The sequence below is a fragment of the Netta rufina genome (assembly GCF_964035555.1).
Source record: "Netta rufina genome assembly, chromosome: 28".
Lineage (NCBI taxonomy): Eukaryota > Metazoa > Chordata > Aves > Anseriformes > Anatidae > Netta > Netta rufina.
In genome coordinates this window covers 2,207,983-2,266,437 of record NC_140152.1, presented here as the reverse complement: position 1 = coordinate 2,266,437, position 58,455 = coordinate 2,207,983, and the positions used below count along the sequence as shown (strand labels likewise).

Sequence of the window (58,455 nt, the reverse complement as noted above, 5' to 3'; positions counted from 1 at the left end):
GCGTGTTGGTGAGACAGCCAGGGATGTGCACGGTTTTGACCTCGGCATGGGACAAATCCTGTAGCAACGTCCCCGGGCTCCAGGGGTAGGACAGCACTGCTGTTTGAGCTAAAGAAGTGTACCTGCAGTGTTTTGGGATGGTGCTCAGTCCCCATGGCCGGAGGAAAGGGCCTGGGAGTGCTGTCTTGCTGCTGTGCACCCAGCCTGTCTTCCAGCCACGAGGCTGCCCTGCAGGCAGCTCTGAGCAGCCCTATGTGCCAGTGTCCCACAGCCTGTGCTCAGGGACAGTCCCTTCAGGCAGGAGGGCTGGTCACAAACCCCCAGTGCCTGAGTTTAGTAGATGGCACTATCCCACACCGCTATGTCTGGAGTCTCGTTCTGCAACCTCCCAGGTCAGTGGCAAAAATCCCATCACCTCCGGCACTGCAAGTTCCTGGCTTGAATGCTCCTCAGTCATCACCAGCTGGTTTCTATACACGTGTTCTGTCTTTGAGGGAACCGTGCACTACAGATGACTGGTTTCAGGGTAGTATGAGGGTTTTATGCCCATGAATATCGATGCCTATCTGCCAAGCTGTAATAAGGGCTGAAGCTAGGTACTACAAAATGTGATTTACGCCTTGCTTCAAATCTATGCAAGCTGGTAAGAAAAAACAAAATGTGGTTACATGGAAAATGGAAGCATCAAGTTTAGCCCCCTGCTGCTCCTCCAGGATGCTCTGGTCCCAATACTATACCAGTATTTTCACCAGGTGCAGCTGATAACCTCCCTTCACATGCTGCAGCCCCTGAAGCCAATGTAGGGCAGCACATTTAGAGGGTTGTGACCAAATGAAATGCCATGAGTTAAGCATGTGAGCTTTCCTTGGCCATTTGTGAGCTGAAAAGTATCAAATTATATTGTTCTCCTATTCTGAAAAGTAATTGGACAAAAATGGCACTTCTTACCTACTGGATACTCCCTGTGTGTACTCGGTATTTACTATTTGTAAAATGTGGTCAAGGCAGCACAGTCAAGGGGGAGGAAGGCAGCCTTTATTTTGCTCTCTAACACATTGTTGAAGTTCAAAACCCAACTGCAGGTACAGATCTGCCCGGCACTCTCTCAGCAAGGGGAGAGCTCAGGGGCTGAGTGTCTTCACGGTGGAAATGATGTTAGAGCCTTTGTTACTGTGATAATACGAGCACTGGGCAGCTCAGCCTGTCGTGTCACAGCTGAGACTGCAGAGCTGGCAGGCAGGAAGAGGATCTTCTTACCTGTAAATTGAGAGACATTTGAAGTCCAAAACAGACAATAAACAAGGCCCGCACAGTGTCACTGGGCTTGCTGAGTGCAGGACAACAGGTGAACCAGATGCACCTCCAAAAAGGATGCTGCAAGTCAGCAGGTATTAAGGATCATCTCTAAACCTGCATCATTCGAGTTGGAATTGCTGGAGCTGGTAACACCCAGAGCAGGCTTGTTCACTTGCAAGATGCTTGCAGTCTGCAGGCAGACAGCGCTGGTGGCATTTTCCTAACTTACATGATTAGAAAAAGAGGTGTCCTTGACCAGGACTTACAGCCTCTGGGTGATAGTGTCTAGTTCTGTGTGGCAGCAGGGCGTAGACTTTCAGGTGCAGCACAACCCTACTAAAGGTTAATCCACAGAGAAGTGGGGGGCATGGGTCTACATGTGCCAGCTACCGAGGATGGAGGTGCATTAAAGCAAAAGGATTAAACGTTGTGTTAGGTGGTTCAAGGAACCACTTTGGTGGCTGGAGATGCTCATGCCACGTGAAACAAAAAGGCCAGGTGTGCCAAACCTGGCTTGCCTGTCTGCTATGTGTGGATGCTTTGTCTTTGCTCATGAAGGAACTGTCCACTCCAGCTGGAGTGACACCGAGGAGCTCAGTCATTCCTTTGTGTTCTACCAGCTGCCTGCTGTTTCTTCATGTACGGTTTTCACAGCGTATCATCATCTCATGAGGAGAATTAAGACGTTGTACTCATCACAATGCAAAGGTTTTATTCCAACACTCCCTCCCCTCTCTGCAGCCCCACTTCTGGTGCAGCCTTGGGGTGCCCTTGAGCCATAAAGGGGCTGATGGCAACTGGCATGTGGTCGTTGGCCTCTCCAGACTGCCATGTCCTTGCACTGTACCACCAGCCTCTGGCTACTGCTGGGGAAATATTCTACCTTCTGGCAGCAGCTGCTGCTACAAGATGCCAAGCTCTATTTACATACAGTTAAATTACCAGATACAAGGAGAAAATCACACAGGGGTTTTATTTTAACCCTGTTTTCTTGGATTAGATGATCTTTGAAGGTCCCTTCCAAGTGAACTGTTCCGTTCCGTTCCATTCCATTCCATTCCATTCCATTCCATGGTCACTGAGACATTTGGGTTTCATTGTTCTCACCACTGGGCTGTGCCAGCAGGCCTGTTTGCTAACCCACGTCTCTCTCTTCTGGTCATGTTTCTGTTTTCACTTACCACAAATGACTCTCTCCTCTCTTCTGCTCAAGCTCATGGTTTGCTGACCCAGATGTGATTTGTTATTCTGACATGTGTGATCTTGAATAATGATGAGTGAGGCACATTGGAGTTTAATTTTTCATTTTGTGCTTTTTTTTTTCCTTTGGAGAAAGATGCTTCTGCTATATTCCTCCTCTGAAGCACCGAAAGTCTTATGGCAGTGATAAAATCACTAGTCCTTCACTCACCCTTGACCAAGTGCTCATTACTTCCTGACAGTGCAGGTAGATTTGCTGCTGATCTTGTTGTCTGCCTCAAGCAAGTCACATATTTCTCATACCAACACCATCATTCCACAAAAGCCCTGTTTGGGAGATGCCTGACCTTAGACCATGAGATGGTTTTACAACCCCCATGTCTGAAGACTCAGCAGACTGCAGTACTCAGCATTACTCTGCTGAGAGCCAGACTACCCTGTAATAGTACCAAACTAATGCAGAGTAAAGGCAACATTTTTTTTTAACACTTGGTTCTTCAAATGCCTGCAGTAAATTGGCTTTTTATATTTGTTGTGTTAGAATAAAACATCTAAACACAGCGGAATACAGAAAGACAACACAAAGACTCCAGAGCAGTCTGAAAGCTGCCCTCAGGGGTCATTAGGGTTTTCTAGCATTCATTATCTGTTGCAGAGTAAATTAAATTGACTTTTGAAGACACATGTACCACTGTTTCTTTTCTGTGCTTCTTTTCTTGTTTTTCTTTCTCTGGTCAAGAGACCAGAGGAGAATCATAGAAGGTTATAGATAGGTTGACTTGGATTGGAAGGGACCTTATAATCTAATTCCACCCCACTGCCATGAGTAGGGACACCTCCCACTAAATCAGGTTGCCCAAAGCCCCATCCAGCCTGGCCTTGAACACCTCCAGGGCTGGGGCATCCACAGCTTCTCTGGGCAGCCTGTTCCAGTGCCTCACCACCCTCTGAGTAAAAAATTTCTTTCTTATATCTGATCTAAATCTACTCTTATTCAGTTTAATCCATTACTCCTTGTCCTGACAGAGTCCCTCTCCTGCTTTCATGAGGATTGATTCATATCCTCGTGGTGGAGAGCTGCTGCTGAGGGTAGGAAGGGAACAGAAAAAGCTGAAGAAAAGCAGGAGGAAGCCTGGGGCAAAGCAATGTGAGATATGGGAGTGAGCATTCCTGTTCTAAAGGGGAGAGTAAGGGTGCAGAGCTGGAGAGGACAGGGAGGGCTGGGGGAAAGACCTTAGGTGGTCAAAGACACAGCAGAGACAAAGAAAGAGAAATACTGAGTGGAGAATGACAAGAAGCAGGGAAATGGGGAGGTACGTGGAGAAAAAGCAAGCCTTGTTGGTGGTTAGTTAGCCTTCAGCACAGTGCTGGAAGGTCACCATCGTGTTTCTACCTGAGGTGCTAGCCCATTTTCCAAGAGGCCAATTTCTACCTCAAAACCAGCACTACCACAGTTTTTGCTGAGCAGTTGTGTCCCTGAAACAGACGTTTCATGGGGAGGCTGTCACCTTTACCCAAGGCATTCAGAGACATCCAGGAAGGTCCTTCCTTGCTCTCGTCCTTGGTCTTGGATGTAACGTGCCCTTGACCCTCTGCACAAGCGCACACCCATGCTTGCACACAGTATTGCTCTTGTCTTGTCCTCCTTGATGAAAAGAACTGGTGTTAGTGCCAGTTTGGCTAATTAGGAGAAATATCAGGGATGAATGAATATTTACACCATTCCACTTTATATTTTAAATTTTCTCTATCTCTGTCAATTAAGGAAAAACTTTCAAGGAGATCCTGTGAAATGACTCAAGGTGCCCCGGAGCAAAATCCAGACAGAGGAAGAAACAAAGCCAGCGCTGAAAGAGCTGTTTGCAGATCGTTAGGGACAGAGATTATTTTCACTGGGCAGTTCTTGTTGGCTTTCTCTGTTGCACATCTTACATGCATTCTCTACTAAACTGGAGCAGTGACAAGAAAGCCCAGTAACATTGGGCTGGAAGGACGCAGATCACTTGGTTTCCCCTCTACTATCAGGGGCTTTATATTTTATAACCACTCACAATATTTACTCTGAGAAAAATCCATAAACGTGCTTTTTCTTCTCAGCATTTGTACTGGAAACTCATGTTCCTTTGACAGTTAGCACTCTTCTGATTTCTGCCCACACCAAAAAAATTTACCTTTTGCTCATCTGTTTTTAATGGAATGATGTTTTCAACACATATAGCTCCTTGCTACTCATCTCCTTTATGTTGGTCCCTATTGCTGGCAAAAAAAATAAATAAATAAAAAATCTACCCACTACTATGCTCTTGCAAGATGGATTTCTGATTTACATGTCATTAAAATAATCTTTTTATTTCTTCTGGCTTAAACTGTTGACATGGAATGTAGGTGGCTAGAACCGCATTTAGTAGAAGAGCCCACCTCGCCTTTGTTCATTAGTGCTTTCCTGTTTGTTAATCCCTGCTTCTTGGTGAACGAGTCTCTTAGCAGACTTCACTGTTCCAATGACTTTGTCCTCTAGGAAATGGCCCTGAAGGAGAGGAGGAACTTCTCGCACCTCAGCGGATGAAGCAACTGGAGTTCCCAGGGAATGACTGTGGTGTGTGAATTAATCTGCTCTTTAGTTCAGCCAGTAATGTCTTTCCTCATGTGCTGTCAGCCCCACTTTCAGATATGGTTATTACCTACTGCAGTACCACAGGCTACATTGCTGCTCTCCCCATAAACCTTCCAAAGTATCAACAGTGACTGGCTAAATCGTGTAAAGATTTGGACAGAGATATTGAATGACTACTACAAAATCAGACAAACATGGAATCAGCTGGGGCTCCTAACAAAAGAGAAGCATTGGTTTTTTTACAATATATATACATGTATATATATATTTTAAACCAAGGGGATTTGAAAATCCCTTGAGACCCACCACGAGAACTGTTGATGCTGATTCCTGCTGTCATCTCCTTCCCGACCCAGCAGTAGCTTCTGAAAATTCTCAAGAAGTTTCATTTCAGCCAAAGGAAAAACTGACAAGTTGAACTTGCCACTGAACATCCACCAGAAACCCTCTTGCTGGCCAGAGGGGTCTTATCTTTTTCCCAGAAAACTATGTAAGGGCAAGGCCAAGGGCACAGCGGTGCTATAGTCCAGCACGTCATCTTCAAATACACCACCTCAACCTTCCTTTGGCTTTCAAACAGTTTCTTCTCCATTATCAAAGGCAATGGAGATGCATTAGGTTCTTGACACGGTTCTGTGTGTCCACTGATTTCTTGAGGCAGCCCAACTGAAAAGGCTACGAGACAAGACAGTTTCTTCATGGAGAGGATGGTTGAGCACTGGAATGGGCTGCCCAGGGAACTGGTGGATCCCTGTCCCTGGAGGAGTGGACATGGCACTAAGGGACGTGATACAGTGATGGGACTTGGTGGGTCAGGTTGGTGGCTGAATTTAATGATCCTGAAGCAGTTGGCAAGCTAGAGTGAAATGAGGTGGGTCATTCAGCCAAATGAATGTGAAATGAGGTGGAAATTCATTGTTGCTGAGTTAGTTAACTCACCTGAAATACCACCCCAGAGGGTATGGTCAGAATAAAGCTACAGCCAGGTGGGTGTGCTCTCCTCCATCATCTGCCCCTGCTCCCTCACCTCTGATGGACGTTATTTGATTTCTTTGATTTGCAGCACAGCCTTGGGCTTCCTGGTAATTCACGGCCCCTGTGAGAGAGTCTGAGGCTGCAGGTAGGAAGGAAGAGTGTACATTTCTTTGCCTTTTCATTTCATGTGTAATTCTCTTTCAACTCACACTACTTGCTCAAAAGAAAATAAGTTTTCCTTATGCTAAAAGGAGAGCAAAGAAGATGAATTTTGATTGCTTTGCTAAGTAGGTTTCTGTCTCTAAATACTTTCTTTTTCCGGTTACAATGCTAGTGCAATCGGTAATAAGAACTTCTTGCTGGGGTTCTAAGAATCGTTTATCATAGTATAACATTTTATTTGCTGACAAAATTAGTTCAAACTAAATTGTATTGTCCAATTAAAAAGCAGCCATAGCCAATTTTGCCTGTGATGTTATTTTTTTCTTTCTATGCCATTGTCTTACCTTTAAAGTCCACTGGTAGTAAGACCTTGCACTGATCAGCACGTCTGGAATAGATTTTCGAGCTCCCACATGTGAGACAGCCGGTGACCCCAAAACCTATTAAAAGAGTGGAGAAGGGAGAAGGGATTGCTCATCTGTATGCATTTAGGTCACAGGGACCACTGGATAAAAAAAATGTTTCTTACCTGTCTCCTCTTAGCAAGAGCTGAATTGTCAAATGGAGATATTGTTAACCAAACACAGGGGCCCGAAGTGCCTATCTCTGCCAGGCTCAGTTACCACTGAAAAAGAAGATATGGAGGTTTGTTAGGAAAAAAAAAAAAAAAAAAAGGCATCCTGGATGGACTCCCTTCCTCTCCCCCTTCTCTGTTTCTTGCCTCACAAAGAAGCGACCTTTTAAAATCTCTTATCTGGAAGCTTCAGTTTAAAGAGCCGCTGATGCCTCTTGGAAAACATTGAAAAGCTCTTCAGAAGCAGTTCTGCTGCTCCCTGTGTCCTGAGTGCCTTTCTTCTCTCTTTTTCTTTCACTGCTAGATAGATTTGCATTAGAAAAGGCTGTTCCTTTGCAGCTTCCCTGTTTGCTGAAGTCTCAGCCTGATTTATAGCATCAGTAAATGGTGTTTGGGCCCAACCTCCCACAACATCTTCTGGATCAGGAGGAAATGGCTGATTGAGAAGGGACTGGATGAAACTTCCCTTGGCACACCAGAATTCGGAACTGAGGAAGGAAAAGCTGAGTGCATTGTATGTCTTTGAAGCTGTCAATATCTAGGCAGAGGAAGTTGGAGATATGAATTTGCCTTACTACGCATTTCTGGTGTGACCCGTAAATCTGAAGTTTCCCAGAAGCTGGAGGTTGTGTCCTCAAAACAAAACAAAACAAAACAAAAAAAACATTCTGAAGCTGATAAACTTCGGGTCTTTGGTCAATAAGACTGAACTTGCATGTATTTCAACTCTTGGCAACCCAAATTGTCTTAGACTTTTGTGTGCCAGTTTGAGGGGAGAAATGTGTGTCTTTTTTCTATGGGGCGGGGATGAATATTAATACAGTAATTCAACTGATCTTAGGGACAGAGGAAATCGGTGCCCTTCCTTGCCTTCTTAGGCTTCTTGCAAAAAGTAACATGGCAAAAGTACAGTTGACTGGCTGGCTTTGGATAAAGCAGGATAGCACGGAGATGGAGGCATTAGGCTGGCTCGTGATCACACCACCAGGAAGGGATAGGCCGCTATGGTTGATGTGTTCAGGTCCTACAAACTGGATGTATCAGAAAAATTTCCTGACTGCAGCCTAAGGCATGGCCAGGGGACTCAGGGTGTTTCCAGTCCTTTTAGTGAGGTAACCGTAGCTGGTATCTCTCATTTCATCCCAGACAAGTCCTTTTCCTCCTCTTCTTTTTACTCACAGAGCTGCTCAGAAGGCATGGACCAAGTAAAGCCAGTGCCAGGCAGAAAGGGACGGAAAGCCAGCTGCTGGAAGTTAACCGTCGTGGCCGCCATAGTGGGCAGCGTGATGGCTCTCTACGTGGGGATCCTGCTGGGTGAGTGCACGGCCAAGGCTGTTCTTTTGGTTTATCATCTGCTCCAAAAGAGTAATGGTCTGCACAGCTTACAGCAATAGTTCTCATACCAAAAATTCTCAAAAGCCTTTTTCAGAGGTCAAGACATGGTCAGCTCTCCCCACGTACACAGCCAAAATGCAGAGGCTGTAGTCACCTCATATTTTGAATGACATCTGACTAAAGCACTTCATCCTTAGTGCTGCATGTGATTTATTCCTCTCTGTTCTCTTCCAGTAACTCCTAAATCTCTTGTCACTTCCTCAGCCATCTCCTACCTCATCTTGCATCCACTGACCATTGCTTGTCCTACTGTCCTCTAGAGTGTGACCACCGTCTCCTTGTCTCTCGCACATCCTTCCTGCTGCCTCTGGTGCCCTATGGCCAGATGTCACCTCAGGCTGGGATGCTGGTGTGGAGCCCAGCCTGATGTGACTGGCAGAGCCCACCAGCACATCTCTGCTGTGCGGTGCCACTTTCTATGCTGACTTTGGTAATCAGGACACATTTCCTCAGCCTGTTCCTGCAAGGACAGGGCCAGTCTGATTGCTCTAGCAAGCTGTACCCATTTGATTCTGATCTGTTTTCTCAGGCTTGATAAAAATCTGCAGTGTTAATATTCAAATTAGCTACAAATTCAAAATTCTCCTCCTGCATATATGTGGGGTAGCCCAGCACAGCCATGTGGCACCCACAAAGCACCTCAGAGATGGTCAGGGACAGTTAAGCTGCTGAAACTTGGGGGTCTTAAGGACATGGAGAGACCCATACTCCAAAGCAGACAGCGAGGAAAGCTGGGTCCAGCCATGGCCCTAGACCTCTGTGTGCCCTCTGTGTCTCTAACAGACACTTTCCCTCTCTGGCAGCCTGTCATCCCGTGGGAGAGACCAGCTTTGAGCACACAGTGGAGCTGCAAGGAATCATGTTCAACAGCAGCTTGCAGAGGGAGAACTCGGACTATTACAGGGTGCTGACACCTGCTCTTGAGAGGCTGGTAAGTTGAGCTGGGCTTGCCATGCACATTGCAGCTCTTCACCCCTCGCTTGGCACAGGACAGAGCCAGGAGGCTGCTGGGTGGCCTGGGCCCCATCCCTGCTGAGGTCCGTGCCTGTGTGGTTCCCCAGGGCCCAGCTTGGCTGTCCTCATTCAGGGGCTTAAACATCAGCAAGGAACACTGCAGGGCTGAGTTGCACTTCGAGAGGCCTCATCAGGGCCCTGAGAGAGACTTGTGGAGTGGGAAATGTGTGCTCAGGTCTGCTCCTTGCAAAAAAAAAGCGGTGGTGGGAAGATGTTATCTTCATGCCTGAGCCAGGGTGGAAACAGGGTTACATGTGCTCTGATGAGCTGGACTCAGGTGCTCCTGCCATCTGTGGAGGCAAGAAGATCCTCCAGTTAGCTCCAGCTCCCTGAAAAATACTAGGCACGAACTAAACCTATCTCATAGGGGTTTTCTGCCCAGTGTGTGACCATTGTTCTTTGCCTTGCAGTTTCTGTCCAGTTTCCAGGACTCCCAGCTGGACTGGAGCTGCACTGGTTGCACCATCCTGGGCTACAGGTGAGTGTAGGCAGCTTTGTCTGCAGATCGTGCAGCTCATGTTTTCAGGACGTTTTGACAAGCTCCACCAAAAAGTGAGCTCACAGCTGTGTTCTTGTTCAAAACTAGCAAAAAGAGAAACTGATTTTAAGTTGAGGCCGGATTCTTTTATGGGATTGGACCTGTGTTCTGGTTTATTTAATTTGGAAGTGTAGTCGGAAAGGCAGAGGAAAATGGCCTTGTTCAACCAAAGGAGAACGTTGGGCCAAAGAGAATGTGAATGACTGTTTCATCCCAGACCACACCTCCAGAGACACTTGAGCCTTAAATTATTAAGAATCAATTTTGTTTCCCTCAAGTTCCCTGTAGGCAGTTAGCACAAGAAACTGTTCCTTCTAATGGAGCCAAAGTGCTCAGTAATTCTCTGTTTTCCAGCAGGAATGGGAACTCAAGCGTGCTTGTCCGTTTCCGCCTCCGCTTCAGCCCCCAGGATTCCCATCCCCTGAGCTCTGCCACGGAGGAGGAAGCTCTCAGACACGGCCTGGCAGCTGCCCTGCACGAGCAGGGTCTCTCCCTGGCTGCCTATGGGACGATATCCTCAGCTTCTCTTACAGGTGTGCTCCTCCCATAACTGCTGGGCAACCGGAGCAAGGCAGCCTGTGCTGGTGCTGCTAGCAACACGGGTCATACCAGCAAAACTGTCTCAAGTAGCCACACTGCCCTGGGGCTTTAGCTTTGGATGTCCAGTCAAGGCTTCATGCCCAGCATCAACATTAGAAATGGAGCTGCTGCCGGGCACCTCCAAAAGGTGCTCTGGTGCTTCACGAGACAGCAGCAGAAACATGCTTAGCTCCTGGCAGTTGCAGAACAGCTGGAAGCTTCATGGGAAGCCCCCAGATCCTCCTCCAGTGCTAACATTGTCCTGCTGCTCTCTGCGCTGCAAGAGTTGTTTTGGGAGTCTGGGGCAACAACAGAGCCTAAAGCACAAATTGCAGCCTGAGGAACCAAACCTCAGCAGGTTAATTGCTGGGTTGCCTCTACTAACAACTGTGAGCAGTCCTTAAGCAATCCTCAGAGCTGCAGAAATAATTCCTGCTAGGGTGGATATTTCTCATATGTAAAGTCTTCTCTGAAACCACCTGGAATTCACTTTTCCCTCAATAACTGTGCAGTTGCACGTGATCGTAGGCCTTTCTAAAGAAACACGCCCAGAAAACCTGAAGCTGTGGGCTCCCCTGCAGCTCCCTCTGTGCTCTCTGCAAGGATGGGCAGAGTCCCAGCCCTCTGAGAGCTTTGTGCAGCCCAAATGGAGGGTGCACCTCAGCTTTGGGCAACAGCTCCGTGTCGCTTCCACCTTGGAGCCTGCTCCTGGGCTGCCGATCACTGTCACAGCTCTTGAGAACTGGTCTCTGCACCCCAAAAGCCTGCAGGGCTATAGGCAGCTGCTCACCCACTGCACCCTGTGCCTATGGTGGAGCAAAGTGGAGGAGGGCTCCAGGAAGTGAACTGTGCCAGGAGCTCACCACAGGGCCTCCCACTGGCAATGGGATGGGGAAAGCAATTGCCAGGCAGGCAGGAAAAGGTGAAGCAAAGCCTCTGCCAGTCCTGGCTGGGAGCGGCAGTCATGAGAGCACACAGCTCCTGTACACCCCAACTGGGATGCTCTTGCTGATCCCCATTCCTTCCATTTGTTACAGGTCCCAGTGAGGTTTCTCCATACAGACCAGGACTGAAATCAGGTAAGAGCCAGGCAGCAGGAAGAGCTCTGTGCCTTTCTAAGCGTTGCCAGGGCAAAGATCGGCCCCAGTTCCCCAGGTTGCATGCTGCAGCCTGACCTCTAGCCTCCTCCTCACCAGATACAAAAGGTGTTTGCATCCCATCTTGTTCATAACCTGGTGAACCAGTGCTCTGCTCCCCTGTTCCCCCTGGAAGCTCAACAAGAGCTGCAGCTCAGCTGCCGGCTGCATCCCATGGGGACACTGGCACTGCCGGGAAGCAGGGTGAGCACGGACACAGTGGTGGTTGCCCCTGGGGGAGCCAGGGGGCAGCTGCTGGGAGGTCTGCAGAAGACACAAGTGACTGAAGCCTTGCTGTCCCCAGGGAGCTGCCCCGGAGACTTGTTCACTTGCCGCAACAAGCAGTGCGTGTCGAAAGAAAACCCAGAATGTGATGGCCAAAAGGACTGCTCTGATGCCTCTGATGAAAAGGGCTGCGGTGAGTCCCTTGCAGCAGGTCTCCTGGGCTCTGGGGACAGGCCCCAAGTCACCCCTTGCAGCCGTAACAGCACCAGTCTTCTGGGCACTGTGCTGCAAGGACAGCTTAACTTCTTAGGCCAATAGTAGATACCGACATCAGGACAAGGGGACTCATACCTGAAAAACATGCTGGTCCCATTGCCAACAGCAAAGGAGTAACACAATGTAGGGATAGAGCAGCACATTGCCATAAGCCCGTGAATCCCACATGCCCAAGCTGCAGACATTCAGTGGATGCAGTCAGCACCCACTGACATTGCCCCAGAAGCCTGGCCACGAGGGCATGCCCAGCCCCGTATCAACACCCCCGGCAGTGTGGAGCTTGAGCTATCTTTGGGCCTTGATGAGCATACTTGAGACATGTTTTGGTCAGACTTGGTTGCTCAGAAGTAGAGTAGAGGCAGAGTACCAGGAGACCCAGGCACCCTGCAGGCATCTCCCACGATCACTGCTGAAGATAGGGAGCCTCTCACATTCCCCTTGTAATGCTACCACTCCCCTGTGCATACCCATTCTGACCCTGTGCATGCCCAGTCTGACCCTGTACAGGCGGTGTAGGTCCAGGGACCAGCCCATCCCCTACTGCTGTGCTGGAGGCAATCTCTGCACACCCATGGGCTGCTGGAAGCAGCTCAGCAGTGCCTGAGCTTGTGAAACTAACAGAGCTATTTCTGTCTAGACTTTCTTGCCATAAGGAGTTTCAGAGAGGATCCCATGATGGGTCAGTGCTTTGCAGAGCTTTTTTTTCTGGAATTGCAGGTTAAAGTCCAGTCCCTTGTGACATCCCTAGCAGTGTACTGGTACTTGAGCATGTGCTGGGAGCATGCACAAAGCTGAAGCAGATTTTTTCCCACCTGCCCCAGAAAGCACACTGCCAAGGCACAGCTGGCAGGATCCTGATGCCCTGGCTCTCTCCTCCCTTTCAGACTGCGGGAGCCGCCCTGCCATGCAGACTGCCACCAGGATAGTTGGAGGCTCAGAGGCATCCAGAGGGGAGTTCCCATGGCAAGTCAGCCTGCGAGAGAACAACGAACATTTCTGTGGTGCTGCAATCCTCACAGAGAAGTGGCTGGTGTCTGCTGCTCACTGCTTTACTGAGTAAGCCCTAGCCACGCTATCTTGCACCATTTCCAAAAGCTGCTGTAGCTTCTGGCCCAAGTTCCCGAAGTACCACACTGCCTCGTCAAGCCTGGTTTCCTTTCCCTGCCAGATTAAGGCATGGGGAGCTGATGTCCCAGAGCTGATAGCAGGATGGACGAGAGATGGCACCACTTGCACGGCTCTGGTTTGCAGGGTGCCACTGCAGGTCTGCAAAGCCCCAGCTGTTTCTCTTCCAGGTTTCAGGACCCAGCCATGTGGGCAGCTTACACGGGGACCACCTCCATTAGTGGTATGGACAAAGGGACAGTAAAAATGGGCATTGCACGGATCATCCCACATCCCTCCTACAACACAGATACAGCTGACTACGATGTGGCTGTGCTGGAGCTGAAGAGACCTGTGACCTTTACTAAGTACATCCAGCCTGTGTGCCTGCCAGATGCTGGGCATCACTTCCCCACCAGCAAGAAGTGCCTTATCTCTGGCTGGGGCTACCTCAAGGAGGATTTCTGTAAGCAAAGTGTGGCAGGTGGCAGAGGAGGCATGGTGGGGTGTGAGTGGTGCAGGAATGCACCAGGGAAGGGCACTCAAGCCAGTCTCTGGCCAGCCAGGATGGCTGCAACACAAGGAGCTGGTCCCATGCGAGGCTTCCTGCGGGGAGCTAACGGTTGCATCTCTCCCATTTAGTGGTGAAACCCGAGTTCCTGCAGAAAGCAACAGTGGAGCTGCTGGACCAGACACTGTGCTCCAGCCTCTACAGCCATGCCCTCACAGACAGGATGTTGTGTGCTGGCTACCTGGAGGGGAAAATAGATTCCTGTCAGGTAAGCATTGTCCAGGGAAGCTTGCACACCTCCCAGCATGAGTCTTTTCCTTCCCTGTATGCACCAAGTAGTACTTCAAGAAGCGGGATCTGACACCATGGGCACAGCATCCCACCAAGGTTTGAGGCCACACCTTGTATCCAAGCATGGATCAGGGACTGCAAAAGAAAAAAATGAAGATATATTCTGTAGTGCTTAGAGCAGGGCACTGCTGTTAAAAGAGTTTTTTGGGGCTATATAACTACTTTTCTCTATTTGCTGACCTGTAATCAGGTCTGGTGTTACCGACCTACCTGGCAGCTCCTCAGATCAAAATCCCACTGGCAAAGAGCAGAAGTGGAAAGTAAAATATATGCAACAGATCTTGATGGTTTTCCTAGATAGCTTTTATCCAGTCTGGAAGTGCTGGAGAAAACCCTGCCTTTCACAATGTGTGGGGAGAAAACACTGTGCTGTGAGAGGGGGACAGTGATTTCCATGGCTGCTCCTGTGGTTTGTCAGGGCCCTTCACAGCCGCAGCCACTAGCTCAGCAAAATTGCTCTTCTGTGGTGGCAGCACTTCATATTGCTGCAAACACTCAAGCACCACATGTAGCACAAACACTGGAGAGGGAGACAAGGATGGAAGATTTGAGGTTGGGAGATGAACTTGACTTATCAAATTATTATCCATGTAGAACAATCCCATCCTCCAGCTGGGACTGCCAGCTTCACAGACACCAACTGTGTGCCCTACAGCAATGACGTATAGCCCCATGGTACCAAAGAATTGACCAGGGACTATAAGCCAAATCAAAAAGCATCATGCAAAGATTAGCATGGCCTCTTTGTATCATGCAATGATCGCCTACAATATGGCTGTTGAGGGGCTGTGGACCTAACCTTTAAGAGCAGCAGCTGAACAACTCATACCTGTGTAATGCTTGCACTAGATTTTATGGAGGAAAACCTCGTGCTCTTCTGGCATATCAAGGGCACAAGTCTACTACTTAATAGTAGGACAGTGCCTACATAGTGGAGCACCCAAAGGTCAGCATAGGAGAGGCTTCACTCATCACTAAGATGGAGCAAATCAGCAGGGGTGAGTGGGGCTACACGGGGAAAGAGAAACACAGACTTGCAGAGGTATGCTCGAGGTGGCTGTGGCAAGCTTGGAGCGTCCCCAGGAATAGTTCACCATCTGGGCTTCCCTTGCAGGGTGACTCTGGTGGGCCCCTGGTTTGTGAAGAACCATCTGGCAAGTTCTTCCTGGCAGGAATTGTGAGCTGGGGAATTGGATGTGCTGAAGCCAGACGGCCTGGGGTCTACACACGTGTTACCAAACTGAGAGACTGGATCTTGGATGCTATTTCTCCCTTTCCCAACTCCATAGCGCGTACTGTCCCACTAATACACTCCAGTACTAACAGTAACGTGGTCACCACTGAAGAGCTCAACACCACCACCACCAGAGCAATTCCCACCACCTCACCAGCCCCAGCTGCCAGCAAGCCAGCACCTGCAGCCAGACCGCAAGGTAAGAGACCGCAGGGTGGCTACAGCCTTTCCAAGAAGAGAAGCTGGTACAGGTCCAATTGCAAGATTCGTTGTTCCACTGAGCTGAAATTACCTTTGGTAGGGTGACCCACAGAACTGTTACTTAAGTGCTAAGGGCACAAGTGACACTATCGTCTCGTTGCCCTGGGTTACTCCAGAGCAGCCTGGCAGTCACTCAGTACCGGCACAGATGAGTGTCATGGACTCAGGCCCAGAACAGGGCCTAAGGGACCAGGGACTACAACATAGCAGTGCCTGACACTGCTTAACTTGATCACTCACTTTTGTTTGCCAGCTATGAGTTTCACAGAAGTTCAAGCTGATGGCTGTAACCTAACAGCAGCCATGCACCTTCTCACTGAAGTTCCCTTCAGGAAGGTTGGTGTCTACAGAATGATTTGTCAGATCCAAGGAGTCTTCCCAGCAACTCTGCAAGGAGATACAGATGTTAGGTATTTTTCTAAATTTAGGATTAACTTTCTATCTAGAATAGCAGGGCTAAGAGGCACAAACCTGCTGTGGTTACTCTATTTTCAAGAAAGGCATAGACCTAAGGACTTGCTAAGAGCAAGCTGCAGAACAGCAGTTAGGATGAAGGCCCATGTATGGTTGTGCACAAACACCATCACGGAACCCCATGATCAGCAGGCAGGGCTTGGGCAGGTATCTCAAACTTCAGCCCTGACTTGTCCCTGCTCGGACTTACTGGTTAGAGAGAGCAGAAGCCTCTTCTCACTTGTCTTCTGCTCACAGTACTCACAAATCACGCTTTGGCTTTTGTTCAGAGTGCGGAGGACGACCTGGGCTCTCTAAACCCAGCAAGATCGTGGGAGGAACAGATGCTTCCAGAGGAGAGATCCCCTGGCAAGTCAGCCTGCAAGAAGACTCGATGCATTTCTGTGGAGCCACCATAATTGGGGACCGCTGGCTGCTGTCAGCAGCTCACTGCTTCAATGAGTAAGAGTCCATCCCTGCTGGCGCTGCTCTTCCAGCTTGCCTGCCCACTGGCATAGAGCTGCACAGCTCTGCATGGCCATGCAGCCAAATGCACAGCTATGGCACTGGAGTTGCTGGTGAAAAGCAAGGATATGCACTGAATATTCATTTTTGTTACAGCTAGAGGTTAATAGTAAAAGCAGTTTTGTGAGGAGGCTGGGATGAGGCGGGGAAATATTAAAAAGGCCCAGACAGAGTGAGAACAACACTTCACAGGGGTGGAAAAGGGCAAATACCATAAGATGGCATATAGAAGTGCCACGGGACAGCAGCTCTCTGGGCAGTGGCAATTAAAGTGCAAATGAATGCTAGTGATTATTAGAAAAACAACCGAGATTGCCAGTTTGTTGGTACTTAGATCCACTGCAACTCACTTCTCACATACTGCACACAGTGCTAGAGTAACACATTGTAAAGAATGACACAATACACACTGCAGAACAGCATCCAAAACAAGCATGACATACACCAGAATAGACATTGGGAACGAGAACTGGGTGGGAAGGGTGTGTGTTGTAGGGTCTATGCAATTATGAAAGGTACAAAATGTTTAGGGAATGCCTTTTTATTGTTTCTGCATATTAAATTAAGCCATTAAGAGCAGATAGGAAACAAGAAAAAGGAAGCAGTTCTTCATAAACGACGTTAAACTGTGAAGTTTTTCATCATAAGAAGTGATGAGAATATTTAAAGTCCACATGGGGTTAAAAGATTAAAAGACAATTGTAGAAAAAATCAAAAAAAAAAAACACATCTGTCAAGATATTCTGAATATAGAGACATCACTTGCATGCCGGAACACTCCTGAAATCACACGTTTTTGGAGGCAAGGAGAGGATTACTACATGTTCACCCTCTCTTGACATCTAACAAGTGCCACTGCTGGAAAGAGAGGTTCAGCCCCCTGTGTGTGCTGGGCTCTGCTTTGGTAAAGTCAGGTTTCAAACACTAATCATTTAAAGTTGTCTGCAGCTTAAATAATCTGCCAGCTCAGTATTTAAGCTAGGTACATGTGTGTGCGCATACATATTTAGGACTGTGTATTTACAGGACAGATCCAGAAGAGATTGAAGCCTACATGGGAACGACATCACTAAATGGAACAGATAAGAACACGGTGAGAGTCAACGTAACAAGGGTCATCCAGCATCCTCTCTTCAACCCTATCCTTCTGGATTTCGACGTGGCTGTACTTGAGCTGGCAGAACCCCTTGTCTTCAGCAAATACATCCAGCCCATCTGCCTCCCGCTTACGGTGCAGAAGTTTCCTGTTGGCAAGAAATGCATCATTTCTGGGTGGGGAAACCTCCAAGAAGGGAATTGTAAGTAGTGGTGCCTTATCAGTTGATTTGCTCTGAAACAGTGACAGATTGAGCAGCAAAGCCTGTACCACTGTGACCCAGACAGTCCTGGGTGCATACACGACAGGGGACAGTCAGGAACTGACAGAAACACAAGAGGAAGTAAGAATAAGGGAACACCTTAAACTGCAGTTATTTAGGAGCCACCAGAAAACAAGATAATGGGGATAGCAGCTTGACAAGAACCAGGAGAAAACAGATGACTCCCCTCAATAGTTCTCCCATATTAAGCAGCAGTGGGGTATTGCCTTGGCAGCCTGCTGTAGCTCAGGCAAGATATTCAGTGAGCAGGGTCAGTCACAAAGATGTTCCAAGCTATTAGAAAGAGCAAGGCTCCCAGTGTAGGGAGAAGGCCTGAGGGTGGCATATGTGCTACCAAGGAGGCTCTACTGTCCTTCTAACCATTGGCAAGGAGCCCACAAACTGTGACAACAACAGAAACTTGCTGCCTGTGCCCTGTAGCCTGTAGACAGGCATAAAACTGCGTCCTGGGGTGAACCAGGAGCTGCAGAGGCTTCCTAGATGAGTGTAGCTCATATAGGATTCATCTCTCTTCTGGGATTAGAGCCTGTTTTTCTGAAGCATGTGTTGGACCATCCTAAAAGCCATTAGGTCTCACTTCTGTCTGCTTCACTCACTAATCCCTTGGTTTCCATGCAGTCACCAAGCCTGAGAGCCTGCAGAAAGCTTCTGTGGGCATCATTGACCAGAAGACCTGCAACTTCCTCTACAACTTCTCCCTCACTGACCGAATGATCTGTGCTGGCTTCCTGGAAGGGAAGATAGACTCGTGCCAGGTAAGAGTCTAGGATTTCTCTAATCCTCTGCGTATTGCTCCAGAAAACCGGGCTAACTCACAAGTTATGGCTTTGAGAAATATTTACTGAGTTCCTGCGGCTAGGCTGAAACCCACATGCACCTTAACTCAAAAGAACAGCTCACTGCCACAGGGCTTTAAAAAAAAAAAGCGAACAAAAATTAAGCATGACATAAACCAACATCCTGCAGGTCTCCTGTGGCAGCAGGACAAAGTGGCAGATGTTGATGACTCTCCTTCACTAGTGGAAAGGTGCTGTCAGATATCAGCATTCATAACAAATGCCAGAGTAACTGCAGCCAGGCTGTTTCAGCCTCTGCACACTCATGTTTTGCACACTGTGTGGGAGCAGAGTCCCTCAGAAAAATCTGAAGTTAGCCAACTCCTCCTAGTGTGGCTGAGGAGCAACTCTAAGCAGACGTGTCTTGGGGAGAGTGGGCTGAGCAGCCACTGCCTTGCTTCTTCTTCAGGGAGATTCAGGTGGGCCCTTGGCCTGTGAGGTCACCCCAGGCGTGTTTTATCTGGCTGGCATCGTGAGCTGGGGAATTGGCTGTGCCCAGGCTAAGAAACCTGGCGTGTACTCCAGAATTACCAAATTCTACGACTGGATCCTGGATACCATCTCACAGTATGCCAGTCCTGGCACAAGCACTCCTTCCAGTTCAGCCATCACCAGCACTTCTACTGCAGCCATCCTCACACGCCGCGCCACTACAACAGCTGCAATAGCCATCAACAGAACCACCCTGAGCATGAAGACCACCACACCCACAAAAGAAACCTCCACAGCTCTGGGAACCACGGAGCCTGCCAAGCCCACCCAAACCCCAGGTAAAAGTCCATCAGTAGCAAATTTACTGACATGCTGCTAGGAGACCTCCGGCCCCAGCGCGGCAGGTACTAAGCAGGCCGTGGGTTATTGCCTTCCAGTGGTGCCTTGTACCAGCTTCACCTTCAGGTGTTCCAGCAATGTCTGTATTGGAAAGGAAAATCCTGAATGTGATGGAGTTGTTGACTGCAGCAATGGCTTTGATGAAAGCAATTGCGGTGAGTCCTGTTTTGCAACCTGACACTGCTACCTGTCCTTATTCCATATTCAGACTCCCCAGTGCAACCCATAAACTTCACATGAGCTGTCTGGGACCAGCTCCTTGTGGTCCTGGTCTTACTTGGTGTTTGAGAGACTACAAGATAAACCTGGATGAGCAGTGTCCAAATTTTCTACCAGGGAATGTGGCCTATTCTATACTATAACCATTGGACACATTTCCCAGCACACAGACCTTCTGCCAGTGTGCTAGAGCAAGCTGGTGTGACAGCTCTGCACAGCGTTGCAGCCCAGATCTCATGCTATCTTGGGACTGGTCCTAGGACTGCACATCCCTTGCTGTGTGACAGCTCGGCCAGTTCATCTGAATTTGCCATCCTCACATAGCACATCCCCGGAAGGCGTGGCGTGTGGTAACAAGGAAATGTTTCCAACCTGTGTCACGTCTGCCAAGCTCAGATGTATGAATGAAATTCATCATATCCTACTGCCTTGTGCATGTCTCTCCAGGACACTGCCCCCTGGTAGGGGCTGTGGAAGGACAGGTAACCCTTTCCCTTAGTCACAGAACCACGGTGCCTTTTTCTGTTCCAGACTGTGGCTTAACTACTGCTCTGGCCTTCAGCAAGATCGTAGGTGGGAGCACTGCAGCTCGAGGAGAATGGCCCTGGCAAGTCAGCCTCTGGCTTCGGCGGAAGGAGCACAAGTGCGGGGCTGTCCTCATCGCTGACAGGTGGCTGCTCTCTGCAGCTCACTGCTTTGATATGTAAGTACGGGTGGGTGATGCCGGCCAGCCCCTGGCCACACTGCCATCGGCCCACCTTCCCCTTCCTCACGGTCCAACGCCACGGCTGGGGTGCTGTGCCCCACTGGAAGCACACACTGCCTGTTACAGGTGTGCCCCTACAGGTAAGAAGGAAGAGGACTGAAAGGAGCAAAGCCTGGGCATATCTGCCCACACTGTGATGGAGACAGGGGCCCTGGCCACAGTGCATCCCAGCCACACAAGCAGAGGAACGGCACTGCTTGCTAAGCCATGCTCCTAACGGCCAGGTTTGCTGTCTTTCTGCAGTTACAGTGACCCCAAAATGTGGGTGGCCTTTCTAGGAACACCCTTCCTGAATGGCATCGATGGCAAAATGGAGAAAATATTCCGTATCTACAAGCACCCTTTTTACAACGTCTACAGCCTGGACTACGACGTGGCACTGCTAGAGCTGAACATGCCCGTCAAGTTCAGCAGCACCATCAAACCTATATGTCTCCCAGCCAGTTCACACATCTTCCACGAAGGAGCCAGATGCTTCATCACAGGCTGGGGTTCCACGAAGGAAGGAGGTACTGGCTGAGAGGGCTCCCTCACATCCATGATGGTCAGGTTAAGTGCCAGCTACCCTGCAAGGCCAAACATCTCCATCCCCACTCCACTGCCCCACACGCTACCCCTGACAGACCATACCCTGCTGGGGATACCACCCTGGGCAAAGCCTTGTGCCACCACAATCTCCTCTACAGCAACCACACGCTGTACCCATCCCTTTGGTTACACCTCTGCCCTGCAGCCTTCCCAAGCTTTCTACATGCCAACCATCACACTCCCCATCCCTCTAACAGCTGGCTCAGCTATGCTCCTGCAGAATGAGGACCACCCCGATACCATTTCTGTCTGCTCAGCTGCACTACCTGCCAAACTATACACTGAAGAGACCTTCCTGGGCTTGCTCTGCTGGGGAAGAACCAGGCCTGGTACACTTGAGAAAGTGCAGATCTCTCCCTTTAGAATACAAGCAAGGCTGCAGAATCCCCACTCTTACACATGCTGCTGTTACTTACGTGCCCTGCGCCAAGTTAACAGAGATACTTTCCTCCTCAGGTCTCATGTCAAAGGATCTGCAAAAAGCAGCAGTGAACGTGATTGGAGACCAGGCCTGCAAAAAGTTCTACCCTGTCCAGATCAGCAGCAGGATGGTGTGTGCCGGTTTCCCACATGGTACCGTCGACAGTTGTTCGGTGAGTGTGAGAGCAGCAAATGCTGCTGCAGGGCCAGCTGCCTGTTGCCACCACTGGAATCCATCCTGCACCTTGTTCTGCTTGTCCCACCAACCTGTGACAGGTCAGGGAAACATGCAGCGAGGTAACACCAAGCAAGACATCACAGGGATATCATGAAGCCCATTTCACGTCCCTGCTGCATCTCTGGAAATGCTCTTCCATGTCCCAAAGTCCCCATCTGTGGGCCCTCCAGCTTGGAAATGGGCTCCCAGGGAGGTGGGCAACAGGACAGAAAATGCTCCCATGTCCCAAGAGCAACATCTCACAGCTGGGGGGGGCTGGGCTGGCTTGACTCTTTTTGCCTTGATACAGGACCCTTTTCCTCTTTCTGCAGGGTGATGCTGGCGGTCCTCTGGCATGTCAAGAACCCTCGGGAAGGTGGTTTCTAGCAGGAATCACAAGCTGGGGCTACGGCTGTGCCAGGCCGTACTTTCCTGGTGTCTACACTAAAGTCACAGCTGTCCAAGGCTGGATTGCGCAGAACCTCAAGCTCTGAAGCTGCATTTTACCACTCAGGGAAGGCAACGAATGACAGGGGATGCATTAATCCTGCACCTACTGTACATTTTTTGATACTGCGAAAGGGTAACGGTGACCTGCAGGTATTAAGCAGATGAGTCTGTTGTGAACCTCTGCAGTCATGGCACCAGCATATTTGATAACTGCTTTGCATAGAGAGGTGCAGTTCTAGACGTTTTTTCTATAAATAAATGAGGCCTGTCCCATCTTCAGAGCTGGCCAAACATCCTACGCATCAAAACCTGGCCTCTCAAGTTGGAGTGGTGCCAGAAACATCTGCCAGAGATTCACGTAGCGTGGTCTAGCGCTGTCTGTGCACTGTCCTCCCAAGGGCCATCCAAGAGATGAGTGGACTTTGTCCCAGCCCTGAGCTGAAGCCTCAAGACCTCACTGCCTGGATGGAGCTGTTATAATGTGCAATGGCTTTCGGAAAGGGCATGCTACCACTTCAAATCAATGCTTGGTACTAGTGCCTGTAAGCTCCACGGCTTACTGTTTGATCACAAGAGAAGCTTAGGATTAAGACACTTGGACTTCAGACTGCCCAGGCCCTCATCCACATTAAAGAATCAGTACAGGCTTCTCACCCCTGCCACAGCTCCCTTTGTGTAAGTTGATTCAGTTGTCAAGGGCTAAGGCAGAGCACTGTTCTGGTTAAGCCTGGTGGGAAGAATTCAACATGCTGGGAGTGGCCCAAGCATCCAATTCATCCAGTGGGAAGCCCAGTCCCGCTAGCTAGCTAAGGCACACAGTTGCATTTGTTCTGAAGAAAAAAAATGCTGCAAAGCTTGTGTGTAAAGTCTTAGATCTGGACATCTCTTCATAGCCTTGACCATCAAAAGAGAACAGAGGTTAAATTCTGTTAGTTTCCCAACCCTATTCCTAGGATTTTGAAGGTAAGCTGTGCATTGGGGTACAGCAGTAGGTTTTTTCTTTCCCAACCTGTAGAATCATAGAACGATCTAGCTTGGAAAAGACCTACCAGATCAAGTCCAGCCATCAATCTGACCCACCGAGTCCCATCTCTGTCACATCCCTTACTGCCACGTTCATCTGGCAGTGAGACTCACAACATTCCCAGCTAGAGCGCCAGCAAGGAGGGAGACCTGGCTTCTAGGCTCAGCTCACAGCAGGTTCAGTTCCAGAGCCGGAACACTTTTGGGATGTTCCCGCTGCTGAAAACAGGACTGCTGCATAGCCAGGACCACAAAATTCAAACTGAAAGAAAAGTAAAAAGACCCCTGTAAGAACATGGCTGGAAGGCACTTGTATTTTCAAGTACTCAGTCTGCTTGATTTGGGTGGGAAACTCCAGTTTAGTTTCAATTATTCCAAACTTCCAGATCGCTCTTAATATATTATCTTGTGAGAGCACTTTCTTCCCTGTATTGAAGCCACCACACTGGAAGATGAAATGAAATCCAGTTCCCCCTCATTCCTTTGATCATCCTAGCAGGTTAAGAAGCCAGTCTCTTCTGGTCTGTCTCTCTGCCTCAGCCAGTACTGAAATATTTTATAAAATATGGAAGTGCTGTAACAGAAGGAATTCCAAAAACGTCATTACAGGGGTACAGGCATTTTTAATATCCAACACACTGCTCTTCCAGCTGCTGGCAGACCACACAACACATAATGACCATTCCAGGTGTGGTGTGCAAGCTAAGCACAATACTGTGTACCTGCAAAGGAGAAGTACTGTTACGGAAGTGCTCCTTCCCAAAGAAATGAAACCTGAAAGGTAGGCTCCAAGATGGAACGCTCTTGTCAGTGCCAAACCAGAAGTTACAGAAAATCACAGCCACATATTTATTTTTTTCCTTTGAAGAAATCAACCTGTGTAGTTCCTAACCCATTTCATACACGGTCTATCACTCCGAAGGTGTGCTTGTACAACTATTTGCAAGGCTGTGCTGTGAGCTCAGTAAGTACGCCCTTGGCTCCCAGTGCACTGCTTGAGCTAAATCTTCATTTCAGCCTCGCCAACAGCTATATAAACACAAGGGAGGAAAGGGCCAACTGCGGCATGGGGAGCATCTCATTGCAGTATTTCTATTGATGAAAAGGGACTAGGTAACTACCTGATGGCTGGGTCCAGGCTTGCTTCCTGGGCAAGGGCACTCTGCTGCTGGCTTGGCCCCCCCTTTTCCACAGAAGGCTCCTTGCCTCGCACAGCCGGGATTTATCAGCCGCTATAATATGCCTTGGCCAGTTGGGACCGTTGGGAAGGGCACGAGGCAAAACAGCAGCTCACGACGGCTCTCGAGGCTGGAAAATTCACTCACTCCTGGGTTTTGGTGCTAATAAAAGCCAAAGGATGCAAACGGTTCAGCGAGGGTTTATTGCTCTGCCACGGCAGGGGCTGGGGAGGCGGCGGGATCTCGCCTCCAACCACCTGGACTGGCCGCTTGTCCCTTCCCCGCATGGTCCCTCCCTCGTCCAGGAGCCGGGAAGCTTCACATGTTGGCTCTCTCCCGCTGCAGCCGCGAGTTGTAGGCTCGGGAAACCGTGTTCCAGGAGTCCATGTAGCGGTCCATGCACATGGCGATGCACTTCTGCGGCAAAAAATAATACAAAAAAAAAAAAAAAAAAAAAAAGGCCCTGAGCTGGGGAGCGCCGCCGGGGTCACCCCTCGCTCCTCGCCTTGCCCCGACCGCGCTCACCTGCTCCGAGTTGTCCAGCGAGCCGCCCGGCTTCCCGATGCACTTCCGAAAGCATTTGTCCGTCATGCGCTGCGGAGAGAGGCCGTGAGAGGCGGCCGCGGACCCCGGGCTGGGGGCACCGGGCCGGCACCGCCGCTGCCCCCCCCCCCCCCCCACGCCGCTGAGGCGCGGCTCAGGCCCCGCCGCCCCCCTCACCTGTAAGAGCTCCTGCGCGTTGGCCACGGCGATCTGCACCTTCACCTGCTCCATGATGAGCCCCGGGTCCAGCTTCCCTCCCCCTCCGCCCCCGGAGCCGAAGTCGGAGCCGAAGTCGGAGCCGAAGCCGCTCTCCATGCCGCAAAGTCACCGCGGGCAGCGGCCCGCACGCTGCCGCCCAAATGGCCGCCGGCCGGAACTACAGCTCCCAGCGCGCACCGCGGGAGGCCCAGGGCCGGAACTACAACTCCCGGCATGCCCCGCGCCGCGCTCCCTTTGCTGCCGGGTGCTCGCAGGGTGGGCTCCGTGCCCAGGCTGCCAAATAACTCGCCCGTTGCTGGTGGCTGGGCTGCGAGTGCCAGACCTGTGACATTTTGCAAGTTAAATGCGGCGCAGCGCTGGGGTATCGGGTTTAAAGCAGGGCCTCACACGCTGTGGCGGCGGGAAGGGAGCGAAGCCAGCTTTACCTCAGAGAAAAGCGCTAAAAAAACGTCCTCAGGTGCCACTTCCCAACATCACGGTGAGCAGTAGGATTTGGGCACCCTGCAGAGAGCAGCTCCCCAGTGAACCTTCTCGTTATGGGATTGAGCCGTGTTTCCTCTCACTTAGATACCTGGCTCAGCAAAGCGGCTCATACCCTGAGCACCCGCACAATGGGACAGCCTCCAGAACGCTGTAGGAGGTCATAGAATCAAATGGAAGATGGTAACACATTTTGTAGCTTTTTTTCAGGTAGATGTGACACATAAAGGATGTTGCTGTTGCCCTCTGAGCACTACAGGAGAGCTAAAGCCAAAACTGGTCTCATCTTCAGTAGCTAGACAGCAATCAGAGTACTGCAAAACCACATCATGCCTTTGCGGGTCCATCCACTTAAAAAAAGATGCACCACAGTTCCTGCACCTCAGCATTCCAAGCAGCTAATGCTGAAGGTAGGGTGGTTACCCAACGTAGAAGTTTATGAGTACAGACAGGTGAAAAGAAGTGGATAGTGAACTCAGAAGACTGCATTCTGTTTACCTTCTGTTTATCCAAAATCCAGGTATTCCTTTTTCAAATGTGAGAAAATGGGATGGTTTAGGCATAGTCAGAAAAGCAAAATAGTTAATTGGAAGGTGAGGTAAGTTGATGATGCGCATAGGTAATCACAGCAATAATTCAGCCCATTTCTCAGTTCCTAAGTCTCTCAGAATCTGCTTTTTACTCTTGAGTCAGGAACATCTTTGCTAAATGGAAACAACCCCTGCACTGGAAGGGCTCCAGAAGGACAGTGGGATGATGAGAGGGAATGGAAGTTGATTTGTTCCTGATACTCAAGTTCTTCCTGCTGCTTGAGTTAGAAGCAGTGCCACTGATCAGTAAGGACAGCAGTTTCCCCACAGCACTGCCTGCGTAAAATTTAAAGGAAAGGGCTTATTTGTTTCTGGACACACCACTTCATTCAACCAATTTTTTTTTTTTTTTTTTAAAAGGAGCACAGAAAATTCACTGTCCCATCTCACTACACACAGGAAGGGCTCCTGGGATAAAGCATCTCCAGCAGCCCAGGTTACCTCAGCATTGGTTTAAATGAAAGACAAACAAATAAAATGCAAAACATTTATTTGAGTGTGTTGTACAAAAAGTTTCCAGTCATAAAATGTATATTACAAATCATTGAAAAAGACAAGACATTTGGCATGCATATTCTAAAAAGAAAAAAAACACTTTGAAATGGTAAAGTCTAGATCATTATGTAGTTTTCATGAGCTCCATGTAACATTTTCATCCTTTTGCTTATATTTCAATTTGTAACCTTTCTCACAAGTCATTTTAAAAATCTGAACCTCCCAAAAATTAGTTTTCAGCAGCTGACTGAAGATGGTCAGTTAAACTGGCCAATGACCAGAGCTAAATAAAGTCTGTGCTAAAAAAAATAAAAATTAAATTAAAATCACAATTCAAGTCACAAGGCATCACTGTTATGAAAATAGAGTTCAACCCAGAAGGTACTATTGTGCCCAAATGTAAAGCATTTTTGCTTAACCTTGTTTAAAACAGCTTATTGCTTGTACTTTTAGTGTAATGATGATCTGGGTAGCTGGAATAGAGTAACATCCACCTTATGGACAGAATTGTCACTTCATTAAAAGCTAACAAGACAATTTAGAAGTTCAATAAGACACTTTTTTTCCTGAACTCTAAGTCAATTCACTGCTAGTGCTATTTTAAACAGAGTCTTTCAACATTAAGCAACCTTTTCACACTCTAGACCTTAGCATTTCAAGAAAGGCATTATGCTTACAAATAATAATTGTATGTAAATATGGTCTTGTATAAAAACAAAAACACTTAAATTATTTTAAAGTGGTTTAAAGCTAAGCACGTTGAAGGGCAAATAAAAATTCTGTTTCCCAGGCCATTTTAAATGTTTGACAAATGAAAATTTCTAATTTGTCTTGACATTCAGCTAAAACAATACTTTCAAAAATGCAATCACTATCTCACCTTCCACTCACTGGTTTACAACAAGGCTTTGTCTCCTGGTTATGTAGGATGTGGGGTTTGGACCCAACAGTGGCAATAAAATCCAGTATCAAATATGGATTTGCCTTCGTTTAGAGATAAGACTTCCAAAACAAGATACAGAAAGAAGAGACTGAGTAGCTTAATAGTGAGGAAATACTAGAAGTGGCTACACAACATAAAAAACACAGATCATGGATGTTTCCATACAGCATCAAAATCTTCTTGGTACACACGAAAGAAAAATATTCTCAAATGTTCTGGTGTGTAGAGAGGATTTCTATGAGCCTCTTCTAACCAACCCTGCTCAGGTTGCAGTTAAAAGGCCTTCCTACAGGATGAGCATTAACAAGAAGGAAAAAGGGTGTATAAAAAAATAGTAAGATCCCTGAACTGAACATGAGGTGTCCTGTTGCTCAAGGATAAACACACACAAAGAAGTGAATCTCCTTTCACAGTAAGGTCTGCTTCGCACTGCAATATGATTTTTGTGACTAACGCAAGCTGCAGACAAACTTGTCTGGCTTTTACATTACAGTCCATGGGAAGCAGGTGTTTATTTTCTTCCTGAGACTTTTGGCTCCTGCTACAAACACAAACAATGCCAGCTAACTCCCACCTAATGGCAAAACAGTGCTGAAGACAAGTGATCAATACATCAGTGTAAACTACTGTTTTTGTCAGGGCAAATCCAGAGTCCTAAACTAGCCTAAGAACACAGACCGTGAAATAAAGGTGTGCAGCAACAAAGCAATCATAGCCACTCTATTACATGGAATAAGTCACTGCAATACAACGGCTTAAGTAACAAATATAGAAGTGTGGTGAAAGAAGTGTCATGAAACAGAGGCTCTATGTAATTGTATCTCACTCCACAGGACTCCACGTTACCCATGGTTTTGCAGACAGCTGGATTTGTTCAAACAACCATTTTTACATAGTACAAACTTACAAGTAGGTATACATTTACGAGTATTTTATGTGATTCTCTGTGCTCTACACAATGAAAAGATCAGCTTAACTCTCTTCCTGTAGTTACGCTGTTCTTATTCCTTCCCCTTCACCCTGGTGCAAATTATTCAGGAATAATTTTTATTATTTCATCCAGAATAAAATTGTTTGCTTGTTCTTCTGGAAGGAGAGCATCCAGATGGGCAGTTACACTCAAATACCTACTCTGACATAAGCTATATTGGTTAATTTCTCTAATCAGAGAAGCCTTAAAATCGTTTTTCCTGATAAGTCGAATATCTTATATATCAAATACCTTCAAAGCTCTACACTTGGTATCAGACAATGGAGTAGAAGCGTCGACTGTCATCTAAATTCCTCAAGAGTGGTGAGTGGCTTACCTACAGGATCAAATAGGAAAGGGGACACTGCTTTTTATTTGAACAAAAAAGCTTCCTTTAAAGAGAGAAGCTAAAGAATCAATGCTTTTTGCTTTGGTAAAGCCAAAAAAATAATCTCCTAGTAAGGAGCACCAACTTTAGACTGATAGTACAAAAAGTGAAAGTAGTTATACTGAAGCTCAGTATCAAAAGCAAGAGGAAAGGATAGTGTCTAAAGAAAACAGACACAAAAAGAAAACAAGAAGTGGAATACAGTAGTTTTTCTGTGTCTTTTAGTTTACAGCTTGGAATTATTTCTTGAATTCTAAGTAGCCATTTAGAAAGCACTGTGGTGATGGAATCATACATTTAGACTGCTGTATTAAGCTTCTCCCACAGTATCAATCATTGTTGTCTATGAACACCTATAAATGCCTAAACTTCAGGAAAAAAGGAAGTGTTTCTAAAGTTACAAGAACAGCTTCAAATCTAAGGACAAATTCTGCAGACTGTTAATGAAGGGCACAGTGCTCACCACAAAACACCTGCAAGCACTGATCCTTAAGGCTACAAGAAGACACATTTCCCATACAGTAGCTGTTAAAAAAAAAATATGGCTCAGGTAGCAAGAGGTTCTTCCTCATTCAAGCTGCCTTTCTAGCCCATTCTTTACAAAAAAAAAATCACAGAAAAAACGCAAATGAACTGCACATTCATTGCTTAGTATTTAAGATCACAGAACAATCTTATATTTACAGGACAATCTTAAAGGAGAATAAGAAATCTGAAAACTGGCCAATGTAAAAAAATAAATATAGATCTTAAGAAAAGATGCAAAAAAACCCTCAAACACTATGGAAGGATATTATAGAAGCTGTGGGTCAGACAGGGAAATAACATCCAGTGGTTGGAAGGTGCATTGCAAAAATATTTTTACACTGATTGCATTCATTTGTGTAACAGCAATTTAGAAAAGGTAATTGGTAACAGTATGTCTGAGAAACATAATTTCATTAGATATGTTTTAGAGAGAGAAAGAAAGACATGACCTACTACATATTTAACCTTCTACGCAAGCAGAGTGGGAAAATTACATTAGAAAAATGGCCAACAATGTCAATAAATTGATCCCATTAGCCCAAACAGCCAAATCTTCCTACTGCTTTTTTGTAACGTATCTTTTGATAACAAGCATAATTCTAACTTTGCATTAGTTTAACGTCAGTAATTCAATTATCCCACCCAAAGAGAGAGAAGCAGCATCTTGAATTTATTTTTAGATGGCAAAATATATCCATAGAAGTCACTTCTGTTCCCACCCTGCTTGCATTGCAAAGCCTTCAGTCAGAGCCACTAAACTGACTTTCTAGGTTATATCTGTCAGTCATAACATTGTTCAGAGAACATACATCCAAAAGCCACCGAAAACATTCAAACCTTGTAGTCTGTTTGATGAGTCTAAACTATTTGAATGACAAGATCAGAGTTCAAGAGTGCGGGTAAAAACAGGATTCTATGCTGTCATTAAATGGTATCCAAACTACTATTGGGAAAAAAAATATTTGCTTGTACAGTAGCCAATACGTTCTTTGGAACAGTCGATCACTTTTCCTAGTGCTTAAAGATGCACTGCTATCTGAATATTAACCTTAGGGGAGTCAGTTACCTCCACAAAAATGCAGCATAGGAAACCTGAAGCTAAAGGGACATGGTCAGAGACAAAATGCATCACACTGAAATAAAAATCATCTGCTACTAATACAAAGCATTCTTTATATAAAAAGGATTATTCACTTCACTCACTGTTACTTTGAGGATCTGAATACTGCAAAGCAATACTTATGTCCAAACCAACAGCAGTTCCTTTTAACTTTAAAAAATGTCATTAAACTATTTCTGTGCTATTTTGCAAATAGTGCTTAATATATCTGACAATGCCCCTCGGAATATATGACAAGTATGAACAAACTGCATCTAGGTTTGACTAAAAAACTCAACATTTACACAGGATAACCTTTAAAACTCCAAATATTTATCATTGCCAAAAGTAAAAATATTTTCAACATTAAAATCTTAAGTCATTCTTTTCAATGCGGAATATGTCAAAATGATTAAATCATGATGCTTAACATCATAAATACTGTACATCACAACTTGCATTCACAATTTAACAAGATCTCATTTGCAACAATGTCAAAATCCCTGGAAAACACAACAATTAGAACTCTGGTTTTGACACTTCCATACATTAAGATGGTGTCTATCTCAGGAAAGCAGAAGCCATCACTCTCCATCTTCCAAAGTAATGATATGGAGCTATGGTGTTGACAAGATTCATCTGTTTGTACTAGGCTGTCAAATCCTGGAGCAGGACAAAATGCCATGGTCCTGAGCCAAGACCAACAGAAAATGCAACTACCCTTTGTTACTTCCACTGGTGGAGTAGCATTTCTAATGAGCGCGGTGTACAATTTTCTTAAGCTGGGCACTGCTGAGGACACCAGCAACTTACTACCATTTCTTAAAGGACAAACTATCATGAATCAATCCTGAGGCCCTGCATTTGAACATGTTTTCTTAAAATTCCCTCTTTTTTTTTTTTTTAAATATAAGTTATCCTGGTTATATATGCACCGACTATAGATTTACCATACACTCAAGGAGTCTCGTCCCATTTTAAGTAAAAAAAAAAAAAAAAAAAAAAAATCTTTTCTGCTGCAGGTTTGTACATAAGACTTTAAACTCTGTATGGGGAAAAAAATATTTCAGTACAGTGATTCAACCAGAGGGAGAAATAAAGAAATCTATTAAAAATTCTGGCAGTTTTGTTCAGTAAAGGTTTTTTTTTTTTGATTTTTTTTTATAAAAATGTACCAAGGAGTAAACTTCAAAGAAATCAGATGATACGTATAAAAATAGTTTTCAGTGGCTCTGGAAGGAAAAAAATAGCAAAAATAAAAGGAAATAAATGGAAAAAATAGCAAATAATAGTTTCTTTTTTTCTTCTTTCTTCACATCACTGCGCATCCTCTAGAGGTTGTTCTGGGATCCCCCTAAAATAAGAAAGACAGTGTTAAACTCAACTACACGACAGTGTTAAACTTCACTACATCCTTACTAGCTCTTGATATGAGCTTGACTCAAGTAGCAGTTCCTGGAGGAATTGCTCACACTGTATTCTCTCTGCACACTGTAGTGATGCTGCAGAGCTGCAAGCTGTTCTGATATTGCCCTCTGCAAGCATCTGTTGGAAAAATGGACCAGAAACTCAGAACTAGTGAAAACTTGAAGGGACCACCACAATCTCATTGCTGTTTAATCTAACCAACCAGGCACAAATTAAAAACCTGGTCTGCATCTTATTACCTGTTGGTTGAAAATGTCCTCCTCTCCAAACTCTGCTTCATCCTCTTCCTCTTCATTCTCTTGCATGACTACCGACTTAGTAACAGTTCTCACTGCAACTTCCTACACAAAAGGAAAGACAAGGAGATGGCCCATAGTTTTTGCTATACCATCAATATAACACCCCACTTAAAGTTTTGAGGATTCAAAGCAATTTGCTCCAGCTTCAAAGTTAGCTGTGCAACCAAATACCTGTAACACCCTGAAAAGCACGAAAACATTCCTAGTTCTAACTACCAAAAGACAAGTAATGTAATTTAGCTTCAGGAATTTTCTTTCATTTCCTAGGTATTTGAGCAGTAGCAGCCATGTTTCAGGTGGCCATTACTCAATTTTATACAAGCTCATAGAAGACTCAGCTAGGAGCTGTCTGAGAGATATTGTAACATCAGAAACTAAAGTTTTTCATTATGATTACACAGCATTAAGAACAGTCATTATTTGTTAAGCTTTTTGTACCTATTGCATGTGAATTATCAGGACAGTCTTCCAAACCAGGCACTAAAAAGAATTTTAAAACATCAGGGAACTTCCTTTACTACTATTTTTGAACACTTTATTAGCAGTACGAAATTCTTCTGTAAACCTTGCAGCCTTGAAATTGTAGGAGCAAATTTTTAGTTGTGGAAAAAGTTGCCCTCAACATACACTTCTAAGCAGGGATACTACAGGTAACCACAGCAGGTAAGGACATGGATTTGAAGTATTTCCAGACACTATTTTAACCACTTCTTCTATTTGAATACTAAGCCAGAGAGCTTTCTATCTATACAAATGACCCTCCCTCCTACCTTGTCCTGTGCTGCTGTTCAGGCACAAAGTGCTTCCACAGAATTGCCAGCAAGAGAGGCAGCATGAAAACTGATACAACTGAGGTCTGTTTCAGTTTCCTATTTCTATCGGACCACTGGGATAATGGCACATTTATGAATAACAGCCAAAGCACGATCTTCCCTTGCAGGAGTCTTCTGCAGGGATAGTTCGAAAAAACAGTTGTGGGCAGATGTAGGACAACGAAGAACACAGAGAAACCAGTGCCAAATGAAAACTTCTGATATACTTCCAACACTGAAAAAGCAACTATCTTTCCACATTAATAATGACACTGCATCCCAAAATAAGGTGGGTCCTACACACTAACTTTTAATTGCCAGCAATATTTATTTTCTCTGCCTCTTTGAAAACACAAACTTAAATGCCAAGCAAATCCACCACTAGCAGGGAGTTTTTCTAAAAATGAGAAAAAAGTAGTCTACGGATGTAATAAGGATAACAATCACAGTTGTCTGAAGATTCCAAAATCACAAAGATACAGGTATTTAATTACTTCAGTGTTGTAACTTATACTATATTAGAAGACAATGGGGGAAATCTTTTTTGCTTGTTTTGTTTTCCCCAAAACAATTTCATCAGTTTGGGAGATAACCCAACCCACATTCTTATTCAACAGGCAGAGCCTACCTCTCCATCAGAGTTTACGAGGTATGTGCGGATATTGCCTCCGGTGCCCCAGCTGCCTTGATTCTTCCACACGAGAACAGAAGGGGGGCTATGAGATACACCTGCATCTGCACCCCAAATCTAGTGAGAAAGATTCTGTAATCAGGTATTTGTGTACATTTTTTTAATATCCAAAAACTTCTAACTTTCCCACTTCTCTCTCCATGTTAGTTTTGTTTCGGATCTCCAGTGGTAATTTTACCCTACTTTTGCCTATGCCAGTACTTTTAGGAAGACATTCTCAGTCTGCAACAAAATTAACACTAGCCATAGCTAAAGGCAAGAGAAAAGAAGTTATTCTAATATTGCAGTCATCAATTCTTTTCTGAGTATAGCAGTTTCTCCTACCACAGTCTCAATGACTACACTGTATGAAGCCAAGACATAAAATGCAACTTGTAATGTACCAATTTCATTTTTGGCATGCATCTGAGCAATTGATACTTTAGTAATAGCTGGAATTGATCAAAGGAAAGCCATTTTTTTTTTTTAATTCTGAAAGGACATCTATTGCAGACTAAATATCAAACATAAAATTACAAAAAAGCAGCTGTTCTACTATATTTAAGGCTTAGAGTATCTAGTCTTAAAGTCTACCAGTTCAAATAAATGCTCCGAATTTTTCCTATTTCATGAAGTAGAGCAAGATTAATGTTCCAAACCTGGACAAAGGTGTTTGAAAATCAGTCCTTGCCTCTCCTCCCACCCCAAATACCTTTTCATCTCTTTGTGTCACAAGTAGTCTTAAATACTAAGTGTTAATATGGAAATCCAACTTGTATTTTGCCTTTCTGTAACTGAAATCCTACTCCTCTAAAGTAAAATGCAAGAAACCAGAAGTTATACCCTAAATCAGGCCAAACCAAGTGTTAGATTTACAACTGCTGCAATATCAACAAAATAACATTGTTTTTGACATACTCGAAGTATGACTTACTGTTACAGTCTGCCCAGCCCTGAGGACATACTTCGGAGTAAATTTATAAGCAATTTCCTCTCCGTCTCCGATTTGTCTTTTCAGTCTCCAGTTACCCAAAGACTGATCCTAATGAGAAAAGTCAAAGTTATTTAGGGTGAGCAAAACAGAGCAAACAGGCATCAGAACTTTCCTTAGATCTTTTTCAATTACATTTATTTACATGGTTGTTAGACATCTGCATTCTAACTTGAAAATATTTTTCTATACCCAAAAACAGTGTTATTTGTAAATCCTACAAGGTCATTCAGTAACAATTTAAGAGAGATTTCACAGTTCTGTTACAGCCAGCAAGGCTGTTTTCAACAAGCTAGGTACCAGCATACGTGTTTAGATATTCAGGGCACAAACTACATTCTCTTACTGCATCAAACACTACACTCATGCTAGTGCAGTGGAATAATATTCACCTTTCAAATGCCACTGTTAATTACTGCAGGATGACACACCTTGAAAAATGCAATTTCTCTCAAGAGACTTTATCTACGTGCGCTTATTAGGCTGTGCAACATTTCAATTTAGCTTCTTGTTTCCTAGGAGTTCAGCTGGCACTCACCTTCTCCGAGTTGTTCTTCAGTTGAACATATTTGCCCTCCAGGTCTATCTCATCTATGCTGATACTTCCAGTAGCTGAAGCTTGCTGGGACATTTGGAAGCTACTGCTACTACTGCTGCCACTAATACTTCCAGTGCCAATTCCACTTGTTCCACTGCCTGAAAGCTCCTCTGCTTCAATACGTTTTCTCTTGCCTCGGGAAGAGCGAATAAGTGAAGTGCTGCTACTGCTGCTGCTGGAGGTAGCCCGAGAGACTGTAACACGGGACGAGGGACTTGGAGACAGCTTCAGCCTTAACAAAATCAAGCAAGCATTTTATTGAAATGGAAGAAAACTAAGTGAAGACTTTTTTTTTTTAGCTCATTCAGGGAACTACACACACAATGAAATGCAAAATACACTCAGTAACCAGACTGTAATATGCCCCAAAGCTGGTAACAGCCTCACTGCGTCTTGCCAGCAGGACTTCATATAAAGGAAGAGGGAGGCTATCCAGTCCTCCCAAGTTTTCTAGTAACATGACTACATGAGGTGAAAGTGCTGGCAAGAGCAACGCAAATCACATCATCCCTCCCTCCAGTATTTCTATTACTAAACACACTATTCTTGGCCTAACAATTTAAAAACAGGAAAACATAGAAGTATAAGCACTTAAATAAAAAGAGGAGATGAATGTCAAGTACAGAATAAATTGCACCGCACTTTGAGATCATTATGAGAAACAAAACAATGTAAGGACAGGTGTTTGGACAAGAACAGCTGCAAGTGTTCCATGTAACACACTGCAGTGCAAAGCCAATGTGACTGCAGGGAACTGTGATATGGTCACTTCTGCTAAAATGTTTAAAAAAAAAAAAAAAGGTAAGAAATGAAAATAACACTTGCTAGTCCTAAGATAAGCATATGGAATCTGTACTTACCTTTCCTCTTCTCCTTCCAGGAGTTTTCGGTAAGCACTGATCTCCATATCTAGTGCTAATTTCACATCAAGCAGTTCCTGGTATTCTGCAAGCTGCAGCTGCATCTGGTCCCTCATTTCTGTCATCTCCCTCTCCTTGGCATCTAGCATCTTCCTAAACTTATCCCGTTCACCAGCCATCATTTCCTCCAATTCATGAATACGATCTTCTGCTGCACTAGCCTAGGGAGACAGTGTAACAGAAAACCCAGTTGGCATCCATGTGGGGTGCAATAAAAAAAAATAAGTTAAAATTTACCACCCTTCCAAAAAAAGATAAAACATTTATCTCCATAAACTTCAGAAAATATGGAGGGACAGAAATTTGAATATTTGCAAACATTACAGTGCTTTATATTAAAAACAAGAGCAAAGTTGGCCCCTTTTTCCCCTTTTATACCTGTTTCTGAAGGCCGGAAAGCTGGTAGCTGAGAGATTCTATCCTCATGCGAGCCTCCTTCAACTCCTCCCGAGCCGCACCAGCAGCTTTGTCATTTTGGTCAGAGGCCAGTTTGGCATTCTCCAGCTGGAAGGCAAGTTTTATAAAAGTCAGTTGCATTGAGATAGATATCCTGAAAATACCCTTTCGGTAGGAAATGAAAGACATTCAACCTTAAATAATTTTAAATGGAAATCTAGTAAGTTTATGACCAGAATTTCATAATATCAAGGAAATGTCCTAAGAGCCAAGAAAATTTGAGCCATATTCCTGTAAGATTATACTTGCAGCCTTAGAGTTTCTAAAGGCTCAGGTTCATGTTGCCACACATGATCTGCCTTCTTGCCATAAAAAAGACGCAATGGACTGGAGCAAACGTTAGCAAGTTCATGTCCTGGTCTAACAGTTCCCTGAATGCCCAGGGTGCAGGTTGAATAAAGAATTTCATTAGTGTCATGTCTCAGCTGTCCAATTGTAACTTCCTCAGTTGGAGACGGGATCCTGATGCTTAAAAGCTTTCAACAGATTCTTCAGGCAGGAATTAGCCTCTGCTCTCTGCATCCACACAGCACAGAGCATTTTTCTTCTGTCCCTTTTGAATCTGCTACTGGAGAGTTATGATCATTTTCCTTACTTCTACTGAAAAATAATAAAGATTCACCTTCTCTGTGCCATTCATCCTTTTACAGACATCATCTTTCCCTTCTCTTGACTCATCTCTTTTTCCAGGTCAGGTTTCAAGTATTCTTCATGCAGGACTTATTTCATACTTTGGATAGTCTCCTGAGCTGGTCTTCTCTGTATTACTCTATGCTACCTTCTCCAAAAGGACCAAAGCTACACACAGCAAGCACTTCAGATAATGTCCTGCCATAGAGGCAAAATGATGCTTTTGATTTTTTTCTATTTTTTTTTCTAGTGGTTCTAACTAAACAATCTGGTTTTAGTTGTTAATTTCACCTAGTGAATAAGCTTCATTTCTAGTGGCCAATTTTAGTCAACTCTGACAGAGCAATAATGGAGTTCAAAGCTATTACATTAGAAGTTGCACTGAAATAGCAATAAAATCTTCCTTGGGTTGTGACAAGTCAATCCAAATATCTGGTTGTATAAAAATATGCGTTCCTAGCTTCCCTGAATAACGTCAAAATAGTTAACTTATTTTATATATTATCCATGTTGTTATTGCCCTTTGAAATAGTTAATTTTTTTAGATCAATGTTCCTCAAACTGCAAATCATCAAACCAAAGATCTCAAAGGGAGTCTCAAAGTGGAGCATGTGGGAGAACAATGTTAGCAGTAGCACAATTTATCCACCACAAAAAGAATTAGAAGTGGCTACAATTATTGCTAAGTATTTACAGTAACCAGAAGATTGACAGTTACTTTATTCCTTCAGGTAGAGTAATGAATATAAAAATACATACTTGTAGCCAGCAATTGCACCAGTACCAAAGCTGCTACTCCCCTCACACCTCCAGTGCTGAATGAACTGCGACTTGCTAACTCAAGATTTGTACAGGCAAACAAAACAAAATAGAATCATAGAAGTTGGAAGAGATTTTCAAGATCATCTGGTCCAACCATAATCGCCTACTACCAATGTCACCCACTAAACCACATCCCTAAGCACCACGTCCAACCTTTCCTTAAACACCCCCAGGGACGGTGACTCTACCACCTCCCTGGGCAACCCATCCCAATGCCTGACTGCTCTTTCTGAGAAGAAATGTCTCCTCATTTCTAACCTAAACCTCCCCTGGCACAACTTGAGGCCATTCCCTCTAGTCCTATCACTAGTTACCTGTGACAAGAGGCCAGCCCCCGTTTCCCCCCAACTTCCTTTAAGGTAGTGCAAACAGTTTAAGAAGTTTAAGAAGTGTTCTTCTGGATAAAATTACTCCTCACTATGCTCACACCTCCAACTTACATACTACGGTTTTCACCATCAACACCTGTTAAAAAGTCCAGTATCTGGTCTGACCCCCACCAATGAAACTACAACTGCACACAGTAATTTTCTAGAATCCAGAACTAACTTAAATCATTTAAATGTGGTAATATTTACACACATTTACTGTATCAGGGCTAGTAAAAGCACTGCAAAGGCCCCAGTAAGAGAAAAGTGACTATGCAACCTTGTAACGTTCCTCTCAATATGGCCACAACTAGATTGCAAGCTTGATCGGACAAAGGCTTGTCCTGAAATCCACCCATTCCCCGAACTCCCCAGTGACCAGAAGTTCCAAGAGTTCTCTTGGAAACTGGCCTTTCTCAGCTAATGCTATTCCTGGCTATTACCTTGGGCTATAACCTCAGTGGAAATGGATCTGCACACAAGCACAAGAGGAAACATTTGGGCAGCAGAACAAAGCTTGTTTAAAGTATAATTACTAGTCTCCTTAAAAGCACTAGGACTAATGGAAATGGTTTTATTTCCCTGACCAGAGTTCCTGGCAGACAGCGCTGTGGATAGCAGTCGTTACCTTAGCCTGGTAGGTCTGCTCCAGCTCCAATTTGTACAGTTTGACTTGCTCATCATGTTGATTTCGCAGATCCTCTAGGGCCTGAGCCATTTTGGATTCATACTCCTGCTGACGACTAGTGTCCACCTCGACCAAACGATGTTCATGCCGTTTTCTTGTCTCCCTTATCTCCTGCATAAAAGAAGATAAAAAGATTAAGCTCCTGCTGCTTGGTGGTTTTACCCCACTGTGCAGCTGAACTCCACTATAGCCACTCTCTCACTCCCCCCCTCAAAGAAAAAAGGGGAGAAAATACAATGGAAACAGCTCAAGGGTTGAGAAAAGGACAGGGAGATCGTTCAACAATTATCACAGTCAAAATAGACTCAGTACAGGGAGGTTAATGTAATGTATGGCCTATCACTAGCAGACTAGAACACTGAGAAACTAAAAGGAAACTGAAAACACATTCTGCCCACATCCACCCTCTTTTACCTCCTCCTCCCAGGCAGTGGTCAGACACATGGTCTGATTTTTTTGGGTGGACCCCCCTTTGGGGACCCAGGAGTTGGACTCAATAATCCTGGTGGGTCCCTTCTAACTTGGATATTCTGTGATTCTATACTCCAGCACCTGTCCTTAGCCACACAGCCTTGCCTAGCCCCTTAATTCAGTTTGAGCACTCACTTGATTCCATGGTAAAACATAACTCAGCCACTACATTAGCAAATATTAAACTCAACAAGAAGAACCAGAAGTATTTCCTAGTTAATCAGACCAAAATGGTTTGGTGCATGGTCAGCCAAACATCACATCTGGCATGGGTGAGATGACGGGTGGAACACGTGGCAGCTGCTCAGAGCACTAATTAAATGAGCTCGGGCTGCTAAATAATCAAAGGTCAGAGCTGGTGTTCACAGGATGAAATAAACTGACCTGATATGTTTACTACTAGTACACAAAGGCCTTGTTTCCCTTTCTCATTCCCCCCAGTCCTCACATGTGCATTCTCACTACTTGCTTCAGAGAAGCTCTAATCCTCCTTAGAACCACTATGAGCCAGTCCAACCCACTAAACAGGCAGAAAGTTTCCCCAGCAAAAAGCAGGGCAATTGTATACTGTTCTCATCAATGAATACAGGTTACACTCAGGTCTAACGATCACTGAGGGTGGTGCAAGTAAGGGGCAGGGCCATGCAACCAGGTGTAGAGAAGGGGAATAAGACTTACCCTTTCACACAGCAAGCAGTTACATTAGCTCAACAGCCCAGGGAACAGTAATACCCTTGTCACTTGGCTCTTATGCCTATGCAACCACTGATTTATCATGCGACTCTTGCAAAACCTTTAACTCTTTTATTACTCAACCAATTCATAGCAAGAATAATATTGATTTTCCCTACGTGGACTAGCTAGTAATGGTTTATAATCAGTGTGAACAAGATCTACATACGCTTCACAATATAATGAGATTACAAGGTTGATAATACCTCCTCAAACACATTCTTCCTGAAATCCAGATCCTCTTGCAAGCTCTGGCACCGATTTTCCAGGTCCACACGCATGAGTGTCTCCTTCTCCAATTGCTTCTTAGCCACAGCATGACCATCTTCAGCCTGGTAGAGAATTTGGAAGATAATGATTTGACTGGATGTCTTTTTTCCCCCATCCACAAGCCCTTTATGGTCCTCAATTGATATTTTTGGACCAATAATCCATAACGATAGATCTAATCTCAAGTTATTAATTAAAAAAACAGAAAGTGAGAATGTGTGCATGAGTACTTAGAAAAGCTTTCATGTTTATAAAGCACCTGTTTAAACCACAGGATTATTTCAGTGCAGACTGGTAATAAAACCAAGGATTAGTAATTTCTCAAGCATATATTTCATGTTCTTTTTCTTGCCAGCACAGTCCCACTGGATACGTCAGTGTAAGTTTAAAATTATCCAGGATGTTACAAAGGACAACATTTAGTAACAAAAATATTTGGTAAATGTTTCTAAAGTATTTTTTTCACTATCAAAATTTCTAATATACCATGTTACTTTGGTTGTTTCACAAACATTCACAAATTCTTAAAATTTATTTTTATATCCAAGAAGAAAAGGTAAAAATTAACCATAAGTGAACTGAACCAGTGATATTCAAATATAAACTAACAACAAATTTATTTATTTATTTATTTACAAGGAACAACCTTTCTCGTGCTGAAGGAAACATTCACTGCCATACCTTAGCAAGTTGGGCACGCAAATCGGCCACCTCTGCTTCCAGAGTGCGTTTCTCATTCAGGACAGTATTGAGTTCTGCTTCGCTTCTATGGAACAGCACTTCAAGATCCTTAATGCGACCTTGAGCCACAGACAAATCTGCATCTTTCTTTTTGTAGCTGAAACAAGAAAAATTTACCTATATTTACACATGGATGCACACACACCTTGAGAATACCTTGGTTGCAATTACAGATTTGTGTTACTATACACTTATACTATGACTGTTGTGCCACTAGGTGGCTCCAACTGCAGCTAATTAAAATAATCATAAACTTGTCTTAGAACTCAGCTTGTGCCAATGTATTTTAAGTGTATTGCCTAGAAAAGATGAACACATCACTGGCAGGCAAAAAAAAAAAAGCCTACCAAAAATTCTATCTACTAGTCTTCATTGCAAAAGAACTGTCCCAAGAAGTGGGAATTCCTCTCTCATCATCTGTTTCTTCACTTACACTTGAAGCCTCATCATCTTGATAGCTTATCAAAGAACGTCGTAAAGGACAACGACACTAAAGATGGGTATTGTGAACAAAAATACCTAAATGAAATATAACTGTTCTCTGAAGCTTTTCAATCACCACCTCCTGTTGTCACGTTTATTAATGTAGTAGGAAAGCTGCAAGCAGCGAAATTAAGTGCTGTAATAAAGAAATCATCCTGCCATGTTTCTACTTCCACACTGTAGTAGCTATTCCACTCTGAGGAACAAACTTAAGAAGAGCTTAATTGCATTAGGAGAATCAGGATAATATAAATATTTTATCTTAAAAAGACTGATGTTTCAAAAGCACCTGAGCACAACTTAGAACCTAGTTTCCATGGATTTTGCTTCCTCTCTGGCCCTAGCACCAGCGTGTCCCTTCTGCTGTGCTCATTTTCAGCAGAAGCACAGAGCAAGCACATTGACACCGTGGTTCCTTCCAAGTAACTTTATTGATCCTTTCACAGGATGGCATATCCTTTCACAGGTGGGCATATGCATAAGCACAGATGAATTTGAAGAGTCAGGGTGAATTTAGCTTTTGTAAAGAGAAGATAAGCTTCCCAAGAAGTCAGTAAAAAAGCATTTGGAAAAGAAAGATCAACCTAAGCCAGTCTGCTTGGACTCCCAAGGTTTCAACAACATCACTTGCCAAAGATGGCCCAATTCAATATGATCCGCTCTAAGAAAAAAAAAAAAAAAAAAGGCTTGGGATGCTTCTTTTTGTTCAATTATCCCAAGTACTAAAACACAGAAAAGGTTAGAACATCAGTATGCTACATGGTAAATAATAAATAAATAATTAAAATATCTGCCAGGGTATCCAAAACCCCCAAGAGATGGATCTGTACTCACACAATACTGGGGTGATAACATTTGTCACTAGCTGAAGAAGCTGCCTGAGTACATGGCAGAAAGACATCAGCATAAATTCTTGCACTGACAGACAGAACATATTCTCTCCTAGACCATAAGCCCTGACATAAATCCTCATGTAGCAAGCAAGGGTCTTGCAGCTTCCCAAGCGTGCTGGTGTTGCGCAAGCAGACAGCCTCAGGAACAAGCCAAGAGCGGAGTAAGCCTCGGGCTCCCTCCTGTGCATGAACTGGGCCCAACACCACACCCAGCCACACCCCAGGGCCTTCCTGGAGCATCCTCAACACTTCCAGGAAAGTGTTTTGCATACTAACAAACGCAGGCTTTAGCGGAGAAAGACAGGGAGAAAGGCATCTCTTGAAGATGTTAGCTGTATCTTGAAGGCATCTCTTGGAACTTGGCTATATTCGTGGCAGTAGCTAGAAAAGCCCTACAAGCTTGTAGCTCCACAACTAAAATTCAGTTCAGTTTAATCCTCAGGAAAAACTTCCCTGCACCCTTTTCAGCCATTGTTTTCTCCTACTGTGACTCCCCCAACTATCCATTTTCTTCCCTCTCTCACATGGGAGACCAAAGGAAAGATGCCCCAAGACAGAAGCCTGCTGTCTCCTTTCCCAGGAACCCAATCTATTCCAAGCAATCAAGGGAGCAGCAATGCCTGGGATCCCTCCTGGCATCTCTAAGCCTGCTGTGAGCTTGAAAGAGACACTGAGGTAATTGTAAGCAACCATAAATTACAGGCTGACCTGCTCTTCCATTATACACAAAGCACTGACCTAAACTTGGCATGGGACCAGAAGCATCTGTCAGCTTGGGCAGGGATGATTTTGGTCATCAGCTGGCTGTCAAGAGGACACCCTGCAAACAGACTTTTCAAAGCTGTGTTTGCAAGACTCGTATCTGAGATCTGGCCACATCACGAGCATAACCTTCCCTATCTGTCCCCAGACAGACACAGCAGGAATACTCCAAGTACCTTACAAGCATCTTAAGGGACTGGAAGCAACTTGGTAGAAGAGAATTCAAAGCCAAGAAAGAATTCAATTCTACTCCTATAAACTAAGAACAGACAAAAAAAAAAAAAAGGTGTATTTTCCTCATATTTAGCCTATGAGCAGAATTACCCTGTCAAGTCAGTGAAGTGACAGATAATGGTACTCAACTCAATTGTCCAAGAAAAGTGCAAGGGAGATAACTCAAGGGAAAACACCATCACCACCACTTCAACTGCACAATGTTCTACAAAATATCTGCAAAGTCTCTCAGTGCTGTCAAAAGCCTAAAGAACAGGAGACAACTTGCAGTGATTCTCATCAGCTGCAAAGCGAAGATAGTTCTGACAAAAATATCTTAAAGCATAGAAATACACACCCTGCAGAACAGGAAACATGAACCAAATTCCTGGAGATACTGGGGCTGTTCGTTTCTGGAGCTTGCATTAAAACCCAAGCAAGCAGAATATTTGCTATCACCAGGACAACCCTGATGTCCATCTAACTCTGACTGCCATGCAAAACATAATATCTGAAATCAACATTAGGACTGTGTCCTGGTTTCAGTTAGGACAGAGTTAGTTTTCTTCCTAGTAGCTGGTAGGGTGCTGTGTTTTGGCTTAGGATGAGAAGAGTGCTGATAACATACTAATGTTTTAATTGTTGTAGAGCAGTGTGTACACCAAGCCAAGGATGTTTCAGCTTCTCACTCTGTCCTGCCAACGTGCAGGCTGGGGGTGCTGCAGGAGATGGGAGGGGACAGACCCAGGACAGCTGACCCCAACTGGCCAAAGGGATATTCCACCCCATCTGGGGTCATGCAAAACAATATATAGGGGCAGCTAGCCAGGGTATGAGGGCTGGACTGGTCAGGGTTCGGCTGGTGAGCAACTGCATTGTGCATCACTTGTTTCATACACATTATTATTCTTTGTACTATTATCATCATTATTGTTATTATTTTTCTGTCTTAATAAACTGTCTTTATCTCAACTCACAGGCTTCACTTTCCCATTTCTCTCCCCCATCCCAGAGAGGAGGGGAGAGGGTGAGCGAACAGCTGTGTGGTGTTTAGCTGCCGGCCCAGTTAAACCACAACAGACTGCTGGCCCATGGCTTTTAAGCAAGAAGTTAGCCCCAACAAGAGGGACATGGAAGTAGGACCGGGTGGTATTCGTCTCACGTAACTTCAGATGCCTACACACACCACAAGGTCTTTTTATGGTTAACAAAGGCCTCAACAAGAGCCAGTAAATATTAAAGCACAATTCTTCCAACCACATGCAGGCAAATTTTCTGATATGAAGCATGCACCAAGTTCAATAGGCTTTATGGTGACTTATTCAAACAGAGATGTTTACACTACAGATATTTCATATTTGACCATTTCATTTAGGAGCAAAGTCCACAAAGTCTCTCTGATGGCTGACTTTATTTTCTGTGCTGGACCCTCTTGTTAAAGATCCAGTGATAGAAAACAACAAAAATGCTCCATCATAAATAAATTAGCTAGTCAGAAAAAAAAAAAAAGAATATATTTCATTATTTGTATAACCAGTTAAATGCAAATGAAGAAGGAAAATGGGAGACTTACGGTAGGCTTGTACTGGCATTGCCAGACTAAGAGCAATTTTATGTCCAACAGTGTTTACAAACATACTGACTTGCTCAGGAGAAATCTGTACATCCCAAACCTTATCTACTAAAACAGGTACCAAAATTCAATCAGAAGCAAAAATCTTTTTGCCATGGCATATATTCACTTTTAAATTAGTTTTCAGCTGCTAAACAGTATTTGAGCACAAAGGCTCCCTAGTGCAAACAGAAATAATGGATTACATTGGCTTCATTAGCCTGTTTATTAGGTCAATTATCTTTACTACAGACTAAACAGTTTTTTTTTTTTTATATAGTCACTACAATGTCTCTTACAGCACGCTTATGCTGTAGCTTCATGCATTTTCAAGCCAACATCGCTTCTACATTCCCAGTGTGCTCAGGGCCATGAATTTCCCTTCTCCTTCATTTCTGCTATCAGACATGCACTGGACCAGACAATAAAATTGATACTGTTTAAAAATTAACCTTCCTTGGATGGGTTAATTTTAATCTAGTTTCTCGATCCATTTTACTGAATAGCTGCATGTGTGCACGCTCACATCAGAAGAGGCACAACAGGACAGAAGTGGGCACAATTGATTGTTTCAGCATCTAGATTTCAAATTGCTCATCAAATCACAGTTTATTAATCTTCCATTTACAGATATGTTTGTGTACATACCAAGCTGATCATTTGCTCTGACTAGCTGTACATTCTGAGGAATTCCCCTCTACAAGCCTGCACCTTCCCATTGATCTGTAACACTTCCAGAAGTCACCCACTAAGGCATTTTAAGAAGCATCAGCAGCATCGGTCACGCTGCAAATATTGCCCATTATCATATTAAAAAACAAAAAATGATCACACAGGGCTTTCCTTACCTTTTATTGAACTCCTCAAGTTCTGCTCTCAGTTTTCCAATTTCAATCTGTAATCTAGCCCTCTCTTTGGCGGTTTCATCCAGAACTCTTCGAGCATCAGCCAGTTCAGACTCATAGAGACTCTTGATTCCACTCACCTGAAGTAAAAAAAAAAAAAAAAGTATTCAGACATGAGAACATCCCAAAGACTAAGCATCAAAGAACTGAAATGGATTAACAGGTTTCATTTAGCTTTCCTTAAAAAGAGTGTATGATATGACTTTGTTGCTTAAGAGCATTCTATATTGAACATTTTCAATTATTATACCCCTACAGTTAGCTGTGATCTAGTCCCAAAGACAATATTTCAGATTTATTCCCAGTGGAATGTAACAAAATATACCAAGTTCGAAGTGTGCAAAGAGATCAAGTGAAGCAAACCGGCACACCCTACAGATAGACCTTAAATTATTCACACTTGTTTCCAAGATTGGTGCTTTGGGTGATTTTTTTGAAGCAGTAATATCATTTAAAAACAAACTATGACAAATATTTTCTGAATACAGACTGAGGTCCAATTTAGCTCCACTGTTCTTGTACTATGAAGCAAAAAAGAAATTGAAATGAGATGAACTACAAAAATACGAACTGTTCAGAGAAACTCCCACTCCTGTACTCTACCTCAGAGGATAAGGATCTATAGACCTCTCCCTGTCCAGACTCAGAAAAAAAAAATAAAAAAAATCTATTATCAGCCATTCAGACTGCAACAATGCACATCAAAGTCTTCAACACCTGTATTTTTTATTTATTTTTTTTTTTTTTAGAACATGAGATCATTTGAAAGGTGTATCAGATAGCAAGAATTTCAAGATAAGATTGTTGGTATTGCTTCTATCAAAGGGTGCCACAACAGCTATTATTGATGTAAATTCAGACAGAGCAGTAAGGGAGTGGGACGAGCCAAAAGCCGAACATACCAACTTTAGGAAGAGAAATTTCATAAAGCATAAAATGTAGAGACAAGAAAGACAACTGTGTTGCTCCTAGGAGTGCCTATTTCAACAGAGTGGCACCAATGACAGACTCAACCAACTGGTCTTCAAAAAGACTGATTAAAGGCAGTCAGGATATAATTCAGTTCTTGATAGAGTACATTTCACAACCCTTCTGAAATTAACTATGATACGACAGTCTGAGGGCTGAAAAGCCTTAGCTTGCAAGCACACTGCATACCAGAAACAACTTGGTTGGCTATCCATGCAATCTTACATCTTTCTCTAAAGAATTCATTTTTTCAAGCCTTATTCAACTTGTTTTGTTATTTTTTTTTTTTCCATAGCTGATAGACAGGAATTGCCTGTGACACAGGGCAATACAACTCTGCATTACCAGTTACAAGACTCAGGAAGTTCTACAAAGATGTGTATCTTGACTATGCTAAGATCCTTCATACAGCACTCCATTATGCCCAGAAGAAAACAGAGATTTTAAGGCTGTAAAGCCTTCCACTACGGACAACCTGTCAGTGAAAATACAGCATTTGCAAATACCAGTACAAAATCCAACTGTCCAAGGGCCAAGCACTGATTCTGTACCATCAAGTACTACATCCACAACACTCCCTCCCTAATGCTGGCCACCTCCACACCATCACCCCTACAACTTTTATTTACATTTACTAAAATACTTGCACTAGGATGTCCTGTGGGAGCTTGGGTCTGTGTTGCTGTAGGTTCAGAGAGATAACGTGAAATCCCAGCGAAGGACACAACCACAAATCACTTGCCAGTCCTCCAAGGCATTCACCAGAATTGCATGTACAAAGAAAGCCTCCTTCCCCAGATTTTTGCAAACACTGCCACAAAAAGGTAGCGTAAGGATCAGAGCAGCAACAGGCAGTGAATGATTTACGCTTCATATTCAGGGCACTCCAAACACCACCACCACCAGAACAATATTATGAACTGTGAATAAACAAAATGCAATCCTTGTCTTGAAAGAAGATAGCAAGAGTGAACTAAAAATGGTATGATGCAAGCCATTTCAGAACCTACTGGTAAAAAGAGAACCAGAAACGATGCTACTTAATTAAAAAGGACTGACTCACACTGCTGTTGTAGTAACTTAGTATGCTTTTTTTTTTTTTCCTGCTGTAGCATGTCAAGCTCTACTCTGCTCCTGTTCCAGTAACAAAGATGAGAAGGAAACACATAGCTCCAATTCACAGTCTGAAATGTTATCACGACAGCCACTTTCAGTAGCATTTTAAGCTAATCAGCAGACAGAAGTAACTGAGAAATGGGCCTCATCTAACCCGGCCTTGAACACCTCCAGGGATGGGGCATCCACAGTCTCTCTGGGCAACCTGTTCCAGTGCCTCACCACACTCTGAGTAAATAATTTCCTCCTAACCTCTAACCTAAATCTTCTTTTAGTTTAAAACCATTCCCCCTTGTCTTGTCATTATCTGACTGAGCAAGCAGTTGCTCTCCATCTTGTTCAACTAGTGATAGGACTAGAGGGAATGGCCTCAAGTTGTGCCAGGGGAGGTTTAGGTTAGAAATGAGGAGACGTTTCTTCTCAGAAAGAGCAGTCGGGCATTGGGACAGGTTGCCCAGGGAGGTGGTGGAGTCACCATCTGGGGATGTTTAAGGAAAGGATGAATATAGTACTTAGGGACATGGTTTAGTGGGTGATATTAGTGGTTGGGGAACAGTTGGACCAGATGATCTTGGAGGCCTTTTCCGACCTTAGTGATTCTATGACAATCCCCTTCCTCCCATGCTGGCCATTCCTCTGCTAATGCAGCCCAGGATGCAGCTGGCCTTCTGGGCAGCAAGCATGCACAGCTGGCTCATGTTGAGCTCTTTGCCCACCAGAACCCCCAAGTTCTTCTCTGCAGGGCTGCTCTCAATGAGCTCTTCTCCCACTCTGTGCTCGTATCTGGCATTGCCCCAACGCAGCTGCAGCACCTTGCACTTGGACTTGTTGAACCCTCAGTAGGATCACATGGACCCATTTCTTAACTTGTGCTTGATGACATTTCTAGCCCATGCTGGCTACTCATTAAGAAAGACCAGAAAAATTAAAAAAAAAAAAAAAAAGAGAAAGGAAATTCAATAAATGCATCTAGCAACTGTGCATCCCATTTCAGGGTCTTTGCCTAATCGCAATTCCCTGCAGAGGGCCACCAGATAGAGCCTACTTGTCCTTGAACACTCCTAAAGAATACTGGGTGCAAGAGAAAATTTCCAGTATCTTCCCTTTTTTTGGTCATTTTTTAAAGTATCAGTGAAATTATCAGGATGGATCATAGCTTAGAGGCAGAGATCCTTGCATTTCAACCCAGCTCTCTTGGACCCCTTTTCTCTTTGGAATCCTTTTTTTTGGCTTCTTGTATCCATCTGTTGCAGCACTCATCATGTGAACTATCCCACTTCACCTCCATGACTCCAGTGAGGTTGTAGTGACCCCAATGCCCTGTTCCTCTGGGTTGTTCCCCACATTGCACACATTAGTATCCAGATGTTTCAAAGAAGCACCATGATGATCCCCCAAGAAGAGCCCAAGAGCTTTCCCCACAAGGCTGTCCCACAGGCGCTTCCTTCTTCGCCTGCCTATGTTGTGGAAGATTCCATTTCATCCTTGTTCTGTTAATTACTGTCTCCTCTGTTCACATAACCCCAGGCCCTTTGCCTACCTACCACTTCCTCACCAGATCTTAGAGGAACCTCTCTCCTCCTCATTATTCCTAGTTTGAAGTTCTTATCAGGCTGACCAGTCTGTTGACAGAGATACCTTTGCTCTGCTTAGGTAGAACCTCTCTTCTAAGCAGTTGTCGATCCTGAAAGACGGCTCCATGGTTCTAGAAACCAAAATCCTGTTGTCAACAGCAGTGCTGCAGTCAACTGCTGCTCTGCAGGATCTGTCCTGTCACCCTCAAGCTCCACCTGCTCAGCAAACCATCTGAGCCTCCATCACATGAACAGCTGCCCACAGAGACGCGGAGTCAAACTGGATGCTCTCCAGGTCACCCCTGCCAGCATCACCTGGATGAGCAGCAGGGGTTAACAATCAGACGGCCAAATGAGTCCCAGGAGCTCCTCCGCAACTACTCGAATGCCCTGGTCAGCAGCAAACCTCCCCAGAAGGCAGGTCAGGTCCATTTTGAAAATGTAGGCACCGTCTGAAGACGGGGGAGAAAGGAAATGAGCACGTGAAGCACAAGAAAGCAGCAATATGTGCACAGAACACTTTGAAAGGCAGAACTGCTGGATGTTCTTAAGTCTACTTCAACCTTCCTACCTACTGTAACCCAACTGTGCTGAGAGCACTCAAGAAAGCCCTGTGTAGCAGCTGAAGGGCAAACAAATGAACACAAGTGGTCCTACATCAATCACTTGAAAATCCTCAAGACATCACTCAGTGAAGACACAGGAGGCACACCAAGGCAACAAATCCACAGGCTAAGAAGCATGCCCCGTCCCCCAAGCAAGCCTGGACAAACTGTGTGAGGAAGCATTAATCAGATTAATGTGCATCAATGTGCCAAAGGTACGTGCATTCCCACCAGGTGTGGCTCCACACGCTCCTGTTCACCTGCTACAGGCTGCTGAAGGACTACCAGACTCACCAAGAACACCTGTTACGGCATGGGTACTCTTTTTTCTGATGTGATCCCACCCCTCCAGGCTATTGAAACATCTGCCTAGGACCAGGCACTCATCAGCATCAACATCACTGACAAAGGTAGATCATTCCCATTTTGTCAGTAGTATCGCACCCGTTCAAGGAAATCTATAGGGTTGAGAACCAGCTTCTTCACAGAGAGATGCTTGGTGCCACGGCACCATCTGAGTGAAACTCTGCACATGAGGTCACAGGTCTTGGAGGAACAGGGTTGCCTTTGCCCAAAGACTTCAGTAAGACAGCTTATGCAAGCATTATCCCTTCTTCTTCATCCAGGCACAGCAGTTCAGCAGGTGTGAAACTACTGCAGGAAAGTGAGCTGCATACAATCACCACCCTACAGATGATGTCTGCAGTGGCAGAACACCCTTTATCCTTATGCCTTGAGGCTATGACTCAAACGACCCAGCACTCACAGAAGCATCTGAACACGTATTTCTCAGAGGTGGCAATGAGGTAGCATCAAAGCCATGTATCACAGCCCTGACAGTAGCTGTTTGCACAGCAGCTGCAGCACTGACAGGTAAGTGATAAACCAGGTGAGACCGCCGTGAAACTTTTGGTGGCTGTGACATACAAGGCTACAGCCACCTTCAGTGACACCCACAGAGGTGAGAAAACACAAGTGAGCAGGGAAGCCTGGAGACACTGCCTCTGCCACAAGTGTGATTGCTGCCAGTGCTGAAGTCTTCCAGGGATCTTCAATCCCCCTACTCATCCCACCCCTCTTCCTGAGGGTGAGAACAGCGGGATGTGCTCAGAACAGTGTACTAACCCCCGCCAGGCCTTAAAAATGCCTTTTCTGGAGTTAGGCAATCATAAGCACTGCAGTGGGAGGGAGGGTATTGGTAGTTCTAGCCACAAAGCCCAAACGCCAGAAGGTAAATGCAGAGGCTGGGAGACTGAGGAACCACTCACAGTAGGAGACGATCAAGCTTGCAGCCATCTGAGGAACCTAAAGGTGGACAAATCCATAGGACCTGAGGAGATGCCTCCAAGGGTCCTGAGGGAAGTGGCAGATGAAGTTGCCAAGCCACTAACCACCATAGCTGAGAAGTTGTGGCAGTCCAGTGAAGCTCCCACTGACTGCAAGAGGGGAAATAAAACCCCCATTTTAAAAAGGAAAAAAAAGGAAGACCTGGGAACTACAGGCCAGTCAGCCTCACCTCTGTGCCTGGCAAGACCATGGGGCAGATCCTCCTGGAAACTCTGCTAAGGGGCATGGAAAATAAGGAGGTGATTGGTGACAGCCAGCATGGCCTCACTAAGGGCAGATCATGCCTGACAGATCTGGTGGCTTTCTACAAGGGGGTTGCAGCTTTGGTGGATGGGGGAAGTGCAACTGACATCTACATGGGCTTGTACAAAGCATTTGAGACTGTCCCCCATAAAATCCTTGTCTCTAAATTGGAGAGACATGGATCTGACAGAGGGACAACTCAGTGGGTGAGGAACAGGCTGGATGGTCAAACAAGCAATGGACAATCACCCCTCTACCGATCCCATGACTTTTCCTACTGCTTTTCAGAACAACCTTAAACCTCCCATTTGCCTTTGATCATAGACATGTCACCTGCTCTCAAGGCAGAAGTTTCAGGTGTTAATGCAGAGCCCAGCGGGTGAGCAGTCACTCCTGCTTGCAACCCCATGCCACGCATCATTTGGATACTGAGGTTCTTCTGAAAATCTTCAGCCAGTATTAGGTTAAACTATCCCAAATGTTCAACATGTGCGGCAGCAAGCTGTCTCCTACCGACTATGTATAAGTGGTAAAAAAAAAACAAAAAAAAAACTCTGGAACAAAAGCTAACAAAAAATTAACCAGGCCTGCTCCCTGGTATTAAGAAAAAAATCTTTGATTCACATTGAATATTTAAGAGGATAATCAGGATATGGAAGTGTCTCAGTTTCTATAAAGCGCTGAACCATACCAGAATACCATCCTTCTTTTTGTGGGAAGGGAACAAGCACTCTACTCAGACTTACTCAACATTACACTATCACGACCAGCAGGTCATACATCATAGGCTTAAAGAAGTCAGATAACCCCTTTTAAATAACATATTTATTAGAAAGAAGAAAAAGTAGCAGACCTAATGCATACTGAAATTAAAGTCTTGGAGTGCAGAAAAAAATCTGTAAAAGGTCAAGATAGTTATTAAACGTGGTAAATGTAACAAGAAGAATATCAGGAGGGAAAATGCAGATAACCACAGATAAGCCAGAGATATTCAAATATTTAGACAGCTAAAAAAAAATAATCAAAGGAGACAAAACTTGCACACAGCTGAGGTTAACCAAGGGGAGTTTTCACCATGAACACCCTGAAAGAAGAAAATAGTATATTTTAAACACGCAGGACTAATATAAAGATATAATGATGTACCCAAAGAGTGTGCCAGTATAACTAGACTACACTTAATAGTGCTTCTGAATAGTAGTTTTTTTTGTTTGTTTGTTTGTTTTGCTGGTGGTCTTTTTTTTTTTTTTTTTAAATTAGTATCTCATTTCATGTTAAGTCTGATTATTTTAGGAACACAACTTCTAATGGTGTTACAAGAAAATTGAGCTATCAGCACAAAATCCAGTTGACCAGTTTGGTACTGAAAGGACAGGATTCTGCCACCCCAGGAAACCCGAAAACTGACAGCCACTTGAAGTTTTAAGGCTCACACAACCTTGAATCGCTGTCCACAATCCTGAATCAAAACACTGATAAGACTGCCAAGTCTCTCAATTCCAGACACATGTATAGAAAAAAATAAGCTGTCCTAAAAGGAAGGGGGAAGCATTTAACAGATAGTCCAGGAAGCAAGTGAAATATCTTACAGGCATTGGCTCTTAGCACAGAAGGGCTTGAGGAATCCTAGAATATGCCCAAGAATTAAGATTTAATAAAAAAGGTCTGGAATAAAAGTAAAGAAAGGAAAGCTCCAGGGTAACGTAAGCAAAGTATTTATATCAAAATCTTCAGAATCTTCAGGCTTACTTTCCCTAATTACTGCATCTGAGTATTTTTCCAGAATTGGTAACACAAAACAGTTATTAGAAGGTGGTTTAATTTATACTAGATGTAAGATTATTTTTGTGTGTTGTGCTTGCCCTGTTCTTCCTCTCATTCCATATGTTCTTGTTAATGGAATTATATTCTGCCTCCTATACTTGAAGCATGCAGTCCCTGTTTTTATCTCCAGCCTCCAGCAATCTACAACTCAGAAGTTCCCTGAACCAGACATGGTTATTCTGTTTATAGCATGATTTCACACAGAACAAGTAACACAGGCAATTTTTTATGTTTCACAATACCTAGTTATCTCGAAAACACTGAAGTTATATTACAACATTAAGTGATACACATGCATTTCAAGGTACTTTGGTGTACACTGACTGCAGGTAGGCTGACCACTCCCCAAACAAGCCATAGCCACATCTGGCCTACTTAAACTGAATTACATGAATGGAAACCCTTCTCCCCCTACCATCACCAAAACAGATCCCTTAAAAAAAAAAAAAAAAAAAAAAAAGCCTACATTAGTGCCACAGCAATCCTTCACATCACACAAGTTTCAATGCTGCTATCTGCCAGCTTTCCATGAAAATTTAACTCAATTAAGTTTAATTTGTGAAGTGGGACACCTTACCTCGTAGACCGCCTCCAAGAGATGGAGGAGGGCTTGAGCTGGTACAGGATGGGTGGGACTGCCCCCAGCTGCACCCCTGACTACACCCTTCCTCCATAGGGGAAGGGGAGTCCTGGGGGAAAGGAAGAGAGGAGGGAAAAGCAAAACATGGCTTAGAGAAAAAGGACCAGCCAGTCTGCCTCCCGGATCACAGGGAAGAGACCAGATCCCCTTCCACACTAATGGATTTGATCCATGGCATTTGAAGGGACTAAGAGAGATTTTTCTCTAGTTATAACCAAAGTTAGCATCAACCCTTTCAAATTCTTCACCTCATCGTAACAGCCACAGGGCAGAGGAAAAAAAAAAAAAAAAAAAAAAAAAAAACACAAAACTTGACAGTCTGTTTGCTACAACTCACACGACGCGGGGGTTCAAGCGCTCAGCCTTGTTTTACCTGTGACTGGTTTACCTGTACAGGGGAACGGGCTACAAACTACAGCGGAGAACCAGCATGCAGCAGATGAGACCTGCCCAAACGTTTCGATGCCTCCGAGAGCCGCATTTTGGGCGGCAAGCCCTACCCGGCCAAAAGGAGAAGGGCGGCGGGCGGCTCCAGCCCAGGCGCCCGCCTCAGGCTCCTTCCCGCCTCACGAGTTTCCCCTCGCTGCCGAGCCCGGCCTGAGCCCAGCTCCGCGCGCCGCCAGCAGTCCCTCAGCCCGGCATCGCGGCCCCTACGGCTCCCTGAGGGGCCACATAGAATCAGGGTGGGCACAGAAACAGGCTGGGATTTCTACAAACCCGGCCCGCGGAGCCTCCACAGCGCGGCCCGCGCCGGGCGGGAACGCGGAGGAGCCGCGGGGGAAGGGGTCGGGCGAGCCCCAGGGCCGCGGACTCCCCCCTTTTTTCGGAGGGAGCGGGGAAAGCGCCTCCAGCGAGCCGCCGTCGTTACCCCTCCCGCCTCAGGAGCCCCGGGAGGGGGCCCGCAGGCCGCCCTGGGCCGTACCTCCCGAGTAGTGACCTCCTCCTTCTCGGAGATCTTCACCAGCAAGCGGTCATTCTCCAGCTCCAGCGCCCGCACACGGTCGATGTAGACGGCCAGGCGGTCATTGAGCTGCCGCAGCTCCTCCTTCTCCTGCAGGCGGGAGATGCGAGTCGGCGACAGCGGGGTCCCGCCGGGGGTGCCGCGGCTCGGGGTGCCTGACATGGCGCTCACTTGGCGGGCAGGCGGGCAGCGGGCTCATTCAATCCAGCCGCACCGGGGGAGGAGGGAGCGGTAAGATGGCGGACATCGCCTCCCCCACCGCCGCGCCGCCTGGGAAATGAAGTCTCGGCGCCAAGATGGCCGCGCTGCGCCGCAGGGCGCGCCGGGAGGCGCAGTTCTCCTCACGCCCTCCATTTTGTGGGCTGCGGGCGGCTGGCGGCGCCGCGTGTGATCCTCGCCTGGAATTGGGAGTTTGTAATGTGCTTTAAAGGCTGGGTTGGGCTGTCGTGGCTATGAGTAAAGCACAACGTGAAAGCGAGCAGTCCTGAAAGTGGTGTTTTTACTGCAAACGTGAGGGATCGGAGCTATGGGTCAGGGCTGCTCCTCAAGTGTTTATCGGTGCTTGGATCTCAGCAGCAGATCCTAGTGTGTTGTGCAGAGCAAGAACAAGCACTGCTCCTGCTCCCCACCTCACCCCCAGCTCCCGGGATCCTGCAGTGATCCTGCTGAGGTGCTGCAAAGCTGGGATGCAGAGCAGCTGCTCCTTGCTATGATCTGCCTCTGCTCTTTGTTAACAAAGCCCCATGCCCACCAAAAATGACTTTGTACAAATAGACCTGTACAGTCAGCAGCCTTCCATATCCTCCAAGGGAAGCATTGATTTGAAGTGATGCTGTGTTCATAATTCTCACAATTTTACTGCATTCAGCTCTGGGGCCCCCAGCACAAGAAGAACAGAGGGACATCTTAGAACAAGTCCAGAGATGGCCTCCAAGATGATCAAGGGGCTGGAGCACCTCTCCTATGAGGACAGGCTGAGGGATTTGGGATTGTTCAGCCTGGAGAAGACAAGGCTTTGGGGAGAACTTACAACAGCTTTCCAGTACCTAAAGGGGGCTTCAGGAAAGCTGGGGAGGGAGTCCTTGTTAGAGGGTGTAGTGACAAGGAGTAATGGCTTTAAACTAAAAGCGGGTAGATTTACATCAGGTATAAGGAAGAAAATGATGATTTTCAGATGAGCGGTGAGGCACTGGAACAGGTTTCCCAGAGAAATTGTGGATGTCCCATCCCTGGAGGTGTTCAAGGCCAGGCTGGATGTGACTTCGAGCAACCTGGTGTAGTGGGAAGTGTCCCTACCCATGGCAGGGGGGTTAGAATTAGACGATCTTTAAGATCTCTTCCCACCCAAACCATTCCATAATTCCATGATTTTACTGAATGTTGTAATATTTTTCTTATAGGATCTATTTTCACATTACATATCTAAAAGTGTTGTATCAGCCTGTTTTGAAGTGTTTATGAATTTGCTGTAATTCCTGTCTGCATTGAAATCCTGTAGGCCAGGGACCTGCTGTTTGTTTATAATGGGGGTAGAGCATTTCAAAATGAATACCAATTAGCTATTTCCAGGAGGGAATTTTTAGGAGTGCTGTTTTGTAGGTGTTAGAAACTTCCCCAGTCTTACTGAGAAGGTATAAGGCTTCCTAGCCTCCAGCCAGGCTGTTCAAGAAGGAAGTTATCCTGAGATCCTTTTGCCATCACAGGGAATGCAGCCAAATTTGTAAAAAGCCACTTGGAAGTTTTCACTTCCTAAATGCTTGAAGTATTATCTTCCCCAAAGCATATTTTTACTGAACATACACCAATTTCTGTCATTCTTACACATAAACTACTATATATTGTATTTCCATTTTCATAAGCTAGTTCCTAATGTCACAAAACTTCTGAGGTTGAAAAGCACTTACTGCAGTTTTGCCTTTTGGCTACCAGAGAAGGCTTAGAAAAGGAAGATTTTCTGCCCGAGAAGATGGAAAACTAGATACAAAATCAGTGGTATGTGAACAGCAAATAAAAACAAACAAACAAACAAACAAAATAGTAATTGTGTGACGTAAACAGAAAGAAAGTGAAAAAATATTGCATGCAATTTATGAAAACAAACTGATGGAGGCAGGCTGAACAAATAAGCACAAGTGTGTTTATCTTTAACACATAAGCTAGATGATTCTCATGTTAGAGGATCTGGGATCCTAAGATCAAGTACACCTCAATCTGGAAAAACCTCAGTACATCAATACTCTGTTGTTGGTGAATAGCTTTAAGTCCCTATTGCAATAACTGCATATCTTTAGCAGTTGACCCATATAAACAGGTTTTCACCTAAGTATATCTATTTAAAAAATATGTATCCAATATGAAAGAGTTGTCTTGCCTTCCTCTCTTGAAAACAGAGCATGCCCTCCTGGCTGCAGATGATCCCACCGGGCCTTGGGTGTCATCTCTCCTAGGAGAGGGTTGGTTGCTTCTTCACCTCTGTCTCCTTCAGGGATTTCCACACTGAGCCTGTGAAGCTGTGGATGTCAGCAGGTTACTTGGAGGGAGTTTGTGAGAGATGAAAATAAGCACCTAGATCATTATGCCTGTCATTTCTATAGGCATTTATGCAATGTTGGTATTTTACCATTACTGTTATCAGATTTTCTGTGTCAGTGAGATCTGATAATAGGTTATACATGATTATAATATGATTACTGAGTGTGAAACACTCAGCAAACACTCAGTGTGAAACAGCTTCCTGACTGAACTCATAAACAGTTGTCTTTGTCTTGAAATGGATCCAGGAAATGACAAAGAAACGACAGACTACAAATCCCAGAGTGCTGTGGCC

The 58,455-nt window shown here is 45.0% G+C and overlaps 3 protein-coding genes across 3 annotated transcripts; 1 reads left to right on the top strand and 2 right to left on the bottom strand.

The window, feature by feature from the left end:
• Positions 1 to 8,017: 8,017 nt before the first annotated feature.
• Positions 8,018 to 24,376, top strand: TMPRSS9 (transmembrane serine protease 9; the record flags this gene model as incomplete). The annotated part of the gene is made up of 19 exons (XM_084302771.1): positions 8,018 to 8,135; positions 9,020 to 9,147; positions 9,641 to 9,708; positions 10,123 to 10,301; positions 11,385 to 11,426; positions 11,788 to 11,901; positions 12,869 to 13,040; positions 13,280 to 13,554; positions 13,731 to 13,867; positions 15,065 to 15,383; positions 16,189 to 16,360; positions 17,450 to 17,721; positions 18,421 to 18,557; positions 19,048 to 19,408; positions 19,508 to 19,624; positions 20,220 to 20,391; positions 20,698 to 20,963; positions 21,499 to 21,635; positions 22,012 to 24,376. The coding sequence occupies 19 exons, from the start codon at positions 8,018 to 8,020 to the stop codon at positions 22,171 to 22,173; spliced, it is 3,348 nt and encodes a 1,115-aa protein (XP_084158897.1). The 3' UTR covers positions 22,174 to 24,376.
• Positions 24,377 to 24,514: 138 nt separating this feature from the next.
• On the bottom strand, positions 24,515 to 25,237 carry TIMM13 (translocase of inner mitochondrial membrane 13). Its single transcript, XM_084302824.1, has 3 exons — positions 25,051 to 25,237; positions 24,856 to 24,924; positions 24,515 to 24,747 (listed from the first exon to the last, which is right to left on the bottom strand). Exons 1-3 carry the CDS (start codon positions 25,186 to 25,188, stop codon positions 24,649 to 24,651), a joined length of 306 nt encoding a protein of 101 aa, XP_084158950.1. The 5' UTR covers positions 25,189 to 25,237; the 3' UTR covers positions 24,515 to 24,648.
• A 1,398-nt stretch (positions 25,238 to 26,635) lies between these two features.
• LMNB2 (lamin B2) lies at positions 26,636 to 55,831 on the bottom strand. The gene is made up of 12 exons (XM_084302793.1): positions 55,590 to 55,831; positions 46,293 to 46,429; positions 41,422 to 41,578; positions 40,677 to 40,802; positions 39,208 to 39,378; positions 36,682 to 36,807; positions 36,244 to 36,464; positions 35,324 to 35,615; positions 34,729 to 34,836; positions 33,753 to 33,872; positions 32,253 to 32,354; positions 26,636 to 31,939 (listed from the first exon to the last, which is right to left on the bottom strand). Exons 1-12 carry the CDS (start codon positions 55,788 to 55,790, stop codon positions 31,898 to 31,900), a joined length of 1,803 nt encoding a protein of 600 aa, XP_084158919.1. The 5' UTR covers positions 55,791 to 55,831; the 3' UTR covers positions 26,636 to 31,897.
• Between the last annotated feature and the right edge of the window lie 2,624 nt (positions 55,832 to 58,455).

What these genes read in the sequence shown, in the direction of transcription:
- TIMM13 (XM_084302824.1), bottom strand. Translation starts at nt 25,188, where the DNA reads ATGGAGAGCGGCTTCGGCTCCGACTTCGGCTCCGACTTCGGCTCCGGG. An exon ending in ACGCGCAGGAGCTCTTACAG is followed by an intron (nt 24,925 to 25,050) that starts GTGAGGGGGGCG and finishes CTCTCTCCGCAG; the next exon opens with CGCATGACGGACAAATGCTT. An exon ending in CGCTGGACAACTCGGAGCAG is followed by an intron (nt 24,748 to 24,855) that starts GTGAGCGCGGTC and finishes TTTTTGCCGCAG; the next exon opens with AAGTGCATCGCCATGTGCAT.
- LMNB2 (XM_084302793.1), bottom strand. Translation starts at nt 55,790, where the DNA reads ATGTCAGGCACCCCGAGCCGCGGCACCCCCGGCGGGACCCCGCTGTCG. An exon ending in CTGGAAGGAGAAGAGGAAAG is followed by an intron (nt 35,616 to 36,243) that starts GTAAGTACAGAT and finishes GATTTTGTTAAG; the next exon opens with GCTGAAGCTGTCTCCAAGTC. An exon ending in TGAAGAACAACTCGGAGAAG is followed by an intron (nt 34,837 to 35,323) that starts GTGAGTGCCAGC and finishes TTTTCTCATTAG; the next exon opens with GATCAGTCTTTGGGTAACTG.